The sequence below is a fragment of the Antennarius striatus genome, chromosome 9 (genome assembly GCF_040054535.1).
Source record: "Antennarius striatus isolate MH-2024 chromosome 9, ASM4005453v1, whole genome shotgun sequence".
Classification (NCBI taxonomy): domain Eukaryota; kingdom Metazoa; phylum Chordata; class Actinopteri; order Lophiiformes; family Antennariidae; genus Antennarius; species Antennarius striatus.
The window spans coordinates 2,946,104-3,018,192 of NC_090784.1; the positions used below are offsets into that span (position 1 = coordinate 2,946,104).

General features: G+C 43.5%; 2 long non-coding RNA genes across 2 annotated transcripts; both read left to right on the top strand.

Moving 5' to 3' along the window:
• Positions 1-25,906: 25,906 nt before the first annotated feature.
• LOC137601752 (uncharacterized) lies at positions 25,907-34,745 on the top strand. Its single transcript, XR_011037095.1, has 3 exons — positions 25,907-25,964; positions 34,100-34,187; positions 34,280-34,745. It is a non-coding gene; the product is annotated as an uncharacterized lncRNA (long non-coding RNA).
• A 336-nt stretch (positions 34,746-35,081) lies between these two features.
• LOC137601753 (uncharacterized) lies at positions 35,082-35,808 on the top strand. The gene is made up of 4 exons (XR_011037096.1): positions 35,082-35,214; positions 35,295-35,361; positions 35,492-35,537; positions 35,689-35,808. It is a non-coding gene; the product is annotated as an uncharacterized lncRNA (long non-coding RNA).
• Positions 35,809-72,089: the final 36,281 nt, after the last annotated feature.

The window sequence follows — 72,089 nt, forward strand, 5'->3', positions numbered from 1 at the left end:
GCTCCCACCACGACCGAGACCATCATCACTGCAGACCTGGTGACGACAACGCTGAGGAGGCTCCGTCCCTACAAGGCGGCTGGACCAGATAAGGTCTCCCCAAGACTCCTCCGAGCCTGTGCTTCGGAACTAGGGGACCCCCTGCAACAATTGTTCAACCTCAGTCTGCGGCTGGGGAGGGTCCCGTCACTGTGGAAGACCTCCTGCATTGTCCCTGTACCCAAGAAAGGACGCCCTACTGAGCTCAACGACCACCGACCGGTCGCTCTTACCTCCCACGTAATGAAGACCCTAGAGCGACTGGTCCTGGAGCTCATGCGTCCACAGGTGCAGGGTGCTATGGACCCTCTCCAGTTTGCCTATCAGGCCAAGGTTGGGGTTGACGATGCTGTCATGTACCTCCTCCACCGCACACTCTCCTACCTGGACGCCGGGGGCTGTGCCGTCAGAGTGCTCTTCTTCGACTTTTCGAGTGCCTTCAACACCATCCAGCCCCAGCTCCTGCAGGATAAACTGACCTCCATGGCTGTGGACCCCTACCTCGTGAGCTGGATTACGGACTACCTAACGGACAGACCCCAGTACGATCGTATGGGGGACTGTTTGTCTTCTATGGTGACCAGCAGCACGGGGGCGCCACAGGGGACCGTTCTATCCCCCATTCTCTTCACCCTCTACACATCAGACTTCAAGCACAACTCGGATACATGCCACATACAGAAGTACTCCGATGACACCGCAATAGTGGCATGTATCCGGGGGGGTGATGAGGGGGGGTACAGGGCATTGGTGGCTGACTTCGTGGAGTGGTGCCAACAGAACCAGCTCCAGCTCAACGTCTTCAAGACAAAGGAGATGGTTCTGGATTTCCGGCGGGCACCTCCCTCTCCACAGCCGGTGATCATCAAAGGCAGTGAGGTGGAGGTGGTAGAAAACTATAAGTACCTGGGACTGCAGCTAGACAGCAGACTGGACTGGTCACTCAACTCCAACTGTGTGTACAAGAAGGGGCAGAGCAGGATGTACTTCCTAAGGAGGCTGGCCTCCTTCAACATCTGTCCTAAGCTCCTTTTCATGTTCTATCAGTCCGTAGTCTCCAGTGTGCTGTCATACGCCATTGTGTGTTGGGGTGGGGGGGCCAGGAAAAGAGATATGGACCGTCTGAACAGACTCATCCGCAGAGCGGGCTCAGTGGTCGGGCTGAGCCTGGACTCTGTGGATATGCTTCTGGAGAGCAGGACCATGTCTAAAATTAAGGCCATCATGAACAACACCAGGCACCCCCTACACACCACCTTCTCCCAGCAGAGAAGCACCTTCAGCGGCAGACTGCTGTCACACAGCGCCTCCACAGAGAGGCTGAGGTCCTCCTTCGTGCCCCGTGCCATCAGGGGGTACAATGACTCTCTCAGGAGGAGCGGGGGGGAGGTGGCGAGGTCAGCACGGGGTTGAATATGGATTTAATTTAATTTAATTTAAATTTAATTTTATACTGTTGTATATATATATATATATATATAATTTATTTATTTTTTATACTGTTTTATATTTTAATTCAATTTTATACTGTTAAGATTTTATTTTATACTGTTTATATTTTAATACTGTAATATTTTTAAATTTTATACTGTTTATATTTTAGTTATAGTTTAGTATATAAGTCCTGTTAGTGCTGCATGTGCCTGTCTGTTAGTGTAATGTATGTCTTGTGGTATGTCCTGTGATGTCAATGTTTCCTTTTCTCCTGGTGTTTATCCAGTATTATTTGTTATGTAATGCCTGAGCAGTGAATATATGCAATTTCCTCCGGGATTAATAAAGTATCTATCTATCTATCTATCTATCTATCTATCTATCTATCTATATATCTATCTATCTATCTATCTATCTATCTATCTATCTAATGTAATTTTTCTGGCAAAATGCAATACACTTCCTCTAAGTGACACCACTAACAGGAAGTGACAACAATCAACTTTATCAATCAACTTTTATTTGTAAAGCGCTTAATCACATTGCCAACAGAACCCTCCAGAAAAAGTATAAGTGGTCATCCACCTCGAAATGGTTGCCCCGTGCCCCTTGGGCCTGTCCCGTGCGCCCTGGCAGTGTCGGCCGTTGCCTCCTTTGGGTCCCTGGGTCTACGTGGTTCTCGGTGCCCCCGGTGGCACTTCGGATGATGGCTTCTGGATGCTCCTGGCTGCTGGGGTTGGGAGTGCTCGGCTGGCGTGGCCGTGTTGAGTTCTGGTAGCCTATCTGGGTGTTGGTTTCATCACACATGCATGTTGGGTCACGGTTTACCAGCTCCTGTCGAGTCCAGTTATTGAGAACCATTGGGTCCCGTCAGAATGTGATGAGTCTCACTTCAGTCATCACAATATTATGCCCTCTATCTTCCTCCTACACTGGTTTCCTCTGGTGGCCTATTCTATATTATCAGGACCTCCACTAATCTGATGTTTTATAACATTGGTTTTGAAATATCAGTTCTAAGATAGAATAAAACAGCCTAAACCTTTTTCACTCCAAAAGCACTGCCTGTCTATCCACTACCTTGTTTGTGTTTTCTCTCCCTGTCTCCTTTTGCTTTCCCCCTTAACTCACAGGGGTGCAGCACTTCCCTCTCTGGCTCACAATAGGAAATTCTAATAAAGACTGACAATTTAGTTCCCAGAGAGGAGTGGTGACGGTCACATGCACGCATTAAAATGTATAAAAGATTTTGCTGAAAGACTAAAAAAAGCATTGATCTCATAAAAGGTTGACCCCCTTTTATGGGGTTAAACTATGAGAATACATGCAGACAAAAAAAAAAGGGAAGAGAGAGAGACAGAGAGAGGGAGGCAGAAAGGACAGAGTCAGTGTCTTAAGGTTATAGTTAGGACAGGAATATCAGGCTATGTTCACCAACTCCTGAGTTGTTGTCTTATTTTCTTGTTATCCTGTTATCTAGTTTGTTATATCAAAAGCATTATCACAACTGCATGGATGAATGTATGATAGAAACGGAGGAAGGAAGCAAGACCTTGGCCGATGGTTAGGTGAGGGGTGATGCTGGTGGGATTAGAGGTGCAGGTCCACAGCGGATGGACGGACGAGGGGTGAGCCTAAGAAAATCTGTGAGGAGAGCACAGAGACTCTAGGGAAGAACTTGAGTCAGTAAAATATCACTGGTGGGGTGTGAATGGAGACTAGGGGCAGAGAGAGGGTCAAAGAAGACAGGAGTAACAGAGAGGAGAGCAGACAGGACGAGGAGCAAAGAGGAGCTCGGTGTGTCGTGATGATCCAGCAGTGTAGGTCTATAGCAAGATAGCTAAGCAGCCTGAGACGCCCTAACTATATGCTTCAACAAAAAGAAACATTTTGAGAGGGTGTATACCTCCCGAACTGAGGTAGGGAGGTGGTTCCACAAAAGAGGGACGTGATAGCCAAAGGCTCTAGCCCTGTCGTACTTTTGTAGATTCTAGGAAACATCAGTAGGCCAGTATGTTGAGAGCGTAGTGCTCTAGATGGATTATATGGAACTAAAAGCTCCTTCAGATAGTTAGGAGAATTCAGCACAGGAGACATGTGGTCTCTGGTACTGGTCCTGGTCAGAATCTGGTCTCTGGTCCTGGTCCTGGTAAGAACAGGGGCAGCAGCATTCTGGATTCATTGAAGTGTCTTCAGTGACATTTTGGGGCAGACTGAGAAAAGTGAGTTACAGTAATCTAGTCTGGAAGTGAGGAAAGCATGGATTAATTTCTCCCCACCATTCTGTCTTAAAATACACCTGATTTTAGAAATGTTATGAAGATGGAAAAAAGCACTTCTTGAAATGTTTTATGTGAGTTAAAAAACATCATGCACTGTAATAAATATGTTATGAGCAATAATCCAATGAAAGGAGGTTTTTGTAGACGTCCCTGGCCGGGTTCATTCTGAGACTAACTAGCAGTGCCAGTTATGAGGTGAGTGTTTTAAATCACATCAAGGACACATTGGTTGTGGGATCTCAGAGGGTTCTTTCTCAACTGAACTGAACTAATCCAGGCTAACATGATCCTTTTCAAGCCCAGCAACTGAATATGTTTCTCTGAAGGACAGATTTGTTCATGATGAATGACTTCACCTGGAGGGTTGACACTGGATGTCGTGATTAGTCAACATTGTTGACTTACAGCAGGATGGTTCTGGGTGTAGTTCCATGTGTTCTTTCATGTCTGCATGGCTTCAATCTTCTCTGGGGTCAAAGACACGATACATGAATTAAATGTGAATGTTAGTGTAGAGTGGACTCCCTGTGATATGGTGACCTGACCATTGTGTCTGCCAGCTGGGACAGGCTCCAGCTCGTCCTCAAAAATCACAGACTTAATTTTGAAATAAGAGCGACATGAGCAGATTTTGTACTACATTGGAATTAAACATTATAATACAATTGACTGACAGCCAAAATGTTAATCAAATGAAAACGTGAATTTGTTTAGTTCCATATTTTCTCTCGATCTCTTGTTACACCTAATTTCAGAACTAGAACTTCTTTTTTGAACTTCCAATTTAATTTGGAACATCCATCCATCCATCCATCCATCCATCCATCTTCCACCGCTTATCCGTAGTCGGGTCGCGGGAACAGCAGCTTCAACAGGGAACCCCAAACTTCTCTTTCCCCGGCCACATCCACCAGCTCTGACTGGGGGATCCCAAGGCGTTCCCAGGCCAGTGTTGAGATATAATCCCTCCACCTGGTCCTGGGTCTGCCCCGAGGTCTCCTCCCAGCTGGACGTGCCAGAAACACCTCCCTAGGGAGGCATCCCGGAGGCATCCGCACCAGATGCCCAAACCACATCAACTGACTCCTTTCCACATGAAGGAGCAGCGGCTCTGTCACAGTCCCTGCCTCTCATTCCCCTCCTGTCACACTGCTGCAGTATTTTTCCACTCTCCCTCCCTCTGCTCCACTCTACCTGCCGGCCGCACCTACTGCACCAGCCCACTCTGCTCACCTGCTGCAGATCACTGCAATCACGCCTGCATATAGTCTCTCCAGCACCTTCACTCCTTGCCAGATTGCTCTTCAGCGTCATGCGAGACTTTCCAGCGTTCATTCCCTGTCTGATGTCCCGTTGTCGACTGTCCCTCACCTGCCGTCCTCGTCTGCCTCCCGGTAAACTCACCTGCCTTCTGTCCCTGACGTCGTGCTCTGCCTCAGCATCTCTGGTATCTGCCTGCTCGTCTGGTTTTGACTCCTCCGCCTGGCCTCGTCTCCTCTCCTGCCTGCTCCCCAACGGTGCCTCTGTCTTCGCTGACTGCTCATTTGGCTACGACCCCCCTGCCTGTCTCCGACCTCTCTTCAGCTCACTCCTCGTCGGCCTCACAGCACGTGCAGCCAGCTCTCCAGAACGCAGAGCGTCCTGCTCGTCTTCTTGGTGATAATAAAGGTCATTACCAACTATTCCTGTGCGCCTGTGTACTGCATTTGGGTCCAAACCACACCCGTTTCAGGCTCTACTCTGAGCCCCTCGTGAACAGCAGTGTTTCTCACCTTATCTCTAAGGGAGACACCAGCTATCCGCCTGAGAAATCAGATTTCAGCCGCTTGTATCCGCGATCTCGTTCTTTCAGTCATGACCCATTGCTTATGACCATAGGTGAGGGTAGGAACGAAGATTGAACGGTAGATGGAGAGCTTCGCCTCTCGGCTTCGCTCCCTCTTTGTGACAACAGTGGGGTAAAGCGACTGCAATACCGCTCCTGCTGCCCAAATTCTCCGTCCAATCTCACGCTCCATTGTTCCCTCACTCGTGAACAGGACCCCAAGATACTTAAACTCCTTCACTTGTGGAAGGACCTCATTCCCCACTTGGAGAAGGCAGTCCACCGGTTTCCTGCTGAGGACCATGGCCTCAGATTTGGAGGTGCTAATTCTCATCCCCGCCGCTTCACACTCGGCTGCAAACCGGACCAGTGAGTGCTGCAGGTCACAGGCTGATGACGCAAACAGGACCACATCCTCTGCAAAAAGCAGCGATGCAATCCTCAGGCCACCAAACCGTAAAGCCTCCTCACCACGACTACGCCTCGATATCCTGTCCATGAAAATCACAAACAGAATTGGTGATAAAGCGCAGCCCTGGCGAAGGCCAACAGCTACTCGGAACAAGTCCGACTTACTGCCGAGAACCCGAACGCAGCTCTCACTTTGGGCGTACAGGGATTGGATGGCCCTGAGGAGAGGCCCCCTCACCCCATACTCCCGCAGTACTTCCCACAGTATATCCCTGGTGACTCAATCGTACGCCCTCCCCAAGTCCACAAAACACATGTAGACTGGATGGGCATACTCCCAAGCCCGATCTAGGATCCCTGTGAGAGTAACAAGCTGGTCTGTTGTTCCACGACCAGGACGGAACCCACATTGTTCCTCCTCAATCTGAGGCTCAACAATCGGCTGGACCCTCCTTTCCAACACCTTGGAGTAAAGTTTCCCAGGGAGGCTGAGGAGTGTGATGCCCCTGCAGTTGGCTCACACCCTTTGGTCTCCCTTTTTTTTGGAACACCTCTACAGAATTCCTTGAGTAGAAAAACTGTGATATATTCTGCTAATGAGCGCCAGATACAGTAATACCTTCTGCTCCAGTCAAAACAAACGATGATGATGATCTTTACTTCCAGACTGAAGGACAAACAGAGACTGTGTCTGTGTGTTGTGTACTTGTTGGCCTGGCATCTTTGTGGTTGTTCTCTCAGGCTGATCATGTGTGGCTCCACTCTAAAGATTACATAATGACCACTGGCTGACCTCATTGGTTTGCCAACACTGCCTCTGCATGTCCTGACTCCGCCTGGTCCAATCTGCATTCCAGACATAAACTTGAAAAGAAGAAAAAAAGCACCTAATTAATTGCCTGAAATATTTTCCAGTCTTTCTCCCAGCCAATGTAGAGGGAGATGCCAATCATCTGGATTAGACTTGTTTTTCTGTTAGCCTCTGTGCTGACAGAGAGAAATGATTAAAAGGAGAGATTATGTGACAGCAAATTTTTGTTGATGTCATTTAACTTTCATCATGGACTGGATTTAAAGCTCAAAATTGCTTATTAACTCGGCTTTTTGTGGCTGTTTGCCTATCAACACTTCAAATGAACCAGATATCAGTGCTGCTTCTCTCAACCCGCCGCAGTCACTGCTCTTATTCAGATGTGGAAACATCCAGAACACGATTTAGACAAAACTGTGGACAGGCATGCCTGGATTTTCTCCCATTTCACTCTCATCTCTGGTCCTTCTCCTCTGTGTATTCAGTTTTTAAAAGCTTTTAAAGTTCTCTCAGATCGTCCATGGTTAATACTGTCTGAATAAGGAAACGCATCACTTAGTTGGAGATACTATTCTATAAACATGAAGAAATATGAAAAAAGTTGTTTTTTTCTATCTCAGAAAGGATCATTATTTTATTTATACAGATCTACTGTAGGTGTTTTCACAGTGTTATGGGTGGACCTGATTGGCCTGGACTTATCCACTGGTACTACAGCTCAATCCACCTCCATCCATAATGACTGGAAAAACATACATTTTAAACCTTATTTGTAACTATTAAAACTGTTTGATACTCAAAATAATACAACTACCCCCCCCCCAAAAAAAAGGAAAAAGAAAAAGGTCAGTGCCAATGACACAACCCATTTCACATTAATCCCATTCCATGCTGAAGTCTACTGATGACTTCCTAGAGATGAAGGCTACATGATGATAATAATAATAATAATAATAATAATAATTCAAAATTAAAATGGATTTGAAAGTAAAAATAATTTAATTTGCTTATTTTAGGGTCCAGGACAACAAGAGTATTCAGAATTCATAATGCAACTATAAACAAAAACCTCCACAAAATGTGCTCATGTGAGTCTCTGCCTGCAAGGTAAATATATTTAATTGCAGGAAATAACTAAGTTTATTAAACTGTAATGACTTATGGTGACAAGAATGATCATGTACAACATGTATTTATTTGCGTAAATTACAGACAAGGTGAACTGCTACATTGAGCTAAGGTAAATAGTCTTTACTTTCATTTTTGCAATCCTAACTCAGCTCTGCAATTAACTCCAACTCGTCTATATGAGAGGCCAGAGTGCAGCTCAGCCTGGAGGCCAGGCATCCTGCACCATGGGAATGGCTCGTCACCTTTGTTTGGTCAACATATCATGTTATAATTTACTTAAGAAAAGAACGAGGACACACACACACACACACACACACACACACACACACACACACACACACACACACACACACACACACACACACACACACTGCTTCAACCTCAGGATGTAAATGAAACACCCCACACAAGATCGGAAACAATCTCTTGTCTTTAAAGAGCCATTATAGTCATCTGAAACATGAGGAAGGGCAACAACGCACTTTTGTAACATGGCAACCAGAGGACCAATCAGCTGTGGGTCGACTCTGACAACTGATCACACTTCTATGTGGGCAACGTGACTTCTGAATTGAGGAGGATCAATGAGATTTATTTGAAACTATTACAGTTTGTCCTCAACGTACTAACACAATTGGTTCTGAAAACTGTTAATAAGCTGAATTATTCATAAGTCCTTATTTATTAGGGGGGCGGCAATTGTTCAGTCCACTAGGTCTTGGGCTGGGGACTGGAGTATGACCCATGTCGGGCAAAAATTTTTAAAGTGTGAACTGGCAGTGGGGCACTGCTGAGGCGCCCTTGAGCAAGGCACCATTCCCTTGACAAGTTTCTCATGGGGGTGTACCACGAAGGAGCTGCCCGCAAAAATACACTTTAACAATTCCTCTTGAAGAAATTTGTATTATGTTTTCACTCATGGTTTTTGATATTTTTGTGTGCATGTGTGCATGTGTGTGTACAGGCCCCTGAAACAACCAAACACACAAGGGCCCTGTGGGCATGCAGTTAATACAAGTGGGAGGCATAGTGACGGGCAGCTCCATCTTTGGTGTGCCCCAAATGAGCAACTTGCGGAGGGGGCGTGCCTTGCTCAAGAGCACCTTGGTAGTGCTCAGGAGGTGAGCTGATACCTCCCACTGCCAGCTCACACTCCAAAAACCTTTCCACACCGGCTTTTGAACCGGTCCCCAGTCCTAGACATAGTGGACCGAGCTACTGAAGCCCTGGACAGTACATTACAGGACATTTAAGCAACACTTAAAAAATAAAATGCTTTTGTTCATATCTACAAATGTGAGTAAATCAGTTGTTCATATCTTGAGGACTACCTGTTTTGGTAAAAGCTGTAAAAGCTGTTTACTTGTCTCAGTCTGTTTTATTCATAGAAATAATTATATACAAGAAACAAAAAAGAAACCCCATAAAAACGACAATACCAAAATAAGGATGTGTCTTAAATCTTATGTGTACATAGTGTGTATGGATTCTCTAGATTTAAGACAATAGATGTAGGTAGTGTGGAATCATGGGATTTGTTGTCTTCATTGTGAAGCAAGAACCACGACTGATGAAGAACTGACAGTCAGAGATATTTAAGAGTGAGTTAATTTAAAGCTGCATTCAGGTTACATGTGGTCTCCTTTACAGATGTCATCAGGCTCTGAATCTGTACTAGAACTTAGTTGAAACCAGAGACATGTTTATTGCAGCAGACAATGAAGCATCATCAGCAAAAGAGTCTCGGTCCTGGACCGGACTAGAATACTAGACTGGTCTGTTCGCAGTCCAAACCTGTTCCGAGTGTAACAGAAGTCATATATCCAGGAAGAATGGGACAGAAATCACTCAGAGAATTTACTACCGTCTTTTCCCAGAGGGATACTGAGTGTTGGTGAACAAATAGGTGATGTAACACAACAAAAACATTCCTCTTGTGTTGCAGGCATCAAATCCAGAATGAAAGTTCGGACATCAAGTATTTTATTTTTGTACTTTATTTAATTGTATTGTTTCCTGTATTGTGATACTAGAGGTTTGGTACTGGTACCAGTATGGGAAATTGGAATCTGCATCTATACTAAATGGCACTTTTTCCGACTGGACTATACCTGCTCTGTTGCAACAAATAGGTAATAGATTAGAAAAATGTCTGACTAATTCCAACTAACACAACTTACAGTAGAGGGCAGTAAGTAGACAGTTACATCTTCTCTGTGGCGCACAGAGGTCTATCACAGATTGACTTAACCCTCCTGTTAGTACCAGTGTAATGTAGGTGCTGCTCTTAATCTACTGTTGCAAAAATACTGAATTAAAAGCAAGTCTTACCCAGTTCTTCCACTTACAAGTGTTCACTGATCGGGATATTGTGGTATTTTATTCATATCTTTTAGTTTTCTTAGGTCATGGAACACCATCACCTTTCTACAGCTCAGTTTAAGACATGATCATCTTCCTAGTGGTGCAATTCTGTGAGTAGTTTACTCTCTGAAGACAAAGAGAGCAAACATCTAACCCTGTAGAAAGGGTTAGATGTCACAACACACCACAAGGATGGAATGTTACTCCAGATTTAGGCTGTAAAACATGTTTCTGACAGTTCTGCAATATATAATGGATGCAATAAGAACCATCTACGTAAGGTAGCATAATGTGTGTTTTGTATAAGGGATAAGTGGAAGAATAGTGATTTCCCTTCAACGGAGACCAGCTGAGGGCAGGAACTCTGCCAAATGTTCTCTCTCTCATCTACATGCATCGATGGCATAGTATTAGCATAGTAATAGTGAAAACTGTGCAGAGAACTAACAGGAGATATTTGGCAGCTGATACTCAGGGCCCAATTACAAACGTTCGCCTGCATTCTCCTTTACTCAGGGGCTTTCTCATCTCACAGCCCTTGGCTCCGCTCCGCTCAGCACAGTGGGCCTATCTTCAAACTGTCAGCCTGTGTAGAGCTGCAGAATACTGTGTGTGTGTGTGTGTGTGTGTGTGTGTGTGTGTGTGTGTGTGTGTGTGTGTGTGTGTGTGTGTGTGTGTGTGTGTGTGTGTGTGTGTGTGTGTGAGAGAGAGAGCAGTGCTGCACTAATGAGGACAGGGACGGGGATGGCTGGATTCTTCTCTATCGCCGTACCTCTGCAGTTCTTCCTGCAGGTTGGAGGGATGTAAATAACCTTTCTGTAACGAAGAGTCAGACTGAGTACACCTGAACTCTTGAATGGTTTCAAGTGTTGTCCATCTCAGGTCTGAAATTTAAGATCTATTTAATGGTGATGTACAGTAATCAACAAAGCTGGAGCTGTTTATCCTCAGGTCGGATGTGAGCGTGTTCTAGTGGTGAACATGAATGCCATTAGTCCACAGGCTAAACTCAGCAACAGTTCTATCAAAAACAGTCATGAATGCTAAAATATTTAATGTGATTAATGTTATCCTGATTTTAAATACAGTGCACCCTCGTTCCTCGCGGTTAATGCGTTCTAGGAATTACACGCGAATAACGAATTCCGCGATAGAGCGACAAACTATTTATCTTACTATTTACGGTAATTTAAACATTTATGATCCCTCCCCATACTGTTAATAAACCACCTTCTATCTGTATTACCTTTAAAACATTCTGATAGACTGTTTAAAGCACTTTTGGGACTCAACGAATTCAGAGACTTGCAGAACATAGCGCACTTCTAGATGCCGTCAGCCAATAGAATGCGCGTACCATATCATGTGACTGCCTACAAAAAATCTGCGATGAGTTGAAGTCGCAAGTGTTAATGCGCGTTCTCTGTCACCAAGGTTGAGGTAAGTCAAGAAAAGTAATAAATAAATGTATATATGGTTGTTGTGGTTGATCTCAGTCCCCAGAGAATACAACAACCATTCACACCTGGGTGCAGCTCACTGCAGCATCTTAAACAATGGTGGGCAGGACAACAGCCTCCCGATGAATGGTAACGACTCCTAAGGAGTTGTTACCATTCATCATGTCTTGATGGTTTCTGTCCTTTGTTTGTTTTTTGCTCCAAAAGCAGTAGAATATCTGAACTCTCTTTAACCAACCCAAAACAAGTCCTGTTGATTCCTTTTTGCACTTCATGATCAAACATTGATATTAACATAATGGTATGAGGAAGCTGCACATTTTTTCCTTATGACATGATTATGACATGACATGATGGAAGGCTGCTATGTATGCAAAGAAATTCTAATTTGCACTTGTTGAAATACACGATGCAAATGTCACGTCACAGTTTAAACTTTGGCGAGAAGTTGTGCAATGCTGAAATAAAAATGCGTATCGTTGAAATCCACAAAAATGTGGATGTCTGTTGTTGATGTGAACGTAGAAGGCAATGGTTTCCTAGACCAACAATACTGTCTGTGTGTGCCTTCAGATAATTTTTTTTTTTAAATAAAATTTTGTTGGTATCACATGAGTAACACTAGTAATGATCCCAAGGTGTTCATGTGAGTAATGAGATTAAGTTCTGTAACTTTACCTCATATTGGGGTCCAAATTCCTCCTCTGAATGATGAGAGGTAGGAAGTTTTAAAAGTAGCTTGGTGGGTGCAGTGTTCTCTATCATGGCAATCATGAACCCTATTCATGATCGTGGGGAATACTCATTAGACCACCTTCTTGTTCAAACGGTATTATAAAGAGTTTCTGTATAAAAGTATTGAATATCTTACTTTTTGTCTAGGGCTGTTTGACTGACTGTGCTGCAGACCTTTGAGGAGTCTGGATGAGCCTCAGCTTACTTTCACGCATTGGACTACGTATGTTTCATTAGCTCACAGAATTTTATTCAAGAATCACCTCATCCATCCCTATATTTGTCTAAAATTACTTGTCCTCGTCGGATAACATAACCTGGCTAAGCCATTGGCAATGTACTGATAATCTTTGTTTGATTCCACCAAGATCCCCAATCATACAAATAAAAGCTTTCCACCCTAACACCTCGACACCTCCTCTGTGGTTGTTAGAGATGTTATGAGAACACAGAGCAGCAGGGTGGTCTCTTTCAACATGCTTCTATGCTGTGGGGTAAGTCAGAATCCACTATTCTTGGTCAAGTCCCATGCAGTATTTTCTTCATTGCCATTTGAACAACAAGAACAAGCCCTGCAGCTCCAGTGAGGAGAGGAATGATGAAGACACCTGGGAACTCAACAGAGAACAGAGCGGGAGCTCCCACTGGACCCCAGGTCAATATCAAAACAGACAAGGGCTGCTATTTACACACCAGCACCCCGAGGCAGCATCAGACTGACCTAGAAAGAGATAGCTGGAACAAAAGACTGGTGATAAAAAATATACTGAGAAGTAATACTCACAAAACTAGGAGTGCAAAGACAACTTTAGGTTCAGACAGACTTTAGGTCCAGACAGAATCGAGCAGGGGCAGGCCTCGTCTGCTACGCTAAAGATTAGCATGTTGATGGGATCAGAGGGTCTCCAGTGGAACGAGTCCTACTGCAGAACCTCATAACTTTTGTTGTGTTTTGGCTGTGAGTTGTTTTGACAACAGTCTTTTACATCCTGACAATGTAAACTTTGGGTTAAGAATTATGGAGTAGAACCTTTTGAAACAGTGCTCTACTGTTTCCTTTTTAAAGGGCTAAGCAGAGGCAACTTCCAGACTAATTTGCATCATCGCATAGAACTTTGTGAGCAACAACAAAACTATGTTGGACTGTCCAGTTTTGCTTGACTTTATTAACATTCTTCCAATATTTTCTGCATCATGACTGTGAGCTCATGGTGTGGGGTTGTATCGGTATCTTAACTGAACAATGTCCTTCAAAACTAGATTTAATTGTAAATAATGGCAGCATCACTGTTGTCTGCTCATGAAGCTCGATATGAGGCTCTACAACCAGGATAATGAATGAGCCCCACCAAAAGCACACATGTGATGTTGGATGTGAAGCTGAGGAGCTTGGGAAGATGTCACCATTTCATATTTAAAAAAAATAGAAAAGTCGGTCATGACTTGTCACACTATGTAGAGAACTGTATTAACATTTCACAGTAAATAAATGAAGAAAAACAAATGTTGCTGCGGTCTGTCCCCAAGAAACCACAACAACCATTTGGAAGCATCATGCTTGGATATAACTGTTTTTGTTTAACTCTGTTCTCCTTAATCCTGCCTGCCAGTATGGTAAATGAGATGTGTGTGTAGTCACACCCCAAGTACAGGCAGGGTAAACGAAGATGTGTGTGTACTTGCATCCTGACTACAGGCTTGGTATTTACCTGTTGTAAATGATCAACCAGTCCTGGAAAAGTGCTGATTTTCATCCAATGAGATAATAATATAATAAAGCTATACACCCCTTCTCACATCGGTATTACAATTTTTGATTGGTTTTAATCAAAGTGAAAGGTCATGGATAGCCCCAGTTTTAATCAAACTCAGGCCTTCTTGCCCAAATTTATAGTGTCTTTCAATATTAACTGAAAAACATGTTGCTTCAACGATATGATTATCAAATATTTTTATGTGAAAGAAAGTATATATTTGGAGCTTTAATATAAAATTGTTCGTGACTTGTGAGAGTTGCTGCAGGAGCAGTAGTCATATTGATTCAGGGAATTCATAGCAGCAGTCCAGGATGGCTTCCAGGGAGGAAAGAGTTAAGGATTTTATTTTTGTCAACATCTTTAAAACTAAACATGGTGTGTTGAGAATCACTCGCCATCAACCCACAAACAACACGGATGACGACGGGAATTTTTTTTTTAAATGTGCCTGTAAAATGAATGTACAAATAGCAAATAATATTTTGAATTGAATTTAAAGACTTGAAGGCTAGAATAATTTTTTTAAAAACAAATACAGTATTTTCCGCACAATAAGGTGCACCTAAAAATGTAGCCGCAAGAGGACACAAGCCAGTGTCTTATTGTGCCGGTCCCAAGCACGGATAAATACAGAGGGTTGCGTCAGGAAGGGCATCCGGCGTAAAACTTTTGCCAAATCAAAGATGCGAATTAAACCTATGACTTCCATACCGGATCGGTCGAGGCCCGGGTTAACAACGACCACCATCGGCGCTGTTGACCTGTTAGCCGAAGGAGAGGAGGAAAGTGCGTTCGCGCGAAGAAAGAGAAGAGGAGTTCCAAGAGTATAGGACTGAGAGTAGGGACGTTGAATGTTGGAACTATGACAGGAAAAGGTAGAGAGTTGGTTGACATGATGCAGACAAGGAAGGTAGACATACTATGTGTACAGGAGACCAGGTGGAAAGGTAGCAAGGCTAGAAGTTTAGGAGCAGGGTTCAAGTTGTTCTATCATGGTGTAGATGGGAAGAGAAATGGAGTAGGAGTTATCTTGAAGGAGGAGTTTGTTAGGAATTTTCTGGAGGTAAAAAGAGTGTCGGATAGAGTGATGAGTCTGAAGCTAGAAATAGAAGGTGTGATACTCAACGTTGTGACTGGGTATGCTCCACAGGTAGGATGTGAGCTGGAGTAGAAGGAGAAATTCTGGTTGGACTTTGATGAAGTGATGCAGAGCATGCCTAGAAGTGAGAAAGTTGTCATTGGTGCAGACTTCAATGGACATGTTGGTGCAGGTAACAGAGGTGATGGGCAGGTTTGGTATCCAGGAGAGGAACACAGAAGGACAGGTGGTGGTTGACTTTGCAAAAAGGATGGAAATGGCTGTAGTGAATACTTTCTTCCAGAAGAGGCAGGAACATAGGGAGACCTGTAAGAGTGAAGGTAGGAGCACACAGGTAGACTACATCTTGTGTAGACGGTGTAACCTGAAGGAGATCAGTGACTGCAAAGTAGTGGTAGGCGAAAGTGCAGCAAAACAGCATAGAATGGTGGTGTGTAGGATGACTCTGGTGGTGAAGAAAGATGAAGAGAGCAAAGGCAGAGCAGAAGACGAAATGGTGGAAGCTATAAAAGGAAGAGTGTTGCATGACTTTTAGGAAGGAGTTGAGACCGGCTCTGGGTGGCAAGGATGTGCTTCCAGATGACTGGACAACTACAGCTAATGTGATTAGGGAGACTGGTAGGAGAGTACTTAGTGTGTCATCTGGAAGGAAAGTAGATAAGGAGACTTGGTGGTGGAATGAGGAGGTACAGGAATGTATACAGAGAAAGAGGTTAGCTAAGAAGTGGGACACTGAGAGGTCTGAGGAGAGTAGACAGGAGTACAGGGAGATGCAGCGTAAGATGAAGGTAGAGGTAGCAAAGGCCAAAAAAGAAGCTCATGATGACTTGTATGCTAGGTTTTAATTTATTTTAATTTAATATACTGTTTTTGATCCCCGAAGGGAAATTAAGAAGCAGTATTCATTCATTCATTCATTCATTTTCCAACCCGCTTAATCCGCTAACGCAGGTCGCGGGGTAGCCAGTGCCTATCCTGGCAGTCTCAGGGTGTGAGGCGGGGGACACTCCGGGCACGACGCCAGTGTACCGCGGAGCCACACAGAAACAAACAATCATTCACACACACACTCACTCCTATGGTCAATTTGGGACTGGCCAATCAACCTGAAGCGCATGCTTTTGGAGGTGGGAGGAAGCCGGAGAACCCAGAGGGAACCCACGCAGACACGGGGAGAGCATGCAAACTCCGCACAGAGCGGGACTCGAACCCGGGTCCGCCGTGTTGTGAGGCAGCAGCGCTAACCACTGCGCCACCGTGCCGCCTGGAAGAAGCAGTATATTAAATTAAATTAAATTAAATTAAATTAAAACCTAGCATACAAGTCATAATGAGCTTCTTGTTTGGCCTTTGCTAAAGTGCTAAAGCCTTTGCTGAAGTGGGACACTGAGAGGACTGAGGAGAGTAGACAGGAGTACAGGGAGATGCAGCGTAAGGTGAAGGTAGAGGTAGCAAAGGCCAAACAAGAAGCTCATGATGACTTGTATGCTAGGCTGGACAGTAAGGAGGGAGAGACTGATCTATACAGGTTGACAAGACAGAGAGATAGAGATGGGAAGGACGTGCAGCAGGTTAGGGTGATTAAGGATAGGGATGGAAGTCTATTGACAGGTGCCAGTAGTGTGATGGGAAGATGGAAAGAGTACTTTGAAGAGTTGATGAATGTGGAAAATGAAAGAGAGCAAAGACTAGAAGATGTGACGGTTGTGGACCAGGAAGTAGCAAAGATTAGTCAGGATGAAGTGAGCAGGGCACTGAAGGGGATGAAGAGTGGAAAGGCAGTCGTTCCTGATGATATACAGTACCTGTAGAGGTGTGAAAGTGTCTAGGAGAGGTGGCAGTAGAGTTTCTGACTGGGTTGTTCAACAGGATCTTAGATAGTGAGAAGATGCCTGAGGAGTGGAAGAGAAGTGTGCTGGTGCCCAATTTTAAGAACAAGGGAGATGTGCAGAGTTGTGGCAACTACAGAGGAATAAAGCTGATGAGCCATACAATGAAGTTATGGGAAAGAGTAGTAGTAGTAGTGGAAGCTAGACTAAGGGCAGAAGTGAACATTTGTGAGCAGCAGTATGGTGTCATGCCAAAAAAGAGTACTACAGATGCAGTATTTGCTTTGAGGATGTTGATAGAGAAGTACAGAGAAGGCCAGAGGGAGCTGCATTGTGTTTTTGTAGATCTGGAGATAGCTTATGACAGGGTGCCCAGACAGGAACTGTGGTATTGTATGAGGAAGTCCGGAGTGGCAGAGAAGTATGTTAGAGCGGTGCAGGACATGTACGAGGACTGTAAGACAGTGGCGAGGTGTGCTGTAGGTGTGACAGAGGAGTTCAAGGTGGAGGTGGGACTGCATCAGGGATCAGCTCGGAGGCCCTTCTTGTTCGCTATGGTGATGGACAGGCTGACAGACAAGGTTAAACAGGAATCTCCATGGACTATGATGTTTGCAGATGACATTGTGATCTGTAGTGAGAGCAGGGAACAGGTGGAGGAGAAGCTAGAGAGGTGGAGGTTTGTCCTGGAAAGGAGAGGAATGAAGGTTAGCCACAGTAAGACAGAGTACATGTGTGTGAATGAGAGGGACCCAAGTGGAAGAGTGAGGTTACAGGGACAAGAGATCAAGAAGGTGGAGGATTTTAAGTACTTAGGGTCAACAGTCCAGAGCAATGGAGAGGGTGGAAAAGAGGTGAAAAAGCGTGTACAGGCAGGATGGAACGGGTGGAGGAAAGTGTCAGGTGTGAGGTGTGATAGAAGAGTTTCAGCTAAAATGAAAGGAAAGGTGTAAAAAACTGTGGTGAGACCAATGATGTTGTTTGGTCTAGAGACAGTGTCATTGAGGACAAGACAGGAGACAGAGCTGGACGTAGCAGAGATGAAAATGCTGAGGTTCTCTTAGGGAGTGACCAGGAAGGATAGGATCAGGAATGAGTACATCAGAGGGACAGCACATGTTAGAGGTTTTGGAGATAAAGTCAGAGAGGCCAGACTGGGATGGTTTGGACATGTCCAGAGGAGAGATAGTGAATATATTTTGACAGAGAGATGCTGAGTTTTGAACTGCCAGGTAGGAGGCCTAGTGGAAGACCAAATAGGAGGTTTATGGATGTAATGAGGGAGGACATGAAGGTAGTTGTAATGAGGATGTAATGAGGATGTAATTAATATGGATGTAATGAGGTAGAGGACATGAAGGTAGTAGACTCATCCGCAGAGCAGGCTCAGTGGTCGGGCTGAGCCTGGACTCTGTGGAGACGCTTCTGGAGAGCAGGACCATGTCTAAAATTAAGGCCATCATGAACAACACCAGGCACTCCCTACACACCACCTTCTCCCAGCAGAGAAGCACCTTCAGCGGCAGACTGCTGTCACACAGCGCTTCCACAGAGAGGCTGAGGTCCTCCTTCGTGCCCCGTGCCATCAGGGGGTACAATGACTCTCTCAGGAGGAGCGGGGGGGAGGTGGCGAGGTCAGCAAGGGGTTGAATATGGATTTAATTTAATTTAATTTAAATTTAATTTTATACTGTTGTATATATATATATATATATATATATATATATATATATATATATATATATATAAAATTTATTTATTTTTTATACTGTTTTATATTTTAATTCAATTTTATACTGTTTAGATTTTATTTTATACTGTTTAGATTTTAATACTGTAATATTTTTAAATTTTATACTGTTTATATTTTAGTTATAGTTTAGTATATAAGTCCTGTTAGTGCTGCATGTGTCTGTCTGTTAGTGTAATGTATGTCTTGTGGTATGTCCTGTGATGTCAATGTTTCCTTTTCTCCTGGTGTTTATCCAGTATTATTTGTTATTTAATGCCTGAGCAGTGGATATATGCAATTTCCTCCGGGATTAATAAAGTATCTATCTATCTATCTAGTTGGTGAGAGAGAAGAGGATGCAAAGGACAGGGCTAGATGGAGGCAATTGATTCGCTGTGGCGACCCCTGAAGGGAAAAGCCGAAAGGAAAAGAAGAAGATAAGGCGCATCTAAAAGCCGATAATTTTCTCATAAACCCGCAGGAGTAAAACAGATTGTCACATTTGCCAGTAAATTAGCAACCTGACATTAAAAACTGGTTAGAAAATTGTTTAGAACACACAGTGCAGCAGCAAATAGCTGCACCTCACCTCTGACTGGACTACCAATTGACTGAAACAATATTTAATTAATAAAAACAGACGAACGTCGGAGCTAAAATATCTGTTTCGAACTTCAGATCAGGAAATAATCCACCCTGTTCAAACTGAGTGGTCCACTCGTAATGAATTTAACCAGTATTAATGTCAGGATTTTTAATATGGCCTATTTTGCCAGACAGAGTGGCAAATACGCCACTTTGTCTGGCTCACAGAAGTATTACGTCGGTGCCTCACCTCCGTGAACCTCACCACACGTCACTGAGAGCTACAAAAATAAAATCTAATTTGACTATGTTTTTAGATAATTTTGTACTACAGTATTTTGTAGTACCTTTATCAGTAAATCTCAGCAGCTAAGGAATAACCCAAGTGTGTTGACTTCTTTATAAGATGGCAAAGTGATAAAGTGATCAGGTTTCCTTAATGAGGCTCAGAATGGCCTCATTGAAATAACAATAGAGGTGGTGCACAGCTGATTAAAGGTACTCACAGTCATGAATGCTCCACCTAGTGGACGGATAGCGCAACTACAGCCACTAGTTTTTTTAATCTATTTCAATTTTTTTATTATATGCGCCTTATAATCCGGCGCGCCTTATATATGAAATAAATTATAAAATAAACAATTCATTAAAGGTGCTCCTTATAATTCAGTGCACCTTATAGTGCAGAAAATACTGTACACAGATGCTAATTTTATTTCAGTATGCAAACACAGTTCATAGAAGCGTAATGCAAGGGTGAGAATAACAACTTAAAATCATGAAAAACACTTTGCAGTAAATTTATGCGTTCCTCCTTTGGCCGGTCCCACATGAAAACATCCATATTACATGAACATTAGGACATCTGGTCTTCCACTGCTGCATGGATGTTTGTACTCTATTAGGAACAGACCATATCTTATGTCAGGCTGGGCTTCAGCCTCTGCCCATCACACATGTTCACCATTAGCTGGGAGACCAGGACCCGGCTGCTGTTGTCTTGTGGGGAGGAAAGAATCACCAGTTCGTGACTTTAAGGAATCAAAGCTCTATTTGGGAGATGGGAGTATGTGTGTTTGCATGTGTGTGTGATGTGTGTGTGTGTGAGTGACAGAACGGAGATCTTGGGTGTCTTGTTCTGTGCAAGTAATGCTGGATGTCACGTTGTAAATCACATAATGGTTGAACCACAGAATGATTTTCAACTATGTATGAATGTATGTACAGAGGGTATATACGCAGGTTAAACGTGATGTAAATTCAAGCACACGTGACAGTGGGGGTGGCAGTAACTCAGTCTATTAGGTCTTGGGCGGCCGGTTTGGTCCAATGTGGACCAAAAATTGGACCAAAGTTTTCTCAAGGTCAAGGTCATCATCTCATTTTCATCCCCTTTGCTGCCCGAGTAATGTGCTTTTTGTTTAATCTTTCCATCTGCAACAGTTGAGAAGATATTTGGTGAACTAATGGAGGGACGGACAGATGGATGGATGAACACTGAAAATTACAATACATTACCGCTTTGAAGCAGGATGTAACAAACACCTGGGTGGACACTACACACACGCTACAGCTGAAGAGTGTATATGTTTGAGAGTCTGAAAGAATCCTGCAGCCTGAGAGTCATAAGTGAATGATACCCAACCCTAGCAGGTGGGCTGTACTGGAGACATTGGGAGGAGCCCATTTACATGACAATCATCAGTACATTCCTGACTCCGATCCATTTTTAATATCTTGAGACATTATTGCACATTTCAGCTTGCACTGAATTGACTAAAGAAGGCATCAAATGTTCCACCGTTTGGAAAAGATCTGAAAACAAGATGGTCATGTTTATGGCATGTATTGAGTCAGGCTACACATTTTTGGGTTGAAACAGGTTCAGCCCGATCTCCTTGTCAGTGCACACAAAGCCAACCCAAACTGGTTTTTGTTGGTAACCTGAAGGTCTACCGTGACATGAAGCATGAGATGAAATTGACACTTAAAAGTCAGGAGAAGCACCTGAAGTGATGCAGCCATCTGGAATTACTGGCCTAGACAGTCAGCATATCAGATTACCGTTTCATTTCATTTCCTCTTCCCTGTCAAAAGAAAGCTGTTTCAGCTTATTGTTAGCTAGTGAAAACAAGGCAACTGAAAGTTAATTGTATCAACAACATATAGTTGTGGTAGCACTAAGTGTCATGGTGTCTGTCAACATGTCCTGGAACATCCAGGAAATTATTGCAATCAACTCATCTTCAGCCTCTTTGGGGGTCACAGGGGTTGCTGGAGCCTATCCCAGCTGGCTACAAGTGACAGGTTTTTGAGCACACTGGACGCATTGCTATTGGATCATGGGATGAAAGATAAAACAACCACTTGTGTTCATTCCTCCTCTTCTTCTCCTTTGGGCTGTTCCCTTCAGGGGTTGCCACAGTGAATCAGTTGCCTCCATCTAACCCTGTCTTCTGCATCCTCTTCTCTCACACCAACTACCTTCATGTCCTCTTTCACTACATCCATAAACCTCCTCTTTGGTCTACCTTGTGTCTTGCTTTATCTGCATTGATATGGATTCACCCCGTTGTCTACGATTGCGTCATTTCTGCTGTCATAGCGTGCTCCATAACTTAGGATAAATTTCATTTTTCTAAGTCCCCCATTGATCATAAAAAAATAAAAAGGCCACCAAGCCTTTTTTTTAAACGGATGTACCGTATTGGCCCGAATATAAGACTTTTCTTCTTCTTCTTCTTCAAAAATGTCCTATGCACTTTAGTTGATGACCACCTCACTTTTGCAAACTTCCTGTTATAATGCACTAATTTTTATATTGTATTTCCCTTTGTTTCTTGGTGTTTAAGGTTTTTGAGTGTTTAGTGTTTTTGAAATTTCATCTAATGAAAAATTGTAAAATGTTCTAAATGTTCTAAATGTTAAATGTGATTGGAGTTTTTTTTTTGGGAAAAGATCTTCTGAGGCACTTAAATGCTTTCATCTAATGTAAAACTGCAAAATGTTTGAATGAGATTAAAGTGTTTTTGCAAAAAAAAAAAAAAAATCTTCTTCTTCTTCTTCTTTTCCTTTCGGCTTTTCCCTTCAGGGGTCGCCACAGCGAATCAATTGCCTCCATCTAGCCCTGTCCTTTGCATCCTCTTCTCTCACACCAACTACCTTCATGTCCTCCCTCATTACTTCATGTCCTCCCTCTTTGGTCTTCCTCTAGGCCTCCTGCCTGGCAGTTCAAAACTCAGCATCCTTCTACCAATATATTCACTATCTCTCCTCTGGACATGTTCAAACCATCTCAGTTTGGCCTCTCTGACTTTATCTCCAGAACCTCTAACATGTGCTGTTCCTCTGATGTACTCATTCCTGATCCTATCCTTACTGGTCACTCCCAGAGAGAACCTCAGCATCTTCATCTCTGCTACCTCCAGCTCTGTCTCCTGTCTTGTCCTCAATGACACTGTCTCTTGACCAACCAACATCGCTGGTCTCATCACAGTTTTGTCAGAATCAGAATCAGTTTATTGCCAGGTACAGTAAATTTTACCACACGGGGGACTTGACGCGTTGTCGGTGCAAGAGAAGGTGGAAGAGAAGCAATTAGGAATAACAAGGAATAAGGAATAAAAAAAGAAAATATTTACAATTTACATTAAGGTGAGGTGAGGTATATGGTTGGTGTTTACAGGCGAAAAAAAAGTCCAAAGAGTAAACTGTCATTGCAGAGTGGTGAGGAGCAGATGGTTACCCGGGGGGGGGGGGGCATTGTTCATGAGGCTGACTGCAGTGGGGAAGAAGCTATTTTGTGGTGTGAGGTCCTGGTCCTGATGGACCAGGTAGCATTTTGCCATAGGGGAGGGTCTGGAACAGGAAGTACACCTTTCCTTTCATTTTAGCTGACACTCTTCTATCACACATCACACCTGACACTTTTCTCCACCCGTTCCATCCTGCCTGTACACGCTTCTTCACCTCTTTTCCAGACTCTCCATTGCTCTGGACTGTTGACCCTAAGTACTTAAAATCCTGGTCACTCTGTGGGAGTGATCAGGATGGATAGCATCAGGAATGAGTACATCAGAGGGACAGCACATGTTAGAGGTTTTGGAGATAAAGTCAGAGAGGCCAGACTGAGATGGTTTGGACATGTCCAGAGGAGAGATAGTGAATATATTGGTAGAAGGATGCTAAGCTTTGAACTGCCAGGCAGCAGGAGGCCTTGAGGAAGACCAAAGAGGAGCTTTATGGATGTAGTGAAAGAGGACATGAAGGTAGTTGGTGTGAGAGAAGAGGATGCAGAAGACAGGGTTAGATGGAGGCAATTGATTCGCTGTGGCGACCCCTGAAGGGAAAAGCCGAAAGAAAAGAAGATAGGGCAGAAAAATGTTGTCTTGTCTTCAACCGCTTCTTCAACATTGCGGGTCACAGGGGTTGCTACTGGCTAATAATATGATATGTTTTTATTCTGATTTATTGCACAGAAACATGATATTATATGTTTTTAACAGTTTTCTAGTGATATTATGTTTCCAGTATTTGTGATAACAGGATTCCCCTTTTTTCATGTCTGCACAAAGCTCTTCCCTCTTATGTTGTACAAACTGTTCGTCTGCATGAGAGCTGGTTTATAGTTGACTAATGAGCAGACACCAGGACATTGTGATAATACTGAAACTGAACTGACACATGCTGTTCGTTCACTGAAGGCCAGTTTTCAGAAGCACAGAGAGACTTATCGGGGGGTTTTTTTTGCTTATCTGTGAACCCTCTTGAAGAGTATGGACAGTGACAGCAATTAATACAAATTACTGCCAAGAATGATAGACATGGCAACATTTTGATAAGACACACACTCTGGGTCCAGAGGCTTTTCTGTATCATGGTGAAAAGTTACCAATGTCGCTCTGCAGTCTTTACTAATTATCACTCTGTGATTACAGCACTCACCCAGGGACCAAGCCTGCAGAAGGAATGATGCTGATGGCACTCAATGAAGGAAGCATAACAAGGAAGTAACCTTATCCAATAGGGAGAAGGCTACATAAGAGAAGAACATGGCATGAAGACATGCTGGAGACTGAAGAAGGAGCACTGAGACTGAATATGTAGAAGGGTGGGAATGGTGCAGGAGTAGGTGAAGGATCGAGAAGCCAAAAGGCAGGATGAGGCAAAAGCCATATTTAATCCACCCGGACATTCTACGTAAAAACCATGATGGGTAATGGGGGTCTGTTTTGTTACATCTCTGTGATGGTGATGGAGGTTGTATTGTTCTGAATCACACATCTGTGTAAACATGAGGTGAAAAGGCAGGACAGGGCTGTGACGTCATATGTGCAGCCCAAACACAAGCATGTACGAGTTAGCACCTGACTAAAGAAGAAGAAAATAAAAATAAAATGGTTTTGCAATGAAGTTAGGTGACATCTTTTTTTTTTTTAATGCAATACAACAGATAACACATTCACTGCACAAACATGTCCAGGACAGTCACTGTGATCTGCTGGATTTGTGAATGGATGATATGGAATCAATAACAAACACAAAAAGAAGAAGCAAATCAAAAAATACAATTTTAATAGTCATGGTTATAATAAAGATGTTATTCCGAGCAATAAACAGTTATTGCTCTAAGTACCATCCACTGGTAGGGAGGGCGTTGGCATTGAGTTCCAGGTCTGCAGTAGACCAGCAGCATATACTTTCTTCAACCTCGAAATAAAAGGGATTATTTATTTTTTTTAACTTTGTTCAATTATTTTCTTGGGCTTTGTCTTGTTTTTAATCTATCTAACGCTGATTTAGCACACTCTGCTGGTTTGGTTGCTGTGGGAACCTAATGCTCATGTTTCTTGTCTGCTCCTGTCATCAGCTGAACAAATCAAAATTTTAAAATAGAATTTAGCAATGTAGACTGTCTTATTTCAATCTACGAAATAATATTAGAGAACAGTGCACAGCAGCTGACAGGAGTCATATTTGTTTCCACTCTAACAGTTGGTTGGGCTGACGATGATTTAACGCGAGCCTTGGGAAAATGTTATCCGCCATATTCATATCCATTATTCAGACCTACTGGGAGGATAGATCTACCTTACTGGATGCTCAAAATTGATTTGCACAGCATTATGAGACACAGCTCTCCCACAACTGGATATAAACTTAGACTGGCGTTAGATAGGCTGCAGAAAACTGTGATTGAACACCACCACCAAAGTTTCAGCACAGAGTCCCCAAGAACTCTAATGGTAGCTGAAGGCTTCATCTAACTAAGATTACTTCATCTGCAAAAATAAGTTTTGCAGGGCATAGATCATAGAAGCATGAACAGTATTCAAATTACAACAGACCACACTATATGTGGAGGTGGTTGTGAACCACAATGTGACATTTTAGCTCCTCCTACCTCCTCAAATGACAATGCAGAGGAATCAGGACACGGAGAAAGCTTTTCCCTCAGTGTCCTTTTCCAGGTAAGAGAAACTAATATAATCAACTTTCTGGAGAACAGATCATGTTCAGCCATGGACAACTAACCAGTGGCGTGTCATTGTTTCCCACAATGACGATGGTTGTCATATATCTTCCGTCCTGAGGTGAACAAGAACTAGTACACGTTAACCAGTGTGGACTGAATGTTAGTTGCAAGAAGCCTTTGGGAAGCCTGAAGATTGTTTTATTGGTATCTGTTTAAGCCAAAGTCAAAGTCAGCTTTATTATCAAGTGTACCATATATGCATGACATAAAGCACAGATGAAATTGGAGTCCTCTCTGACCCACGGTAAACAGGCAGTACAACACAGGCAGTAGAACAGACGGTACAGCACAAAGTATGAGACGAAACACAAGGGGATGGTAAACTCTATACACTCTAATCCCGTAGGGGAAGTGATGTGTGCGCAGTCCCTGAGTTGACAGGAGGAGAGAGAGAGAGAGGTAGTCAGGTGCTGGGCGGAGGGCAGGCCAGGGTGAGGGTAGAGTTAATGGTACTTCTGTAAAGTGGATATTTTTTTGGGCTCTGTTGGGTTTCTGTCTGTTAAAGTGCTTTGAAATGTCAGATGATGGGATTAATCTCCATGTTCTTCAGTAGTAGAACGCTTCATTATACCCTGCTTACATCCATTCTAGCATTGTGACGGAAATGTATGAGACTCTTGAGTACTTAAACTTTGTAATTTGACATTGGCAAATTTACGTTTTGAACTGGCAAACCATTCTGACAGTGCTGACCTTTTAGGTCTTGATATTTTACTGTGCTGGATTGTGAGGCAACTGTATGACTGACCTTCACGTACTGTATGTTCTGTTCCTGGTCAGACAACAAACAGCAACAGAGAAACAGAAAGGGGGCAGCAGTCCGTTACTCCAATGCAGTGGGCAAAGTCAAGGGCTAACTAGTAGTTATGGTGGTGTCTGGCGCAGATCAATTACATCATGCTTTGCTGACAGCTGTGGGGTAGGAATCACTTAAGGTGCAAACATACTGGGGGCAATTTTTCCATACAAAGTGACAGAAATTCAAGTAATGTTGTGACATAAACGCTTATCAGAATTCAGATTCATGTCAAGACTTTAGTAGAGCATTGATGCAGAGGTGGAGGACATGCTTACTGTAGCAGTGTATTGATATTGCGTGTCTCTTGATAATGCATTTTTGACATAACTCGGATTTCAGCAGGAGGTCTGTTTAGCTCAGTCATGGATAATGATTGGAGGGTTTGTTAGACATAATTTTTGTTGGTATGTTAGCGCTCAAAAACATCACTAGATTCTGGTCTTTGTTTTCTGACTCTCAACCAGAAAACCGAATCCACTCTTTCATCAACTGTGGTTTGAATGACTGAAATGTAATTCTCCTCAGGGGACCAGGCAAGGTTCTGGACAGGCTGCAGTATGTCCAGTGGTTCTCATTCCGGCTAAGCCTTGGCACCATATCACCCCATCCCTCATCGAGCTTTGTTGGCTCCCAGATGAGTCCTGCATCCGTTGCAGAACCATCTCGTTAACTACAAATCCCTCCATGCGCTTAACACCCAGTATCTGACTGACCTTCACAGATCTCACAAGATTGCTTTTGGTCCTTCCCCTTTAAAAAAACGATTACAGTAGTGAGTTAACAGACCCTACTCTCTGAAGCTCACTATGGAGTGGGGTTTGAAATGTACCATCTCTGGACAGTAAAACACTCTTTAAAATCCATCTGTTCTCTAGGGCATTGACCACAACATCACCATCTCTCCAGTCGACATCCCTACAGCAGTTTCTGTTCTTAGCAGCTTCAAGCAGCCTTCTTGTTATTCTTGTTATTCTTCTTCTAACTATTATTATTATTGTTATTATTATTATTATCCATCCATACATTTGCTGCCGCTGTATCCGCCGTAGTGGGTCACGGGGAGCTGGAGCCTATCCCAGCTGACATAGGGCATTAGGCGGGGGACACTCCGAGCACGAGGCCAGTGCACCGCGGAGCCACACACAAAGACAGACAACCATTATTATTATTAATATTATTATTATTATTATTATTATTATTATTATTATTACAGAAGTGTCACAGAGGGCAGGCAAATAAATATATAAACTAAAACACCCTGTCAGCAAGCTGACTTACTATCTTCATGTAGGACATGCAGTTACTTTGCTGAGGGCCTGTAAATACAGTAATCCCTTGCGCATTCGCGCATCCACACGTGCAACTTCACCTCATCGCGGATTTTTAGTAGGTAGTCACGCGATACCGTACGTGCATTCCATTGGCTGACGGCACCTGGAACACAGCGGACTTCTGTGAAACACAAAAGTGTTCTAAACAGTCTATAAGAGCGGGGGGAAAAGTAATACAGATATACAGTGGTTTAATATCAGTATGGGGAGGGTTCATAAACATTTAAAATACCGTAAATAATAAGGTAAATTATTTGTCGCTATATTGCAGAATTCTTTATTCACGTGTGGTTCCTGGAATGCATTATCCGTGAGGAACGAGGGCACTCTGTAGTGTGAATACTGAGAAATGGCAAGTTGTTGTTTTAGCTGTATTGTAACCACTTCTTCCTTTTACACAAGCAGCTCATTAGTTTGACCTCTATTTCAGTGAACGTAAAGCAGGACTTCCATTTCAGTAAACACGTTTGTAGACTTTCCAGCACTGCTTGCCTTGTTCAGTGAGCATCTTGCCTTCTCGGGCAGAAAGGGCTCAGTTCACCTTGACAGCCCAGCCCCAGAGATAGGATCTGTGTTCAGACAGCTGAAGTAGTGAACACCACAGACTTGTGGAAAGCACAAGGCCAACGGGTTGAAAGAACTGGAGAGGAGGGGTGAAACACAGAGGTGGAGGGATGCTTTGGATTGCATCTGAGAGCTGCAGAGGGAAGAAAAACACAATATACCAATGGGACGACCACAAAGAGAAAGAATTGTGTGAATGCACATTAAGAGTCTGTGTAGACTCCTTTACCGAATAGCAGATTGTACATAAGTGTAAAAAATGGGGTTGTGCATGTGCAAGAAGCTAGATGGATAACTAGATAGTATGATGAAATTTACATGACCACACAGGGCTGATATCTACACCCGCCTGGTGGAGCTCTACCCTGACACACCTTTGAAGTCTGAACTCAGCTTTTTCTTCAGCGCTGGATGATCTCCAAGTCTCTCTCTCTCTCTCTCTCTCTCTCTCTCTCTCTCTCTCTCTCTCTCTCTCTCTCTCTCTCTCTCTCTCTCTCTCTCTCTCTCACACACAAACACACACACACATGCACATACACAGCACACACACACACACTCACACACACACACATCTCTGCACATGCAACACAGCAGCGATCATCACACTGCCTCTCTGTGCAGGCCTCACGCAGTGGGAAGCGAACCAGTGATGAGTGTATTGCTCTGCAGATGAGTAGTCAAAAGCATTAATCTTGCAGTGGCTTGGTCTGCTTGTGCATCGGTAATTATTGCATATTATTACCCATCCACAGAGGTGCACTCAGCTGGGGTTTGGCAACGCTTCGTTTAACGAAGGACTGGAGGACTTGCACGTCTCATGTCTGCTTCTGAATTAGTCATAGGAGAGGGTGACGGACAATAAATGACTTTTCTGTGTTCAAAGGACGACGCCAGATTAATTTAGAGTCATGGAAGTCATGGAGTCGAGGTTTTACAACAGAACATGTGAGAGAAATCGCACTGGATAAAACTGAGGAAGACTCTTTAACTTCATCCTCTTGGTGCTTGTGTCTTCCCTTTCTTTTCTGTCCATTACCTCAATCAGTGAAATTTACTAGTGTTCCTGCCTTAAACTTTGATGAATGGATGTGATCTTCAGCACAAAACTTGTGTTACTTTGTTAAGACCAACCTGTCCTGCTTAATCATGATTGTTTCAAAGAAAATAAAGTCAACTGATGGGTGATAAAATGCAGTAACTTGCATTGATCGCTATTCGGAACTGAAATTTGATGACAATTTTCACTGAATGTTCGTCCCTTTTGTTGAAGAGCACAAAACATTTTTTGTAAATGAGCTTTGGACGCTCAGTTGGAAATTTAGACTGCACCATCCTGTCATTCTAATATCTGATGTACCTTTAATAATGTTCTCTCCCATCACCGACAAAATATATCCTGTAAGTTATTTGCTTTCTACACCACACCCCACCTTATCCAGTTTTCAGCTACTGCCAGAGTCATTGCCCAAGACATGCACCGCTTCCCCCAAAACCACCACCCCACTCCACCCATCTCCACGTTTAGCCCTAGGGCTGGATATCTATAATTCATCTTTTATCTGGCATTTGCAGTCCTGCTTGCTGTTCCATACATCCGTTACCCACTTCACAGGGTAAGCCGCCTGCTGCCGGTTGCTTTAATATGAGTCTCACAGGGCACCTAGATATTGATTGTAATCCAAAGTAAACAGCCTGGTTTGCATAATTGTGCTTTGCACAAGTGAGTGTTGGAGGAGCGGAGGCTGTGGCGCTGGGGCATTGGTGTCAAGGGGATACGGCGTGCCAAACTGGCACCAGCAGTACCACTTTATAAGATCTTAATAGCAACAGGGGGCATGACCCAAGAGTGTATCAGAGGAAAAAATGTCGTTACCGTTGTTTCTGTGTGGAAGTTGGAGTTGCAACAAAAAAAAAAAAGCAGAAAGCTTGACCACACAGCGTGATGCTTTTAATTATTTTTTCTGGGATCCATGCAGTGTGTTGAATATTAATCCTAACGTAGGAGGTCATAGACAGTTATTTAGAGTCCATGACGTGGAAAGATAATAACTACCAAATATGAAGAATACCTAATATATATTATACTGCTATGACAGCTTCATGGTTATTATCACACCTGACTGCGTGCTGTTTTACATCTATTGTTACTTAAGATGTTTCTGGTTACCAGCAGTTATTGTAGTTGTATTACTTTTTAAATTTGTTTTATTTTATATACTGGTTTGATCCCCGAAGGGAAATTAAGAAGGCACACTCTAGCTACTGATTACAAACGCATGCATACATATATGTTTGTGAGTACAGGCCCCTGTATCACACACACACACAAGGGGACCTGTAGGCATGCAGGGGAGGTAGAGTGGCAGGCAGCTCCTTCTTGGTGCGCCTCAAATGAGCAATTTGTAAAGGGGACGGCACCTTGCTCAAGGGTGCCTCGGCAGTGCTCCGGAGATGAGTCGACACCTCCCACTGTCAGCTCACCTCCGGGTATTTTTGGGGGGGTGGGAGCGGGAATCGAACCGCCGATCTTAAATCATAGGACGACCTGCTCTACCGCCTTCTTTACCACTGAGCCACTGCCGCCGCGTCGTATGTAACATTAGTAGGTCAACTTAATCTTTTTAACTTCCAGTCAACCACACACCAGAAATGTTTCCTGTATCTTATTTAGCTATTCACAATCAGCTGCAAGGGGTTAAAGTGAAATATACATGAATCCCCCGTTACTCATGGTTAATGCGTTCCAGGACCACCCGTGAAAAAGGAAATTCCGCAATACAGCGACAAACTATTTATTTTATTATTTACAGTAATTAAAACATTTATGAACCCTCCCCATGCTGATATTAAACCACCTTCTATCTGTATTAACTTTTCTCACACTCTGATAGACCGTTTAAAGCGCTTTTGTATTAAAGAGAAGTGTTTCTTTAATACATGGAAGTGTGCAGCGTTCCATGAGTCTCAGAATGCACCACACTTTTCGATGCTGTCAGCCAATAGCATGCGCATATGGTATCATGTGAGTACCTACTAAAAATCTGCGATGTAGTGATGCCGTGCATCTTGAAGTGAGAATACATGAGGGATCACTGTATCTGCCCAGAAAAGTACAAATGAATTGAATTTAGACCAGCCGTCTCTTGGTCACATTCCACAAATACTGTCGTAAAACAGAAGACATACTAAAAAATCCACACATACCTGACTGTTGTATTGGAGTAAAGAAAACAGCCTGTTTTATTTTATTGTGTACTGTGTTAACTGTCTCGATTATAATGAACCACTAAGGAGTAGAGGCTAGTGGGAACGCTCGTGTCTAATCTAACATTCATGCGGACTATTCGAGACCAACTGGAACAAACACAGTGTTGAAGTTTCAGGGTATTTCATGAAATATGGTGGACAAGAGGCACAGGTAGTGGTGGCACAGGTAGTGGTGGCACAGGTGATGGTGGCACAGGTGATGGTGGCACAGGTACTGGTGGCACAGGTGATGGTGGCACAAGTAGTGTTGGCACAGGTGATGGTGGCACAAGTAAAGGGGGCACAGGTGATGGTGGCATAGGTGATAGTGGCACAGGTAGTGGTGGCACAGGTGATGGTGGCATAGGCAATGGTGGTACAGGTAGTGGTGGCACAGGTAGTGGTGGCACAGGTGATGATGGCACAGGTAGCGGTGGCACAGGTGATGGTGGCAGGAGGTGGGCTGACTTGGGACCTGATCAGAGTTGTAATCGTCTCTTCTGCGGCCACTTTTTTCTGTCACAGGCCTGTTGAAGCTGGCTTCAGGCGAGAGGCAGGGTACACCCCAGCTCATCGCCAGCTCATCAATGGGTTCCTTTCCCTCAGCAATGTAGTATTGATTATACTATATAATATTACTTATAATCATGTTTTAACAATAGAAGCCTTCTTTTTTTTCCTTTACAGTCAATGACATGTCAGCAGTAAAGAAAGTCATTCTGGTTTTCCACCTGTTTATCCTCATTACTATCTCCATATGATTCATCATTGTGCTCAATATTACAGCGTAGAAAAGTGGAACACACTCCCTGTATTCGGGAACAACTACAGTGGTTGAGATGATTATACTACCCTAAAGAAAACCTAGATTAAATATACTGGTGTGTCCCAACTCCTCAGACTCAGCGAGCCTGACAGTGTTTCTTTATATTTTACTGAGAGAGAAAAGAACTCTAGCGGTATTCATACAACATGAGACCGCACCTGTTTTGATCAATTCAATATGGACAGGTTTATTTCACAATAGTTGCTAAGCATCATAAAATAAATGCTTTGTTTATAATTACACTGAAACATAAATACCATATTGATTAATCTATTAAACCTCGTTTTAACATCATGTAGATTTTTCCAGATTTGACAGAATTAACTTTATCTGTCTTGACTGATTTGAAATGATTGACCAAGTTTGAATGTGAGTCATAAATTGAAGAGAATATTCAATCTAATGTGCAGATACTCCTTTATATACAGACAACTGGATTTAAAGTCAGACCTCATCACTGATTTTATTAAAACTTACAAATAGCTTTAAACAAGTTGGGACAGGACAGGAGCAACTAACTGGAAAAGTTATGGGATGCTGAACACCAGTTTGGACCATTCTACTGTTAGAGGTTCACTGATAATAGGTGTTTTCTTCTTTGTTGGCTATTGATGGCCACATAAACATGTCCTGTTAGGGGTGATGGTGTCGGAGCTGGTAAAGGGGGTGAGGGGGCAACAATTTCATCTTTCTTAACCCCTTATTTGCACTATGCCCATTGTTGAAGCTGACTTTCACTTTCTTTAACATCACAAATACAGACCTGGAGAATCTTTTTATTGCACTGATGCAATCTGTCCACCAAAAGACAGACAGACGGACGGACAAGAACACCTGGAAAACACAGTAATACACTAATAAACTGACAACAACCAGTCAGGCTCTTGTAAAAGCCAGCAGTAAATACTTTCAAACTTTGTGTGTGATGATTATTCCCAGCATCTGGAGGAATCTGAAACGGACTGTGTGTGTGTGTGTGTGTGTGTGTGTGTGTGTGTGTGTGTGTGTGTGTGTGTGTGTGTGTGTGTGTGTGTGTGTGTGTGTGTGTGTGTGTGTGTGTGTGTGTGTGTGTGTGTGTGATTGATGTAAAACCATAGGCTAGATTCACAATGCCATATAACTCAACAAGGTTATGTAAGAACATATATATGAACATCTTCCCTCTATTGTGCATTGATAGTGGGATTAGTAGTTGAAACGTTGAGGTTTCCTGGAGAAGAGACGCTCAGAGCTGTCTTTGCTCTAGCTGCCTAGAATCCATGACCTTGGGTGGCCTAAATTGTTTTCTCTGGCTTCCTTTGTAGTTGAGCGAGTCTCTCTGTACTTCTGCCAGATCAGTTTGGAACCAGACCTCTTCAGTGACTGTTGTTGTCCTTCTGTTGCCCTGCAAAGGTCAGAAGAATTAACACATACCTTTCAGCTCCACAATGGTAGTCGTGGCCTCAGTGCTATTTCAGTCATTTACAGCTCTGTCATTTTCACAGAGGACACTTCACAGAACAAGAGCCCCCACTGGGACAAGCTGACATTGGAAATCAAGCACAAAACAGGTGGACTTTCAAAGAATAAAGAAGCATTATGATTCCAAGTATTTAAAACATTGCAAAATTGACAGCAAAATGTGAAAACATTTGGTATTATGTCAAAGATGTCTTGTATTGTATATGGATATGATGCTTACAAATGAAGTGGTTAAAATACAATAAAAATCCCATGTGTGTTTCAAGATGCCCGGCTTCACCTCATTGCGGATTTTTGGTAGGTAGTCACCTGATACCGTACACGAGTGCTATTGGCTGACAGCATCCGGAAGTGTGCTACGTTTTGAGACTCATGGAACGTAACGCATTTCCGTGAAACTCAAAAGTGCTTTAAACAGTCGATAAGAGTGTGGGAAAAGGTAAGACAGTTAGAAGGTGGTTTAATATCAGTATGGGGAGGGTTTATAAATGTTTAAATTACTGTGAGTACTAAAATAAACAGTTTGTTGCTATATCGTGGAATTTTGTTTTTTGCGGGTGGTCCTTGAACACATTAACCGCGAGTACTGAGGGATCACTGCACATCAGTTCTTTGACAAATAAGTAGACTAGATTAAAACATGTTAAACAACTATATTTACTTCTCTTGAAGCCTGAATGACCGACAAATTCAAGATTCAGCTGGGTCTCGGGGTTCTGCTCGTTCTACTAGATGTCTGTCTTCGCCGAAAAGACAAACTGTTCACGGCAAAGCAATGTCACTTCAGTCATTGTTTCAGTCATTGTCACTTCAGTCATTGTTTCCACAGGCGTGCCAAAATGTCTTGAAAATGTTCACACTTGTGAATTCATAGAGTTGAAGGCAAACGCCCCTTGTATGGAGATCGTATCTCAAGCTGTCCTATCTAGTTAAAGCAGAAAATTGGCCCCCAAACATTGTAAGTAATGTTCAAAATAGCTCACTGCCTGTTCCATCCTTCCTTCTTGTTTGAGCTTTTTTGTGTACCTCTCTTTTAAGACAAATTCCCTGAGCCTCACTGTTGGCTGATCTGCTGCGGTTCAGCCGTACATTACATGAGCCCACGGTGAGTGACAAGTTGAATAGCAGTAATGAGACCTGAGCTGAGCTAACTGATAAATAAATCATGCTTTCAGATGTGTGGAACTGAATTTTTGTCCAGGCTGCTGCATAATATCATTTTGATCCATTTCTAGGAGACTGCTGTGTGAAGTAAGAATGACCGGATTGTTTGAGACACAGGTGAAAGCTGACCATTGTCATACCCTGATGGTGTCACCTTCTATTTCACACCCTATGCTCATGCCATTAGTGCCTGTAAGAACAGAGAGCAGCAGAATACAATTAATGAACATTTGACTCACTGGTGTGTGAATGTGTGTGATTGTTCCAGAGAGGCCGTTGGCTGGGATTGGCTGCCACGTTTCCATTAGTCTGCCCCAGAGCACCTGTGGCTTACACATGTAGTTTACCATCACCAGGTAAGAATGAGGTGTGAATGAATAATGAATCCACTGTAAAACATCTTCGATTGTATAGAAAAGCTCTAAATAAATACAATCCATTATTATTGTTGAAATGCAAGAAGGAAAATGCTTGCAAAAGAAATAAAGAGTTAACTATTTTGCCAAAATTCACTTTGGCATGAAAAGCAGGACGTCGGGAGTCATCAGGTTTTTTTCATACATCGTGAGCAGCTTGTATCCTATAAATATAAGCGACTGAGTTTCATTGCAGGTGTCAGCTGTGTGGGAGGAAACTTTATGCTGATCTTAAAGGGACAGTAAAATCAGAATGAACCAGGTGTGTATTTGAAGTACATACTTAAACAAAAGTTTTGGTGGTATTTTTTTTTTTTGTGATCAATTGGGACTTCGAAAAAAACAAATTTATCATCAGTTACGGAGCGTGCCATGACAGTGCAAGTGATGCAATCTACCAGAATGTATTTAATCTTTTGTACTTGATTGGGTGTTTCTTTTTAACTATTGTGATGCGGTTTTTCTATTTGCAGTCTCTTGTTTTTTAGAAAAGTCTACCATGGACAAGTGGTGAAAATTAGCACTTGTGCTAACACACTGTAAATGACACATCTACGAGTTGTGCAACTGTGCAATGAGCAATGTGATTGTTATGTCCACGTCAAAAAAAATAAACATAAACATAAATCGTAGACCTCTGGGTGAATCCATATCAGTGTCGTTATATAAATATACAGCAAGCAACAATGTAAAAAGCCAACATTATCTTATTTATTTATCAAGAAATCATCTGAAATCATGTTGTGCTGACCCTCTAGGAGTTTCAGTGGATTGTTTGAGCTGCTGCTGTTTGTCCTGCAGGCTTCTGTAGTTCTTAGCTGTAGTTCATTTTTTCATAATGATAAACAAAATATATATCACTTTAAAATGAGTTTACCATCCCTTTAATGTGACTGTTGCTCATGACTACTGCAATGACAGTGGTCCACAAAAAATCCATCACGTGGATCCATCAACTCGATTCTTCACTGCGCCAGAAAGCAGAAATGGTGAATGGTGAAGTAGTGTGTTTTGTTAAACCTAAGTAACACGTTCAGCCTTCAGAGGATGATACTCCTGAATTCAGATGTTCGCAGCTTGAAAAATACCGTACAGTAATCTCTCGCTTATTGGCGCTTTAAGATGAACGGCTTCACTACATCACTACGCAGGCTGTCCATATACACAATATGGCATAGCTGCCCGCGCCTTCTTAAGGACCCCTAAGGCCACCTAGCTGCCCAAAGTGCCTGTGTGAGCTCTGTCCATTGTACCCATGCATTCATTACTAAAATACTACATTTGACATTACATATGAACAGAATATGAACCCACAAAAAGATGAACTCAAATAATAAAAATGACAAAAACAATACAGGGTGATGGGGGGTGCTCTGTGTTTAACATATGTACCACACATATCTGGTGACTTTTTTAAAAAACATAGTCTTTCCCTGTTTCTTTCATACAAAAGAAAATTAATTTCTCCCAGTACTTTACTTTCCAAACCATAATTTTCCAGTAGAGCAGATGGCCGTATTTGGGGGTCCTGAAATGTTCAGCAGTGGATATGACTCATCCACTCACTCTCTTATCAAGGTGTTAGAATAGCAACGTCATACCAGGTTGATAGTTCTGACAACGGCTCAGTTTAGACAGCAATCAAAATGCAGGAAAGCCTCTGTCTTTGAATCTCTGGCAGACCTGTGACCTGTCCTTATGGTGCAACCCAAAAGCTATTTAACATTTTCTTCCACAACTTTTGCCACATTTATAGGTGGAAGATGGATGGATGGACTTTTGCCACACAAGAGCCAAAAACTGAAGTGTTGCCTCTTTTTACTTTGATATGTTATTTTTTCATTCAACTTTAGACATAAATATGTTTGTACTGAGGTGGTGCCTTTTGCTATTGATGAACTGCTATTGATGAACTACTACTGTTATTCCTGCATTAAGTCCTTAATGTCCTGGTTATTTAGAACTTTTTAAATCCACCATTCCTGTCCAGTGGGTGTCCATCATAATGCCAGCCTGTACGTCAGCATGTATTTTGACAATGCTGAATCAGAAAGGCCCAAAGGTGGAGAGGGACGCCAGCGTGTTGTCTGTCCAAGTCCACCTAGCAGCTGAACTAAGAGATGTGCTGCCAAACAGACAGGAAGCATGAATCAACCTTTACATGTGCAGCTGGGGAAGGCAAAGAAATGCTTAGACTGTGTGCAGAGGAGTAAACGTTTCCTTCTATCAGCCAGTTTTATCAAAGGTAAACTGCCTTGGAGCATGTATTAATCACATCTGCAGCCATTTGTTTCCAGTGTGGCCAAACTATTTTCATTTTTCTGTCCAGAATGGAATAATGACAAGTAAACACACATTCATCTGCGTAGAGATCAAACGATGTTTGATTATGAAGCAAAGAGGATCTAATGAAGCATTGCATGAGAGGCCATTGACTTGAAAGGGTCCTGAGTTATTTATGGAGATCATGTGTTTCCTAAATGGAGGACTCCATGATGATTGTGTCCTTATCTTCAATATTATATTGTCCAGCCTTTTTGCTTCATCTCATATAAGAATTGTTTTCCTTCTGCGAGGTATACTACACATGTACGCCTCAAAAACCTATGTGCATGTCAAAATACAGATGCCTATGAATTATAGATTACAAGCTCAGTCCTCCAACAGCGAGAGATTGTGTGGCCATCATTAGAGGAACCATTGGAACATACAGTACGTACATGCTGCACACTCATGCCCGATCCATCTACGTGATGCATTCAGGAGAAATAGAAATCTACCCTTTGGCTTCATGGATGCATCTTCTTCTTCTTTTCCTTTCGGCTTTTCCCTTCAGGGGTCCCCACAGCGAATCAATTTCCTCCATCTAGCCCTGTCCTTTGAATCCTCTTCTCTCACACCAACTACCTTCATGTCTTCCCTCATTACATCCATAAACCTCCTCTTTGGTCTTCCTCTAGGCCTCCTGCCTGGCAGTTCAAAACTCAGCATCCTTCTACCAATATATTCACTACATCTCCTCTGGACATGTCCAAACCATCTCAGTCTGGCCTTTCTGACTTTATCTCCAAAACCTCTAACATGTGCTGATTCCTGATCCTATCCTTCCTGGTCACTCCCAGAGAGAATCTCAGCATCTTCATCTCTGCTACCTCCAGCTCTGTCTCCTGTCTTTTCCTCAGTGACACTGTCTCTAGACCAAACAACATCGCTGGTGTCACCACAGTTTTGTACACCTTTCCCTTCATTTTAGCTGAAACTCTTCTATCACACATCACACCTGACACTTTCCTCCACCCGTTCCATCCTGCCTGTACACGCTTTTTCACCTCTTTTCCACCCTCTCCATTGCTCTGGACTGTTGACCCTAAGTACTTAAAATCCTCCACCTTCTTGATCTCTTGTCCCTGTAACCTCACTCTTCCACTTGGGTCCCTCTCATTCACACACATGTACTCTGTCTTACTGCGGCTAACCTTCATTCCTCTCCTTTCCAGGACAAACCTCCACCTCTCTAGCTTCTCCTCCACCTGTTCCCTGCTCTCACTACAGATCACAATGTCATCTGCAAACATCATAGTCCATGGAGATTCCTGTCTAACCTCGTCTGTCAGCCTGTCCATCACCATAGCGAACAAGAAGGGGCTCAGAGCTGATCCCTGATGCAGTCCCACCTCCACCTTGAACTCCTCTGTCACACCTACAGCACACCTCACCACTGTCTTACAGTCCTCATACATGTCCTGCACCACTCTAACATACTTCTCTGCCACTCCAGACTTCCTCATACAATACCACAGTTCCTCTCTGGGCACCCTGTCATAAGCTTTCTCCAGATCTACAAAAACACAATGCAGCTCCCTCTGGCCTTCTCTGTACTTCTCAACATCAGCATCCTCAAAGCAAATACTGCATCTGTAGTACTCTACCGCCACCTCTCCTAGACACTTCCATACCTCTACAGGTATATCATCAGGACCGACTGCCTTTCCACTCTTCATCCTCACTTCATCCTGACTAATCTTTGCTACTTCCTGGTCCACAACCGTCACATCTTCTAGTCTTTGCTCTCTTTCATTTTCCACATTCATCAACTCTTCAAAGTACTCTTTCCATCTTCCCATCACACTACTGGCACCTGTCAATAGACTTCCATCCCTATCCTTAATCACCCTTACCTGCTGCACGTCCTTCCCATCTCTATCTCTCTGTCTTGCCAACCTGTATAGATCAGTCTCTCCCTCCTTACTGTCCAACCTAGCATACAAGTCATCATAAGCTTCTTGTTTGGCCTTTGCTACCTCTACCTTCACCTTACGCTGCATCTCCCTGTACTCCTGTCTACTCTCCTCAGTCCTCTCAGTGTCCCACTTCCTCTTGGCTAACCTCTTTCTCTGTATACACTCCTGTACCTCCTCATTCCACCACCAAGTCTCCTTATCTACTTTCCTTCCAGATGACACACCAAGTACTCTCTTACCTGTCTCCCTGATCACATTAGCTGTAGTTGTCCAGTCATCTGGGAGCACCTCCTGACCACCCAGAGCCTGTCTTAACTCCTTCCTAAAAGTCATGCGACACTCTTCCTTTTTCAGCTTCCACCATTTCGTCTTCTGCTCTGCCTTTGCCCTCTTCATCTTCCTCACCACCAGAGTCATCCTACACACCACCATCCTATGCTGTTTTGCTACACTCTCACCTACCACTACTTTGCAGTCACTGATCTCTTTCAGGTTACACCGTCTACACAAGATGTAGTCTACCTGTGTGCTCCTACCGCCACTCTTATCGGTCACTCTATGTTCCTGCCTCTTCTGGAAGAAAGTATTCACTACAGCCATTTCCATCCTTTTTGCAAAGTCAACTACCATATGTCCTTCTGCATTCCTTTCCTGGATACCAAACCTGCCCATCACCTCCTCATCACCTCTGTTTCCTGCACCAACATGTCAATTGAAGTCTGCTCCAATGACAACTCTCTCACTTCTAGGCATGCTCTGCATCACTTCATCAAAGTCCGACCAGAATTTCTCCTTCTCCTCCAGCTCACATCCTACCTGTGGAGCATACCCACTAACAACATTGAACATCACACCTTCTATTTCTAGCTTAAGACTCATCACTCTATCCGACACTCTTTTTACCTCCAGGACATTCCTAACAAACTCCTCCTTCAAGATAACTCCTACTCCATTTCTCTTCCCATCTACACCATGATAGAACAACTTGAACCATGCTCCTAAACTTCTAGCCTTGCTACCTTTCCACCTGGTCTCCTGTACACATAGTATGTCTACCTTCCTTCTCTGCATCATGTCAACCAACTCTCTACCTTTTCCTGTCATAGTTCCAACATTCAACGTCCCTACTCTTAGTCCTATACTCTTGGTGTTCCTCTTCTCTTTCTTCGAGCACACGCACTTTCCTCCTCTCCTTCTTCGACCAACAGTAATCCAATTTCCACCGGCGCCCTGTAGGTCAACAGCGCCGATGGCGGTCGTTGTTAACCCGGGCCTCGACCGATCCGGTATGGAAGTCATAGTTTTGATTCGCATCTTTGATTTGGCAAACGTTTTATGCCGGATGCCCTTCTTGACGCAACCCTCTGTATTTATCCGGGCTTGGAACCGGCACAATAAGACACTGGCTTGGGTCCTCTTGCGGCTTCATGGATGCATACCATAAGTTTATCCCTTCAAATTTTGCTACAGGGGTTTCTAAATATTTTCTGTTGTGTCGCATATCAAGATGGTAATGATTGAACCACATGTCTGTTCTACAGGTGTGGGTTGAGATGGAACCTCAGGCATGTGTAGTTGAGGACAATGTTCAGCTATGGATTAACACATACTGGATGCTGTAGCTATTCTTTGGGAACATAAGGATTATGAATTTCGGTAAAACTGAAGCTCCTTTATTACAGCCTGTTCAGGTGAGGACAGAAATGTTGTCTTGTTCAGCAACATTAAAGATGTCCACTGTTAGAAAGATGTAAAATTGAACCTCAACCCTAATCACAATTCTTGATGATTTAATAGCTAAGAAAAAGTTACCTTTCCATAGTTTTTAAAAGTTTGATTCTCACATTAATGTTAAAACTTGAAATTGCATAAAATTGCCAAAGTGACTGCATCTTTCTATTATTAAGATTTTTTATTTGAAGAAAAAAATCTCAAATAATTAATGCGTTAATCCCTACAAACCATAAACTAAGACAAATATAATGATCAAATAAAACTAAAGCCGTAATTCAAATACAGTTAGTCCTCAACATCCGAACATAATTGGTTCCGACAAGTTGTCCGTAAGATTAATTGTTGGTAAGTTGTTACTAAAATTCATACTGTAATCACCATTTGAGGTCATTAAACGTCATTACTACTCTAAATACGAAAGTACTATTCCCTGAGACTTACCAGAAACAATTACAGGACTTAAAAACAACACACATAAATAAAATCCTGTTGTACTGTTTATCCTGTTTACCGATACTGACGCGCTAGCCCGTCAAAGGGATTTTCCATATTATGTTAGCATTGAGCTAGCTGCCATTCGTTATTGTTGGACTGTGTGGAATTAATAACAACTCTAGTTTGTCTAGTTTGTACCTCCTCCACCGCACACTCTCCTACCTGGACGCCGGGGGCTGTGCCGTCAGAGTGCTCTTCTTCGACTTTTCGAGTGCCTTCAACACCATCCAGCCCCAGCTCCTGCAGGATAAACTGACCTCCATGGCTGTGGACCCCTACCTCGTGAGCTGGATTACGGACTACCTAACGGACAGACCCCAGTACGTCCGTATGGGGGACTGCTTGTCTTCTATGGTGACCAGCAGCACGGGGGCGCCACAGGGGACCGTTCTATCCCCCATTCTCTTCACCCTCTACACATCAGACTTCAAGCACAACTCGGATACATGCCACATACAGAAGTATTCCGATGACACCGCGATAGTGGCATGTATCCGGGAGGGTGATGAGGGGGGGTACAGGGCATTGGTGGCTGACTTCGTGGAGTGGTGCCAACAGAACCAGCTCCAGCTCAACGTCTCCAAGACAAAGGAGATGGTTCTGGATTTCCGGCGGGCACCTCCCTCTCCACAGCCGGTGATCATCAATGGCAGTGAGGTGGAGGTGGTAGAAAACTATCAGTACCTGGGACTGCAGCTAGACAGCAGACTGGACTGGTCACTCAACTCCAACTGTGTGTACAAGAAGGGGCAGAGCAGGATGTACTTCCTAAGGAGGCTGGCCTCCTTCAACATCTGTCCTAAACTCCTTTTCATGTTCTATCAGTCCGTAGTCTCCAGTGTGCTGTCATACGCCATTGTGTGTTGGGGTGGGGGGGCCAGGAAAAGAGATATGGACCGTCTGAACAGACTCATCCGCAGAGCGGGCTCAGTGGTCGGGCTGAGCCTGGACTCTGTGGATATGCTTCTGGAGAGCAGGACCATGTCTAAAATTAAGGCCATCATGAACAACACCAGGCACCCCCTACACACCACCTTCTCCCAGCAGAGAAGCACCTTCAGCGGCAGACTGCTGTCACACAGCGCCTCCACAGAGAGGCTGAGGTCCTCCTTCGTGCCCCGTGCCATCAGGGGGTACAATGACTCTCTCAGGAGGAGCGGGGGGGAGGTGGCGAGGTCAGCACGGGGTTGAAAATGGATTTAATTTAATTTAAATTTAATTTTATACTGTTGTATGTATATATATATATAAAATTTATTTATTTATTTTTTATACTGTTTTTATATTTTAATTCAATTTTATACTGTTTAGATTTTATTTTATACTGTTTATATTTTAATACTGTAATATTTTTAAATTTTATACTGTTTATATTTTTATTTATAGTTTAGTATACAAGTCCTGTTAGTGCTGCATGTGCCTGTCTGTTAGTGTAATGTATGTCTTGTGGTATGTCCTGTGATGTCAGTGTTTCCTTTTCTCCTGGTGTTTATCCAGTATTATTTGTTAAGTAATGCCTGAGCAGTGGATATATGCAATTTCCTCCGGGATTAATAAAGTATATCTATCTATCTATCTATCTATCTATCTATCTATCTAGTTTATATTAATATGTCTTGTATTTATGAATGTTTAAGGATTAGGGCCTGACTTGCTGTTTCTGTATGTTTTATTTTAGTGTCACAGATCTTCTCAGTAAAATCACCCGTCTATCACTTTTGATATTGATTACTTTTTGCGTGTGCCATAATCAGGTAATAGTCTGGTCATAAAAACATTTATAAAACATCTTGAGTAGCTCTAGACACTAATTATCCACTAAACCTTGGGAAATGAGAATAAATACTATGGGTTGTCCAAAAATTATCTTATGATGTGTTTTCATTCTTATTTATTGTAGAGTAGCATGATATAATGAGCTAATAATGGTTTTCTAGTGATTTTAAGAGTCCAGTATTTGTGGTGGCCCGACATTAAATCAGGTGAAATGATGTAAACTTGATTATTATTTTTCCGTGTGTATTTTTAAACTCAACATATAATTAAGAACAACTCAACTCTAAATGACCTGTACCTGAATTTAGTTCATTATTTTTAGTTTTTATGTTGTCAGGTTCTTCCTCTGTAGGAGCTAAATGATGTATGAACCAATGTTTTTGAGTTATTCAAACTCAAAATTCAAATGCAAAAAACTTTATGAGTCCCCAAGGGGAAATTGAAAGCACATAAAGCAAGTTAGTTTAAAGTTAGGTTTCTGCCTGGAAGCAATAACTAAAACTAATGCTCAACGATGAATGTTTTACTATTTGATGTTAACTATTGGTTGCGTTAACTAAGAAACTTAATGAAATAAAACAGTAATCAAATATAAAAGGGCGTGTCTGACTTTTGATGACCAGAAAGTGCATCATCATTCATGTCAGTGTGGCAGAATACCTACATGGATTCAAGTTTGGCTTAGCCTTTACAATCTTCTTTTCCTTTCGGCTTTTCCCTTCAGGGGTCGCCACAGCCAATCAATTTCCTCCATCTAGCCCTGTCCTTTGAATCCTCTTCTCTCACACCAACTACCTTCATGTCATCCCTCATTACATCCATAAACCTCCTCTTTGGTCTTCCTCTAGGCCTCCTCCCTGGCAGTTCAAAGCTCAGCATCCTTCTACCAATATATTCACTATCTCTCCTCTGGACATGTCCAAACCATCTCAGTCTGGCCTCTCTGACTTTATCTCCAAAACCTCTAACATGTGCTGTCCCTCTGATGTACTCATTCTTGATCCTATCCTTCCTGGTCACTCCCAGAGAGAACCTCAGCATCTTCATCTCTGCTACCTCCAGCTCTACCTCCTGTCTTTTCCTCAGTGACACTGTCTCTAGAACAAACATCATCGCTGGTCTCACCACAGTTTTGTACACCTTTCCTTTCATTTTAGCTGAAACTCTTCTATCACACATCACACCTGACACTTTCCTCCACCCGTTCCATCCTGCCTGTACACGCTTTTTCACCTCTTTTCCACCCTCTCCATTGCTCTGGACTGTTGACCCTAAGTACTTAAAATCCTCCACCTTCTTGATCTCTTGTCCCTGTAACCTCACTCTTCCACTTGGGTCCCTCTCATTCACACACATGTACTCTGTCTTACTGCGGCTAACCTTCATTCCTCTCCTTTCCAGGAAAAACCTCCACCTCTCTAGCTTCTCCTCCACCTGTTCCCTGCTTTCACTGCAGATCACAATGTCATCTGCAAACATCTTAGTCCATGGAGATTCCTGTCTGACCTCGTCCATCACCATAGCGAACAAGAAGGGCCTCCGAGCTGATCCCTGATGCAGTCCCACCTCCACCTTGAACATACTTCTCTGCCACTCCAGACTTCCTCATACACTACCACAGTTCGTCTCTGGGCACCCTGTCTTAAGCTTTTTCCAGATCTGTAGTACTCTTTTTTGGCATGAAACCATACTGCTGCTCACAAATGTTCACTTCTGCCCTTAGTCTAGCTTCCACTACTCTCTCCCATAACTTCATTGTATGGCTCATCAGCTTTATTCCTCTGTAGTTGCCACAACTCTGCACATCTCCCTTGTTCTTAAAATGGGTAACAGCAGACTTCTCCTCCATTCCTCAGGCACCTTCTCACTATCTAAGATCTTGTTGAACAACCCAGTCAGAAACCCTACTGCCACCTCTCCTAGACACTCCCACACCTCTACAGGTATATCATCAGGACCGACTGTCTTTCCACTCTTCATCCTCTTCAATGCCCTCCTCACTTCATCCTGACTAATCTTTGCTACATCCTGTTCAACAGCAGTCACCTCTTCTAGTCTTTGTTCTCTCTCATTTTCCACGTTCATCAACTCTTCAAAGTACTCTTTCTATCTTCCCATCACACTACTGGCACCTGTCAATAGACTTCCATCCCTATCCTTAATCACCCTAACCTGCTGCACGTCCTTCCTATCTCTATCTCTCTGTCTTGCCAACCTGTATAGATCAGTTTCTCCCTCCTTACTGTCCAACCTAGCATACAAGTCATCATAAGCTTCTTGTTTGGCCTTTGCTACCTCTACCTTCACCTTACGCTATATCTCCCTGTACTCCTGTCTACTCTCCTCAGTCCTCTCAGTGTCCCACTTCCTCTTGGCTAACCTCTTTCTCTGTATACACTTCTGTACCTCCTCATTCCACCACCAAGTCTCCTTATCTACTTTCCTTCCAGATGACACACCAAGTACTCTCCTACCTGTCTCCCTGATCACATTAGCTGTAGTTGTCCAGTCATCTAGGCACCTCCTTGCCACCCATAGCCTGTCTTAACTCCTTCCTAAAAGTCATGCAACACTCTTCCTTTTTCAGCTTCCACCATTTCGTCCTCTGCTCTGCCTTTGCCCTCTTCATCTGCCTCACCGCCAGAGTCATCCTACACACCACCATCCTATGCTGTTTGGCTACACTCTCACCTACCACTACTTTGCAGTCACTGAGCTCCTTCAGAGTTACACTGTCTACCCAAGATGTAGTCTACTTGCGTGCTCCTACCACCACTCTTATAGGTCACCCTATGTTATGTGACTCCTGGGAGAGAGGCAGCCAGGGGTCTGTTGAACTTATCCCAAAGCGAAGATCTGTGGTGGATTACTCTATAAAATAATCCACCACAGATCACTCTCCATGGCATCGGAGAGAGACTGGAACCCCGCGTCTCTGTTTCACGGTTTTTGTAATGGGCTGGCAGACCGTACACAAGATGAATAAGCGACACGGAATCCTCCTGCTGATCTGGACTCTCTCGTTGCTCTGGCCACTCGCATTGATGTCCGTCTCCGGGAGCGCAGGAGAGAGAGCTCGTCATCCCGAAGCAGTCCAGATGTTAGCCTTTGCCTCTACTTCTTCGTCATCTTCCCTGCTGCCAGAGGAGGACGTCCATAGAGATCAGATGGAGCCCATGCAACTAGGTTGGGCTCGTCTGTCTCCAGCTGAGAGAGAGCGTTGCCTGCGGGGAAATCTATGCCTCTACTGTGGTCAGTCTGGCCATTTTGCTTCTACCTGTCTGGTAAAAGGCAGGGCTCACCAGTTAAACAGAGGGCGCTGGTGAGCCGGACAACGAACTTCAGTGTGCCTTCTCGACCAGTGCTGCACACCCTACTTCACTGCTCTGGTCAAGAGATTGAGGTAGGTGTGCTAATTGACTCTGGTGCAAACTCCAATCTGATTGACATTTCTCTAGTTGCACAATTAGGGATCAGTACGGAACCTTTGAACAAGCCTATTGATGCCACTGCCCTGGATGGCAGTCTCTGTGGGTGTTACGTACTCCTACGTGTGTATTTTGTGAGTACTGTGTGTAGGTGTGAATGTGCAGGTGGGTGTATGTGGGAGAGATGGGTGTGGTGTGTCTGTGTCCTGTGTTTTGTTTTCTCTAGGCCCAGAGCACCCAATCCAGCTCCAGTGCCTGCCCGGAGCTGTCCAACAAGGAGCTTCCATTTTACCTGCTGATCACTCCACCTGCAGCCAGTTACCACAACTACCTGAAATTGCATGTCCCGCCCCAAACACACCCGATATATATAAGTTCTTTGTTTGCCATTCAGGAGGAGCTACATCTTTAATCTGTCATCTATAAAAGCTACATCTTGAATCTGTCATCTCTAAGAGCAACATCTTTAATCTATCTCATCTCTCAGGTTTCATCTATTTTATATCTCATCTCAGCTCTCCTTCTGTCTATCTTGGTTTCATGTTTTGTGTGGTGAGTACTGCCATTTTAGTTTAGTTATCCTTTGTTAGTTATTTGTATGTTGTTAGTCCATGGCCTAGGGGTAGCTAGACAGAGGCCTCTATACATTACCACACTTAGTATTCCTCTGTCTAGAAACACTAGTTAGGAGGATGTTGTCTTTCTATTGTACTTTTGGTCAGTTTCTGACTGTCTCGGTAGTGTAGGTAGGCAGGGTTATTATTTTCTTGTTTAGTTACCTGCATTGTTTAGTTTGTGTTTCTGTTCTAGATTATTTTTGTTAATTTTGACAACATCCATTGCCCTAGACCATGTGACATCATTTTTAAGTTTGGCAGTCTCACCGGTTTTGTGGTCCAGTCTTGTGTTGAATTATATAAAAAACATCCGTTACAACTGAAAAGTCTTTTGTGTTTGCTCCACTTTATTTCCACTTTCAGCTGCTCGAGTTCCTGTTTGCTTAACATCCGGGTTTTTGGTTTATGTTACTTCCATTTATTCAAATACAATAGTTATATTCGGCAGGTTTGTAACAGTGGGTCACGCACCAAACTGTTCCTTTGCCAAAGTGCTTGTCGGGGAGTCATAGAGAGATCCTCTTTTTTCACCTTATTCACTCTCCACAACAACCGGTGATTTTGGGGTACACATGGCTGCTTAAACATAACTCACACATACTGTAGACTGGGTTTCTGGAACAATCCTGCAGTGGAGTGCACAATGTCACTCCGTCTGTTTAAAATCTGTCTCGTCAACAGTTAACCTCAATCGCACAGCCGAGAAGTCTGACTTAACGGGAGTCCCTGAAGAGTATGCTGACCTGAAGGAGGTTTTTAGTAAGGCCGGGCCACGTCGCTTCCTTATGACCTTATGACTGTGCAATCGATCTTCTCCCTGGTACAATTCCCCCTAGGGTAGACTGTACTCCCTTTCAGCCCCAGAGATGAAGGCCATGGACACTTACATCCAGGACTCATTGACTGCAGGTCTCATTCGCCCCTCATCCTCGCCAGCTGGTGTAGGGTTTTTCTTTATTGAGAAGGATAAAACTTTACGACCCTGTACAGGTAGTCGCCGACTTACGACCTGTGCAACTTACGACCGATCGACTTTACGACCACAATGTCCGGGTAGGGCGGGGCATTCCCTCCAGCCACAGTACTCACGCTCTGAGGCTCCCGCGCTCTCTTCAGTCCCCACGGCGCACACACGCTGTTCAGTCACACCGTGAGATCAATAGCCCAGCCCACTACTGATGGGCTGGGCTGCTTAGGAGGCTGTGACGGAGAAATGTATGAATGACGTATGGAAAAACTGTCAAGCGTTACGTGAACTCTTCTGCTGGATTTGAAAGTGACGAAGAACTTGATCAGATTCGAGAGAAAATAGTGAAACTGGCAAAAAACCTCGCCTTGGAGAACTCACGAATGATCGCGCTGTATGAAGAACTGATCGCGCTGGAAGAAGAAAGAGTGGAAGAAGAAGAGAGAAGAGAAGCAGAGAAAGAAGAGGAGGAAACAGAAAAAATGTTCACCACCAAAGGCTTGTCAGAAGGCTTTTCCCTGTTAAATAAACTCCGTGCACACTTTGAAGAAATGGACATAGAACATAGAAACATTTGCAAGGATTGAACGGATGGCAAACGACGCTTTCCGTCCATATCGTGAAATTTATGAGGAGAAAAAGAAACGAACAATTCAGACAAAGCTCACAATGATTATGAAAAGATGGTCTCCCGCTCCCACCAACCCACACGCTGCCCCAGCTGATGATCCGGACGACCCCCAGCCAAGAACCAGCGCTGCTGGATTTAATTTTTACGTAAGAGTCGATTTACGACCAAGTCGAGTTACGACCGATCTGTCGGTCCCAATCGCGGTCGTAAGTCGGCGACTACCTGTATTGATTACAGGGGTCTCAACAAAATAATTGTCAATAACCGCTATCAACTTCCACTCATCCCCTTCCCTTAATGAGGTATTGCAGGAGGCAACCATTTTCACAAAGTTGGATTTAAGGAACGCTTATCATCTTGTTCGCATCAGGGAAGGGGATGAGTGGAAGATGGCCTTCAATACTCCAAGTGGACATTATGAATATTTGGTCATGCCTTTTGGTCTTACTAATGCACCTGCTGTATTTCAATGTCTGGTTAACGATGTGTTGCGGGATTTTCTTAATGTCTGTGTATTTGTGTATCTGGATGACATTCTCATTTTTCCAAGTCCAAACAGGATCATGTTGTTCATGTACGGCAGGTATTGCAACGTCTATTGGATGATCAGCTTTTTGTTAAGGCTGAGAAGTGCGAGTTCCATGTCTCTGAGGTCTCATTCCTGGGATTCATCATTGGCGTTGGGAAAATTTCCATGGACCCAGCCAAGACCTCAGCGGTTACTGCCTGGCCCACTCCTGCTTCCCGGAAGGATCCACAATGGTTCCTAGGGTTTGCTAACTTTTATCGAAGAATAATTCGAAACTACAGTTTGGTAGCTCCCCGCACCTCCCAGAAGGTCCTCTTCAGGTGGTCTCAAGCCGCAGAGGAGGCTTTTGAGGAGTTGAAGGCCAGATTTGCCTCTGCTCCTATTTTGACTCTTCCAGACCCCACTCAGCAGTTCATTGTGGAGGTGGATGCCTCAGAATCCGGAGTTGGAGTGGTGCTTTTACAGCGGTCAGCCGAGGATCACAAGATCCATCCCTGTGCCTTCTTCTCCCACAAGTTGTTGACCGCAGAGAGAAATTATGATATCGGTACACGGGAACTGCTTTCTGTAAAACTGGCACTTGAGGACTGGAGAACATCCGTTCATTGTTTGGACTGACCATAAGAATTTGGAGTACATTAATTTTTTTTTTTTTTTTAATTTTATATACTGGTTTGATCCCCGAAGGGAAATTAAGAAAGCACACTCTAGCTACTGATTACAAACGCATGCATACATATATATTTGTGAGTACAGGCCCCTGTATCACACACACACACAAGGGGGCCTGTAGGCATGCAGGGGAGGTAAAGTGGCAGGCAGCTCCTTCTTGGTGCGCCTCAAATGAGCAATTTGTAAAGGGGACGGCACCTTGCTCAAGGGTGCCTCGGCAGTGCTCCGGAGATGAGCTGACACCTCCCACTGTCAGCTCACCTCCGGGTATTTTTGGGGGGGCGGGAGCGGGAATCGAACTGCCGATCATTAGGTCTGCCAAGAGGCTTAACTCTCGGCAGGCCAGGTGTAACCGGTGTAACTTTTGTCTTTCCTACCGACCAGGATCTAAGAACATTAAACCTGACGCCCTCTCCCGCCAGTTCCAGTCGGACAATTCCCCAGCCTCGCCCAAAGAAATTCTTCCTGCTTCCTGTGTCATTGGTGCTGTTACCTGGGAGGTGGAGGACCAGGTAAAGCGTTCCTTGAGAGAACACCCGGTTCCCAGTGCCTGTCCCGCTGATCGTTTGTTTATTATTTGTTCCTGTTAATCTCCACCCTCAGGTCCTGCAGTGGGGACATGGTTCCAGACTGGCGTGCCCCCCAGGGGTTAGGCGCACTATGGCCTTTACTGCAGCGGTTTTGGTGGGCGTCCATGGAGGAAGATGTAAAAAAGTTAGTTGCTGCATGTCCCATCTGTGCTCAGCACAAGAACTCCCATCTTCCTTCCTCTGGAGTTCTCCAGCCACTGCCTCTGCCTCGCCGTCCCTGGTCACATATCTCCCTGGATTTTGTCACGGGACTGCCGGCCTCTGAGGGTAACACAGTAATTCTCACTATTATTGATCATTTTTCTAAGTCTGTACTTCTGATACCGTTACCCAAGTTGCCTTCCGCCAAGGAGACTGCTGAGCTGCTGCTTCTCCATGTTTTCCGGCTGCACGGTCTCCCCAGTGATGTGGTCTCAGACCGGGGGCCGCAATTTACATCACGCTTTTGGCAGGAGTTCTGCAGTCTGCTTGGGGCCAAGGTCAGTCTGACCTCCTGGTTACACCCACAATCCAACGACCAAGCGGAACGAATTAACCAGGAGATAGAGACAGCATTGCTTTGTCTGGCATCTCGCAACCCCTCATCCTGGTCAAGACAATTACTCTGGGTGGAGTACGCCCACAACACCCTGCCCAGCTCTGCCACCTGTCTCTCGCCCTTCCAGTGCTCGCAGGGCTTTCAACTTCCGCTTTTTCCAGAGCAGGAACGGGAGGTCGGTGTCCCTTCAGTCCAGATGTTTATTCAACGATGCTGCCGCACCTGGATGCAGGCCCGGGCCACCTTACTCCGTTCATCGGATTGGCACAGGCGGTCCGCCAACCGGAGACACACCCCTGCTCCACTATACACACTGGGTCAACGGGTCTGGTAGTCAACACATGATCTCCCTCTACGTGTAGAATCTAGGGAGCTGGCTCCTCGTTCGTGGGGCCATTCCCCATCTCTAAAATCATCAACCCAGTGGCTGTTCATCTGCAAGTGCCCCGTTCCATGAGGATACACCCCACATTTCCTGTGTCTAGGATCAAACCAGTGAGAGAGAGCCCGTTGCAACCCCCCTCCAAACCCCCACCACCCAACCGGCTCATCGATGGTGCTCTTGCCTACATGGTCCATCGCCTCCTCAGGTCTCGACTTCAGGGCAGGGTCGTCCAGTACTTGGTTGACTGGGAGGGGTGCGGTCCAGAGGAACGTTCTTGGGTCCTGGCTCAGAGCATCCTGGATCCAGCCCTCATCAGGGAGTTCCATCAGGATCATCCCGACCAGCCTGGTGGGACGTCAAGGGACGTTCGTAGAGGGGGGGGGTTCTGTCACATCTCGGGTCTAATAGTTTCTGTTTGTTTTCTTTCTGTTAACATATCATGTAATTTCAGATTCCACCTTCATTTGCAATCAGCTCATTCCAGTCACCTGTCTTCCCCTCCACACACCTGCAGCCACTCTCCGATCTTCCTCTACCCTTCATATGCCAGCCTTGCCTTCTGTTCCCTGCTAGATTGTTTAGTGTTCGCCCTGACTCTCCAGCCTGTGTTCCTGCTTGTTATTCCGATCCCTGTTACTGACCCAGTCTGTTTCCCGGATCCAGCCTTTCGTTGACCCCTCTTTGGAGTTTTCTGCCTGGTTTTGGATTGCCTTCCTTTGTATGACCTCTTCTGGTTTTTGGACTCTGCCTGTTTGTCTGGTGTTTGGTTTGTTGGACTGATTACCAGGTACCTGAGACCACTGCCTGTATTATTATTAAACCTGTTCTAAGACTTTACTTGCCTGCTACTCTGTTGTGCTTTTGGGTTCCCCTTGCCAGTCATGTTCGAACCCTTGACAAATCAATCATAACAAAATAAAATGACAAATATACTGAAAAAAAATTCTTGGTCTTCTGCAAAAATTAATGTGGCAAATAAAAATATGTGTAAATAATGTGGCACACTTGCGCAGCTGTGTGGTTGTAGTGAAATACACAAAGAGACTTGAATCCCTGCTAGAAAATACCCTGTTTCATACCTGATAGAGGTAATGCAAGATCTAGTAGTGTGTTAGTGTATGTCTGTATTTGGTTTCTCTAGCTGTTGTGTCATAAATGATGGTAATTTCAATTGGTTTTGTTGTGACGCAGTTGTGTGACGTCTTTAATGGTGTGGCCGCGGGTTCTTCTGTGTGAGTGACAATAAAAGGAGTAGAGCTGACGCTGTGTTTTTTCCCATTTGAAAGAAGTTATAATCACCTCAGTCCTGAACGCTACATTGGTGGCAGCGGTAGGAGCCGCTTACAGTATTTTGGGATGTATTTACTCACGTTAGACTAAGGAGAACATCACTGGAGGCTTAGGTTTGAAATGCACTGCCACTGATATGTAACATTAAGCATCACTCATGATCTACGTGATTACGCTTTGAATTCAGATTAGTTTACAATAAACTTTTGCTCCTTATAATTAAATCCTTCAGAAGAAGAAGAAAACACTTCAAGAACCAGTTTTTAATTACATCCAACAACAGTCAAGTCGTCGAGTCATCAAGTCAACTGTATTTATAAAGTGCTGAATCACACCAGTTGTGTAGTGAAGTTAGGTTGTGAAGGACAGCAGGGCTATAAATCCAGGAGACTTATTTTTGTCGTTAATATATTTCTGTGATACTGATACGTGGATCCCCACTGCTTACCTCTTAAGATACAGCCATGCTACGATGTTTTAGCATGTAGATTGTATCTTACATTAACAAAGAAGGAAGAGGAGGAGGACGGAGCACAAGAACAAGGATTTTGTTTGACAATATACTACAAGCCGCACGATGTGCTGGCAACACACCCAGGGTGTACCCTGCCTTTCTTCCCTCGCCAGCTTGGATAGGCTGCAACAGACCTATGACCCACAAGGCAGATCAACAGCTGTAAGCAATATTTTTTTTATAATTATTTTTTTTATATTAAAAAAAAAATCTTGTTTGATGATTACAAGTCTCTTCTCCAAGTAATGGATGGTTGGATGGATGGATGGATGGATGGATGATGATGGATGGATGAATGGATGGATGGATAGATGGATGGATGGAAAGCTGAATGGATGGAAGGATGAATAGATGGATGGATGATGGATGGATGGCAGTGACGTGCGGTGAGGTTCATGGCTGGTGAGGCACCGACGTCATCATGATCACGTGATCAGATTTACAAAAATATGAACCTACAGTGTAGCTTATTCACCATTTAATTAGCAATAGTGAGTGGGTTATGTTAAAGTCTCATTGCAGAATTATTTACACATAAAAACTGTAACACACAAATAAGTATATTTGATTAAAAAAACATAATATTGTTACCTACCAGTCAATATGTCAGGTTTACTTGTAAATGAAGTCCATGCACCACTCCCTCTGAACAAACACATCAATAACTTGTTTGTAGAAATTGTCCATATCTTCCTTCCTTCAGTTTGTAATATGTAATCCGGAAAAAAAATAATTGCTGCACTTGACTTAATGTAGCTCATAGCCTGCATTCACTTATTCTTCGGCTGAGGAGTCCCAAGATGAATCCCTAGGATCACCGGCGCCCCCTATCCATGAGGCCAGGTATTTTTGTGCCTCATCTAGTGCCTTTTCACAGCAGTTTAAGGACCGCTCAACTCAATGAAGACGTTACACACATGCAGCTTGTGACAAAAAAACACTGTATATTAAATACATTAGCTAAATTATAGGAATTCATTTTATAAAGCAAATGAGGCCATGCCTCACCTGCCACATGTCACTGATGGATGGATAGATGAATAGATGAAGGGATGGATGGATGGAGGGATGGATGATGGATAGATGAATGGATGGATGGATAGATGGACGGATGGATGGATGATGGATGGATGGATAGATGGACGGGTGGATGGATGATGGATGGATGAATGGATGGATGGATGAATGGATGGATGGGTGGATGGATGAATGGATGATGGATGATGGATGAATGGATGGATGGATGAGGGATGGATGGATGGATTAATAGATGGATGATAGATGGATGGATGGATGGATAGATGGATGGATTATGGATGAATGGATGATCAATGAATGGATGGATGGATGAGGGATGGATGGATGAACTGATGGATGAATAGATGGATGGATGGATGGATGGATGGATGGATTATGGATGAATGGATGATCAATGAATGGATGGATGGATGAGGGATGGATGGATGAACTGATGGATGAATAGATGGATGGATGGATGGATGGATGGATGGATGGATAGATGGATGGATGGATTTGGGATGGATGTTGCTTTATTGTTTTTTTGTTTGTTTCTTATTTGTTTGTTTTTTGCCCTCCCATTGCCAGCATCCAAACCTAAGCCACACAAATAACAAGTTATTTGATTCAGTGTAAAAAGGGGAGAGGGGTCTTTGGTGCTTTTGCTTAGTGATAACTAAAAAAAAAATCTATTAATGTATGTTTGAGAGGGTCAGTGGGTAGTTCTCAAACTGTAGAGCTCAACGGAACAGAGTGACCAGAGACTCTTGTTAACAGCTCTGAAACCAGAACAACTGTCCACTGAGCTAAAAACAGTTAATTCTGACAGTCCTTATGGGTGGTTAATGCAAGTGAGTGTAGCGCCTCTCAGATCCGACCTGCTAATGAGAGCTGCCAGTGGGGTTTGGACGTAGATGATGTTCTGATTTAATGTTGCAGGACTTTCAAGGGATAAACAGAACCATAAAGGTTAAGATGCGGAAAAAGTTTTTTTTTAAAAATCCACACAGCATTCTGTGGTTTGTTAGTAATTAAGCAATCTCCAGTATGAGCAAACTCTAGTGTCTGGCTCGCAGGGCGCCGTGGATCTGATAACAATCTGAGCTGGCTGGAATTCCCAGGAATTCCAGTAGAGGAGACACCGAGGAGCCATGTCTCTCTGGGCAGGATCCTGCTTCTCCCTTCCAGGGACTGGCTGTGCTGACAGGCCCCATCAACACCCTCACCAGTGCTCCACTTTCCACATCCCCACCAACACACACATCCACTCACACTGAGTCACTCCCCACTCGGACTGGTGTTTGGATCTCACACAGGTAGTCATGAGGAAAACCTCTTCCTACGCGATCCATGGAGTGTACCAAACTTCCGCTTTTTCCGTGAACCAGCAGGTTGATTGTGTGGTTTCTGCTGAATCTGATACCGCTGTGTTGTCTCACACACACACACACACAGAGCACAGCCGTGTGTGTGTGTGTGTGTGTGTGTGTGTGTGTGTGTGTGTGTGTGTGTGTGTGTGTGTCTGCTTTCTTATCGGTGAATTCCTATCAGGTCAGCCAAACATGTCATGTACAGTGATCTAAGACATTTCTCTGCTGCTCTGCTCAGCAAGGCTCAGCAGGCCTGGAAGAATGCTGCCCCACCCAACCCCCCAACATGTCAATGACTTCAGTGATTAATGTCCACTTGTGTGTTTGTCACAGGTATGAAAGCAGCTGAAATCTCTAACAGCAATGTTGAAATTATGTCATTTATGGGCTGTGTTAGCAGAAACCTTTACTGTAAACTGGAGGGTTCTGTTAGGTTCGTCTGTCACTTCGAAATGTCTGATGTGATGAAATTCTATGTCAATAAAGGTTGACTGATTGATAAAAATGTAAAATTTAAAACCCCTCCTCTTCCTTATGTCAGTATATTTAATGGTCTCATAGACCGCTGCTACACACAACTACTGTACATCATTCTATTGCAAGTCCTGTGTTATAGTTAATATTTTTATTATCACAACAACATCTACTGCTGCCATACTGGACTGTTCACTTCCTTCCACAAAATACTGTATATGTGGAGTATGAAGGGGTATTAAATTGTGGCTTTTAGAGAGCTGAATTCTTCCCTGTAGCCATTAAGATCTTTAACTTTTCAACTTTTAACTGAGGAAGGTGCATGAGATTGAAGAGGTGAACATTTATCCCTCACTGAAATGAACAAATACCCACAATCCCTACAGACGTCAGACCTACATACACAAAAACTTTCAGTCCAAGACTGTTGGAGCTAAGCAGCCTCTGACCACCAGCTGTTCTGTGGAGCTGATTCCGTGCAGAGGGTTGGCACATATCTGGGTTTTTTACTTGTTTTCCATTTGAGCTTCCGACCTGAAACTCATTTGGTTGAAGTAATTAGAGGGTTGTGTCACCGGCACCGCTGGACTGAGCAACACACTATAATTCTGGGCAGAGTTCATTTCTTTCTACTCCCACATGTCATTTGCCACACACTGTGCTTCACTTATTCACACCCCCCCCCCCCCACACACACACACACGTACACGCACACATTCAACATTTTACATCAATCTAAAAGGGGTGGACTGAACTGACTGGAGATGTGTGTTGCTTAAAGAATTTATGAATCGTAATGTGTGACATCAATATAATTTAACAATGGTAATGTGTAACATTAATATAATTTGATATAACAAACAATGGTAATGTGTGACACAGACAGGTGTTCAGATTTCTGAGGGACAGGTAGAGACAACAAGGTAGACATTCCTGCCTAAGTTGTGTCAAGAAGCAGAAATCCTCCAACAAAGAAGACGGAGCTCATCATTGACACGTAGGGAACAAACAAAGAAATACACAAGAGGCAAAAACAACACATCATGAAATTATGGTTCCTGTCACAGAAGATGAGTGTGTTGTTAGAGGAGTCACAACAAGTGGGTTGAAGAAACACTAATGGTAGGAACACATTTTACAGGGTTTTTTTTCCACTTACTACCTCACTAAAATGTAATGCATAGCACAATTATTTAAACTGACACACAAAGAACAAAACTTCTGCAAAGCAAAACTCCAAACACATTTTCTGCTCCACACACATCTAAATGGCCACAGACAATGTTTGTCTGCATAAGACCCAACAATCTAACGTAAAGTCATATGTCAGCCATATCACACACTGACATTCAAACTGACACTACATGAGCTAACTGGCCAATGTGTGTGTCACCTGGTCAAACATCTCAACAGGTACTTGGGACCACTTCAGTCAGGAAGTAAGAATGTTGTAATATGAGACATCATCAGCCCCAGCCTGATCGGGTTTGATGACCACCCACCAATTCACTATTTTCTGTACTTATATTACACTGACCGCGACCCGACATAGGCAGAACAAGCAGGAGCAAATGAATGGATGAATGAATGTTACACTGATTTTTTTATTTCTGTGGTACAGCTTCCGAAAGCTGAGCATGACTTCCACTTCAGCCACAGGGAGTTTCTGTGTGGGCAAAAATCTGGTACAAAATTGTGCCTCAGCATTTGAAAAACCTGTAATGACATAACAGCTTTCATGAAGTCCGTTTCCACCGCCAGGGGACTTATAAACTAGAGAAATTCTGAACTCTGGACTTTTTAACATTTTTTTTAACCATTTCAATCATTTACACTTGAAGCTGGAAGGATCGGGAACCTGACATAGAAGGACCCATTAGAACATGGAACTCATGTGGGTAAAGGGAGCAATCCTTGAATTTCCTGTTTTATTCATAAATTGTTGGAGAAAGAGCTGATACATTTTCCTGAAACCTACCGGACAAACTGGGGTGTGTTCCAGGAGTCAAAATGTTCAATTTTGGGTTGGGTCCAGATTTTTAAAATGCATATGTACCCAAGAGAACCCATGGTGACACCAGGTGTAACACACACATTGAATGTTCCTGTTCTATGTGGTCCACTTGGTTTTTGTTATAACCAACATAATTTTCCTTTAAGGGTGCAGGTTCTTACAGGTTAAAAGAACTTGAATGACATTTTGATGAACATCTAGTTGGAAGCTTTCAACTAGATGCCCTGCTAAGTGTTTTGCTTAAATATGCTCTCTCTGCTCTGCTGTGGAGTTAGTATGTTCTGATTGTGTTATCCTCAGGCCAGCTGGGAACATAAAGTACCTGGTGATGATAACATAGGCATTTATGGACTGGAATTTACATCTTGCAATCTGTGTCTAAATGTAGACATGCCGTTTTCCCATTTCTCTAGGTGAGATCTCCACTAGTACTTGCCCCCACCAGTGGAAACAGTGCCCTCCCCTCAGTGTTGATCCAGAGGCAGTGTAACACCGCCCTCAGTCTGAATGTGCCCTCTGATCCAGAGGTCACATTGCTGACAGGCCTGAACCCTGTCCAGATGAATGGAATCCATCACAACTGTAACCTGAACTCAGGCTTTGTTGTGTTGTTCTTCCACCATTTGATCTTCAGGCAAAACTGCTGGGAACCAAACAAATGACCCAACATCCATTAACCTCTGCTACTGTCTGTCCCAGCTGGAGAGAGACAGACAGGCCACAATTCCAAAAAGATTTTAATTTCATGAAGGGTTTGGGGACAAAGAAATATATTTTAGACTTTGGTCTGAATCCCCCTTAAAGTTTAACTCTTTAATCTCCTTTAATTTTGAAACCTGGATTATATAAACTAATCTGATTCTAATTGCAATGGTAGCATGACTGGAGAGTCTCTGTTGACCTTCTGAAGCCCAGTTACACAACAAGCTTTGCTGATAATGTTAATTTTTTATATACGACAACAAAGGTAGCCCAGTGGAGCTGTGGGTAGCGCTGTTGTCTCACAGCAAGAAGGTTCTGGGTTCAAGTCCTTTCTGTACAGAGTTTGTATGTTCTCCAGGTTCCCCAGCTTCCTCCCACCTCCAGAAACATGAAGCTGAGGTGAACTGGTCACACCAAATGTCTGTAGGTGTGATGAGTCTCATCTGGGGTTTACCCCGCCTCCTGGGGTATAGAGCGGGTAAGCGGCTGAAGATGAATGTGATCATCTAGTCTCTATGGAAATGGGTGGATACGACTACAAAACAGTTAAAGCCAAAATGTTATAAGGACTTTTGATTGACATTAACTAGAATGTTAATTAACAGGGTTGAACATGTGAACAGTTTCATTATTTTTGTTTTTTTATTTTTGTTTTTACGTTGAGTCGACACTTTACATTTGATTTGGTTCAACACAGGTAAAAATGTGTAAATTCCTTGTCAGATGTAGCAGAAAATCAGATGTCATGCAGTTTTTAATCCTGGATGAATTTTAATTTGACAAAACTGTGTTGTTGGCAACGTTTGAAATTTATAATGTAGTAAAAAAAAAATATATATATATATAATAAATATGTATATATATATATATATATATATATATATATATATATATATATATATATATATATATACTAAATCTAGTAAAATGTGCAATTACCTCCGGGATTAATAAAGTGTCTGTCTGTCTGTCTGTCTGTCTGTCTGTAATTCCTTGTGTGAATTTGAAAATCCATAAATACTCAATAAGTAGTTCTTTTTTTATTTTAATGTAATGTTTATTTATGTGATTGTGTATTGGCATGATAAACACACACACACACACACACAGACACACACACACACACACACACACACACACACACACACACACACACACACACACACACACACACGGTGTCTGGTAGTCCACAGTGATCTGAGACAGGAGGATTTAAAGTGAAACAAAACGCTGCTTAAAATCTGGGACAGTCGTTTCCCACAGGAGTCACTGAGCAGCACAAAGAGTTCTCTCCTGTACAACCTGACCAGTCCAGCTGTGCACCACGTACGTACCGGCAACACTTGAGTAAATCAAGACTTTTTAATACAGTAACTGTAACAGTAACAGAAAAGTTTTCATGACATTGGCTAGGAAAATGTTTTGAATCCAACATGAATGCTGTGTATTTCATTAGTCATTTCTAATGTATTTGAAACTGGTCAAGAACACTTTCCACAAACATCTTTCTTCCTCTGTGGGAGTGTGGCTTCAGTGGCTCCTGGGAAAGTAAAGTAAATAGGAAGGAGAGGAGTGACATGTCACAGAAATGGAAAACTGTGTGCAGAGATGTTCCATATATTGGATTTGATTCTAGATCCCATTGTTTTTAGGTCATTCCACATGTCAGAGTCTATTGTTGGTGCCGGGCACATCTGACCACATGCCTGTGAAGATTCCTGTGGCCATGAAATGATTGTTATACAGACTTAAGTGACCCTGACATTTAATCCAAAACCATCATCAGGATAAAACAGCTTTTTATGCAGCCAAGTGTTTTTACTAAGATATGGAACCATTTCAGGATTCTTGACCCAGTCAAAGATTTCTGTTGAAGGCCAATATCATGAAGTCTGTTAGCCAGAAAGTCTATCATACTGGGGCTCCACATAAGACTGGTTGATTAAAGTTACCATTGTTGGAGCGTAACATATTTATAAATATATTATAAATATATTATTTTTAACATATGTTTTTCATATGGCAGCTTCTGTACAGCATTTCATTAATATATTTCAGCATGTGTAAAGCATCTAAATTGAGCTTATATAAAATTTATATTCCATGGTGCACTGGCGTCGTGCCTGGAGTGTCCCCTGCCTCACGCCCTATGTCAGCTGAGTTAGGCTCCAGCTCCCCCGTGACCCGCTACGGCGGATGAAGCGGTAGAAAATGAATGAATGAATAAAAATTTAAAATCACTTTCCAAACTGTAGTGAGGGAATAATTTCTTGTAAATAAATAAATATATTACCAGAAGGTGAATATTTAACTGTTGTGAATGCTGTTTATTTGTTGTCCACAGATTTCCCTCTGTTCTGTCCAAGTTCATAGCAACATTTTTAAGTTTTGCTGCTGTGGAATCAAGAATTATTTCAAATATTAAAAACACATTCATCATTTCAGTGACTATCATTAAAAAAAAAACAGTCATGCATTGATACAAACAAAATAAGAACTCTCATTTCATGGTGCGTACTGCACAGGGATTCAGATGAAGAGGAAGCGTGCATCAGTAGCGCACACACAGGCTGCACTAGGCTGGGTATGGTGGAAACTAAATTACTTACATATTTGTAATGACAGGGTGTTTTTAATCAAAAAAATTCCTGCTGCACACGACACAGATAACACAAAGTTCAGGCTGACTACGCACAAAGAAAGTTTCATTTCCAGAAACATCAGCCTTAACTAATCCACATAACTTGGGGCATTTGACACAGCTACCTCTGATAACAGGGAAACATTATCAGTTCAACAATGCCATCAAATCAGTCAACACAAAATGAGTTGGTAAAGCAACCTGTATAATAAAGCTGACAAACAGAGAATGTAGTTTGTCATCAGGAGAACAGGTTTTAGTGGAGATAGAGGATACGGTGTGTTGGCTCTGTCTCTTTGGTTGACAGGATGATGGATTGCTGCTTTGTAACATGAAGAGTTGAGCCTCCAGGGGAAGCAGCACAACATCATTGGATCACCAGCAGGAAAGGCTAGCAAGATGGTTTTATATGGAGATTGCATAATAATGCTTCAAGAAAGACCCTTTTGAAAACTTGACTTTGCAAGGTTAAAGTTCTGACGTAAATGATAGGTTAATATCTCAGATTATTATGGTTTATTACAATCATAGTAATGTACACAGAGTCTGTAAGAACACCGGCTATGTCTTGATCACCTATGATGTAAAAAACATGTGCTATGCCTGTGGAAATGTCATTGTGACCATAGGACTCGAAGTCGCTCAAAGAACTGATAAAGACGTGTGTAAACACACACGTCTAATGGGACTGAATGGACGGTTCAAAACAGTAATGTACCAAAATAAAATAATCCAAATGTGAGATTTAATGTATGAATTTGATTGATAACATATTTAAATGAGAGAGACGTTGATTCTGAGGACGGTAATTTTACAAGCCTAATGGCTTCTACCCGTCAGCCCTTCTACTTCTTTCGGATGTTGTTGTTGATGTACAAAATGTGATGAAGGTGAGGTCTGTGGTAATAACATGGCTGGAAAGAAAAAAACAAAAACTAAATAAATACAAATAAATATCTATTTTATTTACTCATATTGATCAGACCACAGACCATGGGGCTTCAGATGGCGTACAAACAAGGATCGATGTAAAACAGCAGAACGAGCACCTAATGTGAAGTTTTACCTTTGTTAGTGGAGATTCATGACTACATCCTCTTGTGTGTGTGTGTGTGTGTGTGTGTGTGTGTGTGTGTGTGTGTGTGTGTGTGTGTGTGTGTGTGTGTGTGTGTGTGTGTGTGTGTGTGTGTGTGTGTGTGTGTGTGTGTGTGTGTGTGTGTGTGTTGTATTGGATGATCTCATTTTCTGCTCAGAGACTAAGAAGCTCCATCCCAAACACATCTACTGTCTCTTTTTAATCTCCTGGTACTGGGTTGCACACATAACACCCCAATAAAATGTCACATTCATGTCCTGTCCTGCAGGCTCTACAGCTTTCCCCTTTTAAATAGTCTGTTATTATTATCTGTCTACTACTGGGTCAAAGGGGAAACAACAAGAGCACTTTTACAGAACTGGGAGTTTAATGAAAGTGAAAAAGTCTGGTTAAAACACTCCAGTTTCTTCAGACGCTTGTCTGCTCCTGTACAGGGAGAGAAACGTCCTCACTTCCACTGTTCCTTGAGTTTACATGCTGGAACAGCTGCAGAGCCTCATATATGAAGGGACGCACATGTAATTACACACGTTGACACACAGAATGCAGTGTAATTAGAAGCAGCAGCAGCAGGAGGAGGAGTCAGTTATCATCAGCATACATCTACAAGCTTTAAACACAACATCCTTCCTGTGAGCTCATCTCTGGAGCAGTGAGGCTGTTGACAGACGTTCATGCCTGTACACACACACCCTGACACGCTGAAGCCTTGTCCTCCAGTACGAGGATCCCGCATCCGGCATTGTGCTACGTACTGCAGGGCTAGGAAGGAAAGGCATGAGGAAATGAAGGAGAGAGGTGTGGGATAAGAGCTGGATGGTCACACCGCTGCAGAATCCACGGAGCAACAGCTGCGAGCAGACCGATGGCCGTCTCTGAGGGAACTGGAAGAGTTTGACCCTGACGGCCTGTCTGCTCATGTCCTCAATCTCACAGCTCTTGTGATCTCTCAAACAGGACGGCCAAAGGTCCCACGGAGGCCCCGGCGGGGGGTTCAAGTGGCTTTATCAGTTATTTCAAGACATTGAGATGTTTCAGATTCCCAAAGGGGCCATAAGGATAACAGGAGACACACCAACCTCTGCATCATTGCTTGGATTCCAGGTGTTAACTACGCTGATTTAATTTTGAATGCATTTAAAACTCTAACCGCCCACTAATCCACTCTATGGTTGACTTTTATGAATTACGACAAAATGAGTTATATACTATTAGCTGTGGATTCAGTGGTTTTGGGTCACAGTTTCCACAGACACGTGTTTTCTCATCTTTGAGAGATTTTCCTACGAGGATCAATAAAGGATTGATTATGATTATTAGGTCAAGGGACTGGAAATTAATTAAACTTTGATAATTACAGAAATAAAGAACTCTTTTTGGTATCATATTTATATTAATGAGTTTTGCAGCAATGAAATTCCAATCACAATGAGGTCAGGGAAAGTTGAAATGATGATACATGTCTTTATTTACTGATCACATGACCAACAGGAGGGCGGCGCAGTGTTGCAGTGGGTAGCGCTGTCGGTGCACAGCGAGGCGGTTCCCGGTTTGAGTCCCAATCTTTGTGGACATCTTTATTTACTGATCACATGACCAACAGGAGGGCGGCGCAGTGTTGCAGTGGGTAGCGCTGCCGGTGCACAGCCAGGCGGTTCCCGGTTTGAGTCCCAATCTTTGTGGAGTTTGCATTTTCTCCCCGTGTCTGTGTGGGTTCTCTCCGGTTCCCACCTCCAGAAACATGCACTTCAGTGTTAATTGGGATAGGCTCCGGATTCCCGCGACCCGCGATAGCAGAGCGAGGGGGTTAAGAAGATGAATGAATGAATGTCCTATAGGTGGTGCAGCTCTCAGTAGTTCTGAATTGTTAAAGGTGACAGATTGTTGCATGGCGACATGCTGGGGTCTGATCTCACTTCCACCTACAGTACATCCTCCTTACTTTTCCCGTCCTCATGAATCAATAGTGAAGAGAGCAGCTCCAAACGCTGTTCTGTAACCTGAGTCAGAGCACCTGCACTGGGGAAAGTGTCTGGAATGAAACCAGTTGAGTGACTCGTAGGGAGGTGAACGCAGACAAAACAAAGGTGTTGCACTCAGAAAAAGTATGACAGGAACGCCTTTGCATACATACAACTCGTAGGCATTTGTTTCAGTCGGCGATTATAATCACATACTTATACAGGTGAGAGCATGGCTGTAGATGCTGCTCAGGTACAGGAAACCTCACTGCAAACCATTCAAGACCTTCTGTCCGTTTCCTATCTGTCCATCCGTCTCCTCTATTCTGAACTTTATGCACTGTTAATCACATTTTAAAAAATGGAAAAACAGTCATGGCTCTTGAGACAATGTCAACTTTTCCACTGAGTGGCATTTTCATTTGTCAATCCGTTTTGACACATAGACTAAATAATGATATACACTAAGTAACACTAACAATCAAACAAACAAAAAAGCAAACAGACAGACCACTGACTGCTCACTTCACCTCCTATTTCTTGTCATAATTCAAGTCTCCAAAAGTCCAGAGATCCCAAACTAAAGTGAAATTTTAAAACAATCAGAATCCATTTTAAAGTCAGAAGAGTGGGAACTCCAACCAAAAGAAGCTTCATCAACAAGGTCAGCAAAGACAATGGAGCTCAAAAACAGTCCTGTGAAATCCAACAGAAGCAGAAGATTCCTGGATTTTTCTCTCTCCAGACCCACTTTCAAAGGACTTGTTTTGTGGCTCACACACTATCTCTTCATTCCTTTTAAATTCATAGCTGTGTTTTGTGTTACCATTCTGAAATCTAAACTATAAAGCATTTAAAGTAAATGTAGCAAACATGGATTTTGTCATTAATGTTCTGATCCTACATTAGTTGTCCAACCTAAATTTAGTTTATACATTAGTGACTATGTTGGTGACAGTTCTACAGAGCAGCCCATGCTATGCACATAACAATTGTGTACCCTAAACATAAAGTGTTACCATCTGTATTTGTTCTATTCAACCAATATTTAAGTTCAACAGGCATGTTCTGCAGATGTGTACACATCTGTGCAAACAGTCTTCTTATAACGTTATGAAAAAAAGGTTCAGCAAGTACAGGATTCTTGTTTTTTGTATTTTATGCAGAGGTTTTAAGAAAAACAATAAATAAGAAACGTGTGTGTGCATGAAGCAAACTGATGGTACTTGTGATCACATGCTTCCTGCATACAGGCTAATATCACATGACTTTATGTTATCTCTACTCTACTGTTTTGTGACAGATCTTTTGAACTAGGTAGAAAAAGGTGAAAGGATGGAGGGAGGGGAGGCGGTGTCTGAAGGTACAGTACTTTGAGCAGGGGGCCGGACTGGGCATAATATGTGAAATAAAGGTGAGGTGAAGGGAAGGCTGGGACCGATCATATCAGTACCCCCACACTAATGTGGGGGTACGGTGGCCAGAAGAGTGATGTGATCTCCAATAGTGATCAGCAGGAAGTGATAGCGCACCAGTGAATGCAAAAGTCTATCAGAAAAGGCAGAGAACAAGAAACAATCATGGATGGAAATGATACAAAATTCGATTTTCTTCATTGCAAATGTTTATTGAGAAAGGAAATACAGTAGAACCTTGAGATACCAGTGTTTTGAGATACCAGTTATTTGACATATAAGCAAAAATCTGAGCGACAAGTTGTGCTTCAGGTCACCGCTGCTCGCTGGTGGGACCGGGGTGGATGAGATCCGCCCGGAGTTCCTAAAGGCTATGGATGTTGTGGGGCTGTCCTGGTTGACACGCCTCTGCAACATTGCGTGGACGTCGGGGACAGTGCCTCTGGATTGGCAGACTGAGGTAGTGGTCCCCCTTTTTAAGAAGGGGGACCAGAGGGTGTGTTCCAACTAAAGGGGGATCACACTCCCCAGCCTCCCTGGCAAGGTCTATTCAGGGGTTCTGGAGAGGAGGGTCCGTCAGGAAGTCGAATCTCGGATTCAGAAGGAGCAGTGTGGTTTCGTCCTGGCCGTGGGACAGTGAACCAGCTCTACACCCTCCGCAGGGTCCTTGAGGGGGCATGGGAGTTCGCCCCACCAGTCTACATGTGTTTTGTGGACTTGGAGAAGTCATTCGACCGTGTTCCTCGGGGGGTTCTGTGGGGGTTGCTTCGGGAGTATGGAGTACCGAACCCCTTGATAAGGGCTGTTCGGTCCCTGTACGACTGATGTCAGAGTTTGGTCCGCATTGCCGGCAGTAAATCAGAATTGTTTCCAGTGAGGGTTGGACTCTGCCAATGCTGCCCTTTGTCACCGATTCTGTTCATAACTTTTAAGGACAGAATTTGTAGGCGCAGCCAAGGTGTTGAGGGTGTCCGGTTTGGTGGCCTCAGTATTGCGTCTCTGCTTTTTGCAGATGACGTGGTGCTGTTGGCTTCATCAAGCCGTGATCTCCAACTCTCACTGGAGCGGTTCGCAGCCAAGTGTGAAGCGGTTGGGATGAGAATCAGCACCTCCAAATCTGAGACCATGGTCCTCAGTCGGAAAACGGTCGAGTGCCCCCTCCGGGTTGGGGATGAGATCCTGCCCCAAGTGGAGGAGTTCAAGTTTCTCGGGGTCTCGTTCACGAGTGAGGGTACAATGGAACGGGAGATCGACAGGAGGATCGGTGCAGTGTCTGCAGTGATGCGGACTCTGTATCGGTCCATCGTGGTGAAGAAGGAGCTGAGCCGAAAGGCAAAGCTCTCGATTTACCGGTCGATCTATGTTCCTGCCCTCACCTATGGTCACGAGCTGTGAGTCGCGACCAAAAGAGCGAGATCCCGGATACAAGCGGCCGAAATGAGTTTCCTCCGCAGGGTGTCCGGGCTCTCCCTTAGAGATAGAGTCGAGCCGCTGCTCCTCCGCATCGAGAGGAGCCAGATGAGATGGCTTGGGCATCTGGTTAGGATGCCTCCTGGACGCCTCCTTGGTGAGGTGTTCCGGGCATGTTCTACCAGGAGGAGGCCCCGGGGACAACCCAGGACACGCTGGAGAGACTATGTCTCCCGGCTGGCCTGGGAACGCCTTGGGATTCTCCCGGAGGAGCTGGACGAAGTGGCTAGGGAGAGGGAAGTCTGGGCTTCCCTGCTTAAGATGCTGCCCCCACGACCCGACCCCGAATAAGCGGAAGAAGATGGATGGATGGGTGGATGGATGGATGGATGGATGGATGGATGGATGGATGGATGGATGGATGGATGGATGGATGGAAAAGAGAACGACAGTGCTGGACAGACGCAATTCTAAACCCAAAATATTAATCCAAAAATTAGTATTTTTCAACCTCCAACAGTACAATTGTTACTCTCATACACAAAAACTGCTGTTGTGCAGATTGCTCTTTAAGGAGAATACATTCCTGAAAGTACTGCAGTTGTTTGACCGTTTGATGCATTCACACCAGACAGAATCCAGATGGTGGTGGTCCCCGGTGTGAAAGTGATTTCATGAACACAGACCAGTGGATCAGTTCCAGTGCTCTGTGGCATCAGGAGTTGATGTTATGCATTTTGTTTCGATTCTTTCTGTTTGATTTTGGTATTACATTCTTTTCCAGTGTGTGCATGTTGCCTTGCTTTTTCCTTGCTATTGTGAAGCACAGTATAACATGTAGTTTTAGGAAGCTAACCTTAAAACTATTTAACATATGTGAACCCATGTAATGGGAGCTGCAGTAGAAGATGTTTTCCTGAGGAGCGATCTTTAGTGTTGCTGTCAGTCGATCAGATCGACTGCCTGATGTTCAGACAGTGATGAAGACTGACCTCTCCTGCAGGGCTAACGACACGGCTCCATTAACTTCTGACAGAAGCAAACAGAGCTGGGGGAGAGGATGCCATCAATTTAAAAGGTTAATAGGCGCTGGATGAGGCTCGTCAGGAATGTCTCACACTTTTCGCCCGAGGCGTCTTTAGAGCTAAATTTAGGTCATTCCTCCAAATGGAATTTATTGAAGTGACTCAAGTGAAATTGTGTACTAATTTTATCAGTGAAGGGCTTACATATTTCAATGGATTTCCTTTGTATATGTTTTTCTTGCTGAGTCTACTCACAAGTTAACTATTCTTTCAGACAAGGATTATTTTACATTATTATCAGTTATTTTTTTTCAGTTAAAGAGACAGCAGTGAACACAGTTCACTAGTAACAAATAGTCCATTAGAACCGATGAAATAAAAGTTCTGAAGCTATTAGATTTGACAGATATTTATTTGATCAGAGCTTCTGAGTTCATTCAACCTGATTACACATGACGGGACACACTATGCTCATCTCTGGTGAACTGAAAAATCAACTTAAGATTGTTTCTAAAATCATTCTGAGAGTCAGGAAACTATCAGAGTTCTGACTGATATTTGATCAGGATGTGATCAGACTGTCTGGTGATTCAACAGATGAGCAGCTCTCTGGCTCGGTCTCATCTCTAGTCTATGGCTGGAAACACTATCCTGTCCTAACCAATCCCTTCTATGAGAAACAAGTATTTTTTACAAAGTATGACTCAAACACAACCTTCTGCAACAGAAGTGAAAAGATGCATCATAGTGAAAGGCTCATTCATTCATAATTTAATAGACTGTATTGATGCTATTTAGACAACATTAAAATGAAATCATACTGAACGTGCCCACATAATGTAGCCGCAAGAGGACACAAGCCAGTGTCTTATTGTGCCGGTCCCAAGCCCGGATAAATACAGAGGGTTGTGTAATGAAGGGCATTCGACGTAAAACTTTTGCCAAATCAAAAATGTGAATCAAATCTACGACTTCCATACCGGATCAGTCGAGGCCCAGGTTAACAATGACCGCCATCGGTGCTGTTGACCTACAGGGTGCCAGTGGAAATTGGACTACTGTTGTTTGAAGAAGGAGAGGAGGAAAGTGTGCCCGTAGGAAGAGAGAGAAGAGGAACGCCAAGAGTATCGGACTGAGAGTAGGGACGTTGAATGTTGGGACTATGACAGGAAAAGGTAGAGAGTTGGTTGACATGATGCAGAGGAGGAAGGTAGACATACTGTGTGTCCAGGAGACCAGGTGGAAAGGTAGCAAGGCTAGAAGTTTAGGAGCAGGGTTCAAGTTGTTCTATCATGGTTTCACGGTGGCCGGAATATGGACCCAAATGCAGGACACCAAAGGCAAATCTTTCTTCCATGATTAATTCAAAACTCAAAAAATTCTCCAAACAGGCAAGAAACAGACCAGACTTCCAGCGCCTCAGGTGTCGAGAGGACCGACAGGTGTGGAGCCATGGCTCCACCCACGACTTTGGCCTCTCTCCCTGCCACACACCAGCACAGCCACACTGAACCGTGAAACATGGTGTAGATAGGAAGAGAAATGGAGCAGGAGATATCCTGAAGGAGGAGTTTGTTAGGAATGTCCTGGAGGTAAAAAGAGTGTCAGATAGAGTGATGAGTCTGAAGCCAGAAATTAAAGGTGTGATGTTCAATGTTGTTAGTGGGTATGCTCCACAGGTAGGATGTGAGCTGGAGGAGAAGGAGAAATTCTGGTTGGACTTTGACGAAGTGATGCAGAGCATACGTAGAAGTGAAAGAGTTGTCATTGGTGCAGACTTCAATGGACATGTTGGTGCAGGAAACAGAGATGATGAGGAGGTGATGGGCAGGTTTGGTATCCAGGAGAGGAACGCAGAAGGACAGATGGTGCTTGACTTTGCAACAAGCATGGAAATGGCATTAGTGAATACTTTCTTCCAGAAGAGGCAGGAACATAGGGTGACCTATAAGAGTGGAGGTAGGAGCACACAGGTAGACTACATCTTGTGTAAGGTGAAAGTAGAGGTAGCAAAGGCCAAACATGGGGCTTATGATGACTTGCATGCTAGGTTGGACAGTAAGGAGGGAGAGACTGATCTATATAGGTTGGCAAGACAGAGAGACAGAGATGGGAAGGACATGCAGCAGGTTAGGGTGATTAAAGATAGGGATGGAAGTCTATTGACTAGAAGAGGTGACTGTTGTGGACCAGGAAGTAGCAAAGATTAGTCAGGATGAAGTGAGGAGGGCATTGAAGAGGATGAAGACTGGAAAGGCAGTCGGTCCTGATGATATACTGTACCTGTAGAGGTTTGGAAGTGTCTAGGAGAGGTGGCAGTGGTGAGGTGTGCTGTAGGTATGACAGAGGAGTTCAAGGTGGAAGTGGGATTGCATCAGGGATCAGCTCTGAGCCCCTTCTTGTTGCTATGGTGATGGACAGGCTGACAGACGAGGTTAGACAGGAATCTCCATGGACTATGATGCTTGCAGATGACATTGTGATCTGTAGTGAGAGCAGGGAACAGGTGGAGGAGAAGCTAGAGAGGTGGAGGTTTGTCCTGGAAAGGAATGAAGGTTAGCCGCAGTAAGACAGAGTACATGTGTGTGAATGAGAGGAACCCAAGTGGAAGAGTGAGGTTACAGGGAGAAGAGATCAAGAAGGTGGAGGATTTTAAGTACTTAGGGTCAACAGTCCAGAGCAATGGAGAGTGTGTTGTGTGATAGAAGAGTTTCAGCTAAA